The sequence below is a fragment of the Meles meles genome, chromosome 2 (genome assembly GCF_922984935.1).
Source record: "Meles meles chromosome 2, mMelMel3.1 paternal haplotype, whole genome shotgun sequence".
NCBI lineage: Eukaryota > Metazoa > Chordata > Mammalia > Carnivora > Mustelidae > Meles > Meles meles.
In genome coordinates, this window is record NC_060067.1 from 85836194 (window position 1) to 85908282 (window position 72089).

Consider the following 72089-nt stretch of genomic DNA (forward strand, 5'->3'; position numbering starts at 1 on the left):
AAGTTTTATGCAAAGGTGCTCATCACTACATGTTTATGATACCCAGATGTCAGTTAAATTCATTCTATATTTTGAGATTCAAAAGAGATTAACTCAATCTCCTTCTTTTGGGGGTCCCTATATTTCAATATAATTGGTTTGCCTCAGCCAATTTTTTGTTTTCATTTTTTTTTTTAAACTTATTTTCCATGTGGAACTGAGTTTCATTCTCTAATGGAGTTTTAATTTCAAGTATATATAATGTCCCAAGTCTTTCCCTTCTGAATAAAACATCTCATTTTATTTCATTTCTGTGTCTTAAAATACAGTTGGCCTTTCAACAATGTGGGGATTATGGACACAAAATCATAGTTGAAAATCCACATATGATTTTTTACTTCCCTGAAACTTACCTACTAATAGCCTACTGTTGACTGGAATCATTACCAATAACATAAACAGTCAATTAACACATACTTTGTATGTGATATGTATTATGTACTGTATTCTTACAATAAAATAAGCTAGAAAAAAGGAAATTTTATCAAGAAAATCAAAAGCAAGAGAAAATACATTTACAGTACCATAATGTATTTATTAATACTGTAAATTTATTTTGAAAAACAAATTCATATTTATTTACAGGTATAAAAATTCATGTATTGATAGTGGAAAAGCAGCAACATGATTGCTTTATAGTAGCCTAGTGTAATTGATAGGATTGCTTCATGGAAACCTAGACTATACACTAATGAATAAGTCATTATAAATTTTTTTTGACATAGGGTATTAAAATAATATTATTAATACATGATTAGAAACACTTGCATATTTTAAAAAGCCACTCACCTGTGATGATAGGCTGATATACAATTTTTCCATTTATGAGAGAGAGGAGCATAATGTATGGTGATGTAATTCCTTGAAAGCAAAGTTATAAGATAATAAGAAAATTAATACATTATTAATTTCATATTAAATATCACTGACCTTATGCCTATGTAAGGGTAGACTATCTCCTTCCACACAAAACTTGCATATGAAGCTTTACATGATGAATACTTAGTTGATGATGATGATAATGCCTTAATTCTTATTGTACAGTTATTAAATTTTCACATGAAAACACACACATGCATGAGATTAGTTTTTTAACTGTATGTCTTAATGATTATTTTCTATTCATTATGTGAAAGTGGATCATCATATAGGTTTTAATTCTCATCATCTTCACATTGAATGGGCTGAGGAGGATGGGGGGGGCTGGTCTTGCTGTTTGAAGAGTAGCAGTGGTGGAAGATAAAGAGATGGTTGAAGGTGAGGCAGGAGAGGTGGGCACACTCTGTGTAACTATGGAAATACATCAATTTTTTCCTGAGTTTTCTGCTTTGTCATTGTTCCAAAACTGTGCCTATACAGAACCAATCCTTCTTCCACCATTTGCTTTAGTATTAGTGCCAAATTATAGAAGATCCCATGCCATAAAGAAGTCAGAAGCAGTCTTGAATAATCAGAACACTTCTGTCAGATTGTCTCATCTCAATTTGTTTTCTGGCAAGACTTCTATACCTTTTTCCTCATTGTCTGGCACTGGTTGAGAAGCACTCATCCCCATCAAATTGTCTTCTGTTAATTCCTCTGGTGTGGTGTTTATTAACTCTTGAATTTCTTCTGATTCATATAGTGAAATTCTTCACCCTCCAACCTTTCTTTTCTTTTTTTTTTTTTGGCGATATCCACACACTCTTTCATGCCTTTGTTTGGCTCTGTCATAAGTCCTGTGAAGTCATGCACAACATCTGGACATTTTTCTTCAGCAAGAATTTATTGTTTTGGGCTTGATGGCTTTCACAGTGCACGCGCGTGTGTGTGTGTGTGTGTTTAACAACAGTGGCATCTTCAATGCCAGGCTTTCATGATGTTCTATCAGGGTTCTCTTCCATACAATCCTTTCTGTAGAGTATCATATGTAATAAATCTTAAAGGTCATTATGAATCCTGATGTAGAGGATGAATTAGAAATACGGGGTTTCAGGGGAAGTAGAGCACTTTGACACTTTCAGTGTTGAACTCCTAGTGTGGCCAGAAGCATTGTCCAATATCAACACATCTTTAAAAGTAAGTGCCTTGCTAGAAGGGTACTGTCTGACGTCAGCTACAATGCATCAATAGAACCAATCCAGAGAAAACGTCATTGCCGAGACCTTTGTTGTATAACCAGAAGACCAGCATCTGTTGTTTATCTTTTCCCTTCAAAGTTCAGCATTTAGCAGCTTATAGATAAGGGCAGTCATGATCCTAAACTAGACTGCATTTGCACAAAACAGTAGAGTTAGCCTATCCCTTCCTGCCTTAATTCCTGTTTCTTCTCTTCCTAATAATTGTCCTGTGTGACCTTTTTCTCCAGAAAAGAATACTTTCATCTTCATTAAAAACCTCTTCAGGCAGATATTCTTTCTCCCCTCTGATATCTGTACTGGCATTTGGGAAGTTGTATGCTGCTTCTTGATGGGAAGAAACTGCTTTTTCTGTTATCTTGACACTTTACAAGCTAAACCTCTTTCTAAAATTATCAAACTATCCTTTGCTCTAGTTTTGGGTTCTTCATCTTCTTTTTGCATTATCATATAATCATTCCAGTTTTTTCCCTCAAATCATATTAAAATATATAAGTATCCCTTTCTTATAGCAATCCTGCACCCACATAAAAACTACATTTTCAAGATAAAAGGGTATTTTGCAAAAATATAAGGTTTTCTTACCTGCTAGAGTAGCTATGGGGTTGACTTCATGAATTTCCTTTTTTTTTTTTTTTTTACAATTATGCCTACACTGGTTTCATTTATCTTAAAATGGCAAGAAACCACTGCTGCAGACCTTAATCTATGGTACATACCACGCAGTTCTTTTTCTTGTAATGTTACATTTTTCTGCTTGTTGGGAGTACTTTCAACATCCTTACATGGGCCCATGGTGTTATTCAACATGCATGGAATTGTATTAAGCATAATGAAAAATATGCAAGAGTCACAAGATATCACTTTTTACTGTAATACATAATTTACTGGAGAGATGAATTGTTCACATGGAGCTGATTATTGTCACATGGTGTTTTAAGCTGACACTTGCAACATTTGAGTTTCCTGCAATAGCAACTGATGGTAGCTATGAAATTATTCTAATAAAGTGTGTACTACAGTTAATTTTATGTAATTATGATTTAATACTGAATCTTTACATTTACATTTCTCTCAACTGTAAATGGCACCATGTACAGTCTGTGTCTGCATGTGTAAGTTTTAATAAATTTAACTTTTATAATAGATTTGTGTATATTTTATTGTAGTAAATTATAAAATAGACTAGAATCTACATATATTTTGTACATTCATGACATACCTTTTTCTTAGTTTTTTGACATTTCTAGACTATATGATCCATGTGCAAGCTTTTTCAAATTGTTACAAATCTCCAAACAATGTATCAATATATATATTGAAAAAAAATGTGCGTAAGTGGACCTATGCTGTTCAAATCCATGTTGTTTAAGGGTGAACTATACATTTATGTACCTTCCACCAATCTGCAATTTGTTCTCTATAGTTGAGAGTCTCTTATGGTTTGCTTCTGTCTCATTTTAAATTTCCTTTCCCTATGTTCATCTGTTTTTTTTTTTTTTTTAAAGATTTTATTTATTTATTTGACAGAGAGAGAGATCACAAGTAGGCAGAGAGGCAGGCAGAGAGAGAGGAGGAAGCAGTCTCCCTGCAGAGCAGAGAGCCCGATGCAGGGCTCGATCCCAGGACCCTGAGATCATGACCTGAGCCGAAGGCAGCGGCTTAATCCATTGAGCCACCCAGGCGCCCCTGTTCATCTGTTTTGTTTCTTTAATTCCACATATGAGTGACATCATACAGTACTTGTCTTTCTCTGACTGACTTGGTCACTTAACATAATACGTTCAAGCTCTGCCCATGATACTGCAAATGGTAAAATTTCATTCTTTTTGATGATTGAGTGATATTCTATTGTATATGTATATACCACATCTTTATCCATTCATCTGTAGATTGAGATCCTGGTTCTTTCCATAGTTTGCTATTGTGGACATTGTTCCTATAAACATTGGGGTGCATGTGCTCCATTGAATCAGTATTTTTGTATCCTTTGTGTAAATCCTAGTAGTGCAATTGCTGCATCATAGGGTAACTATTTTTAACTTTATGAGGAAAATCCATACTGTTTCTCAGAGTGGCTGTACCAGCTTGCATCCACACAACAGTGTAAGAGGATTCCCCTTTCTCCACATCCTTGCCAACGTCTGTTGTTTCCTGAGTTGTTAATTTTCGCCATTCTGACTGGTGTGAAGTGGTAGCTCATTGTAGTTTTGATTTGTGTTTCCATGACTTTAAGTGATGTTGAGTATCTTTTCATGTGTCAGTTAGCCATCTATATATCTTCATGTTCATGTTCATGAAATGTCTGTTCATGTCTTTTCCCCTTTTCTTGACAGGATTTTTGTTTTTGTTTTTGTTTTACGAGTGTTAAATTGGATAAGTTCTTTATAGATTTTGAATATTAGCCCTTTTTCTGATGTGTCTTTTATGACTATCTTCTCCCATTCTGTAGGTTGCCTTTTAGTTTTGTTAATCATTTCCTTTTCTGTGCAAAAGCTTTTTATTCTGATGAAGCCCCAGTTGTTCATTTTTACTTTTGCTTCCCTTGCCTTTGGAGATGTGTCTAGCAAGAAGTTGTAGTGGCCAAATTTAAAAAGGTTGCTGCCTCTGTTCTCCTCTAGAATTTTGGTTGATTCCTATCTCGCCTTTAGATCTTTCATGCATTTTGAGTTTATTTTTGCATATGGTGTAAGAAAGTGGTCAAATTTCATTTTTCTGCATGTTGCTGTCCACTTTTCCAAACACCATTTGTTGAAGAGAGTGTCTTTGATTCCATTAGATATTCTTTCTTGCTTTGTTGAAGATTAGTTGACCATAGAGTTGAAGTTCTGTTTCTGGGTTTTCAGAAATTCTGTTCCATTGATCTATGTTCCAGTACCAAAGTGTCTTGATGATTATTGGTTTGTAATACAGCCTCAAGTCCAGAATTGTGATGGCTCCAATTTTGGTTTTCTTTTTCAAGATTGCCTTGGCTATTAGGGTCTTTTTTTTGTTCCGTACAAATTTTGGGAATGTTTCTTCCAGCTCTGTGAAAAATTCTAATGGTATTTTGATAGGGATTGCTTTGAATGTGTAGATTGCTTTGGGTAACATAGACAGTTTAACAATATTTTTTCTTCTGATCCATGAGCATGGAATGTTTTTAAATTTCTTTGTGTCTTTCCCAATTTCTTTCATGAGTCTTCTATAGTTTTCTGAGTACAGATCTTTTACCTCTTTGGTTAGGTTTATTCCTAGGTATCTTATGGTTTTTGGTGCAATTGTAAATGGGGTCAATTACTTGATTTTTTTTTCCTGCTGCTTCATTGTTAGTTTATAGAAATGCAACAGACTTCTGTGCCCTGATTTTATATCCTGTGACTTTGCTGAATTCTTATATCAGTTCTAGCAATATTTTGGTGTAGTCTTTTGGGTTTTCTACATAAAGTATCATGTTGTCTGCAAAGAGTGAAAGCTTGATTTCTTTGCCACTTTGGATGTCATTTATTTCTTTTTTGTTGTCTGATTGCTGAGGTTAGGACTTCTATTACTACATCAAAAATAGTGGTGAGAGTGGGCACCACTGTCCTATTTCTGACTTTAGGGGAAGTACTATCAAAATTTCCCCTGTTGAGTATGATATTCACTGTGGGTCTTTTGTATATGTCTTCTATGATGTTAAAGTATGTTCCCTCTATCCCTACAAGGTGGAGGATTTTCATCAAGAAAGGATAAGGTATTTTGTCGAATGCTTTTTCTGCATCTATAGAGGGGATCATATGGCTCTTATCCTTTCTTTTATTAATGTGGTGTATCACATTGATTGATTTGCAGATGTTGAACCACCCCTGCAGACCAGGAATAAATCTCACTTAGTTGTGATGAGTAATCATTTTAATGTACTATTTGATCCTATTAGCTGGTATCTTAGTGAGAATTTTTGGATCCATGTTCATTGGGGATACTGGTCAACAGAATAATTATTCTCTTTAGTGGGGTCAGGGTAATACTGACCTCATAGAATGATTTTCGAAGTTTTCTTTCCATTTCTATTTTTTGGAGCAGTTTCAGAAGAATAGGTATTAATTCTTCCTTAAATGCTTGGTAGAATTCCCATAGGAAGCCATCCAGCCCTGGAATCCTCTTTGTTTAGAGATTTTTGATTACTGATTCAATTTTTTTGCTGGTTGTGGGTCTGTTCAGGTTTTCTATTTCTTCCTGTTTCATTTGGTAGTTTGCATTTTCTAGGAGTTTATCCATTTCTTACATAGTACCTGATTTGTTGGCATATAAGAGCTTATAATATTCTCTTATAATTTTTATGTTTCTTTTGTGTTGGTTGTTATCTCTTCTCTTTGATTCATGATTTTATTTGTTTGGGTCATTTTTCTTTTTGATAAGTCTGACTAGGAGTTTAGCAATCTTATTAATTCTTACAAAGAACCAGCTCCTAGTTTTGTTGATCTGTTCCACTTTTGTTTGTTTATTTATTTATTATTTCTATATCATTGATTTCTTCTCTAACCTTTATTATTTCTCTCCTTCTGCTGGATTTAGGCTTTATTTGCCATTCTTTTTCCAGCTCCTTTAGGTGAAAAGTAGGTTGTATATTTGAGAAGTTTCTTACTTCTTGAGGAAGGCCTGTATTGCTAGATATATTTCATTTTCATTGTTTCCATGTATTTTTAAAAATTCTTCTGTAATTTCTTGGTTTACCCATTTATTCTTTAGTAGAGTGTTCTTTAACCACCATGTATTTGTGTGCCTTTCAAATTTCTTCTCTTATTTGATTTCAAGTTTCACAACATTGCAGGCTGAAAATATGTATGGTATGATCTCAATTTTTTTGTACCAGTTGATACCTGATTTGTGACCCAGTATGATTTATTCTGGAGAATGTTCTATGTGGACTCAAAAAGAAAGTGTATTCTTCTGCCATAGAATGAAATGCTTTGAATGTATCAGTTAAGTCTATCTACTCCAGTATGCCATTCAAAGTTCTTATTTCCTTGTTGAACTTATGTTTAGATGATCTGTCTAGTCCTGTGAGTGGGGTGTTAAAGTCACCTGCTATTATTATATTATAATCATTGAGCTTCTATAGTTTTGTTGTTAATTGGTTTATATATTTAGCTGCTCCCAATTTAGAGGCATAACTATTTACAATTGTTAGATGTTTTTGTTAGATAGACCCTTTTATTATGATATAGTGTCCTTTTTCATCTCTTATTAGAGTCTGGTTTAAAATCTAGTTTGGCTCATGTAAGGATGGCTACTCCAGTTTCCTTTTGAGATCCCTTAGCATGATAAATGGTTTTTAATCACTTTAAATCTCGAGGTCTCTTTGGGTCTAAAACGAGTCTCTTGCAGAAAGCATATCAATGGGTCTTTTTTTTTTTTTTTTTGGTCTTGTTTTTTAATCCATTCTGACATCATATTTCTTTTGATTGGAGCATTTAACCCATTTACATTCAGAGTGATTACTGAAAGATGTGAATTTGGTGCCATTGTATTATTTGTAAAGTTGGCTTTTCTGTAGATTGTCTCTGTTACTTTCTGGTTTTTGTTACTTTTGGGCTCTCTCTCCATTCAAAGGATACCCCTTGCAGGGCTGATTCAATGTTCACAAATTCCTTTAGTTTTTGTTTGTCCTTGAAACTCTTTATCTCTCCTTCTATTTTGAATGATATCCTTGTTGGATAAAGTATTCTTGGCTGCATATTTTCCCCATTTAGCAAATTGGATATATCATGCCAATCCTTTCTTGCCTGCCAGGTCTCTCTGGACAGATCTGCTGCCAGCCTTACATGCCTACCCTTGTAGGTTAAGGACCTTTTGTCCTGAGCTGCTTTCAGAATTTTCTCTTCATTTTTGTAATTTATAAACTTCACCATGATATGTTGATGTGTTGATCTATTTTGTTGATTTTGAGGGGAGTTCTGTGAACCTCTTGGACTTGAATATCTAGTTCCTTCCCCAGATTAGGGAAGTTCTCAGCTATAATTTGTTTAAATAAAACTTCTACCCCTTTAACTGTTCCTCATCTGCTGGGACTCCTATAAAATGGGTGTTATTTTGCTGTACAGAATCAGTGATTTCCCTAAGTCTACCTTCATGATCTAATAGTTTTCTTTCCTTCTTATTTTCAGCTTCCTTATTTTCTACCATTTTAACTTCTATATCACTGATTTGCTCTCCTACTTCGTTCTTCTTCATTTTTACGGCCTCCACTTGGGACTGCATCCCAGGAATAGCATTTTAGGTCTTTTGTCTCTACAGTAAGGGATTCTTTACTGTCTTCTCTGCTTTTTTTAAGCCCAGCTAGTATGTTTATAGTCATTGTTGTAAATTCTAATTCAGATATCTTACTTATATCTGTATTGATTAAGTCCCTGGCAGTGAATACTACCTTCTGTTCTTCCTTTTGGTTGCATTTCTCCATCTCATCATTTTGTTTCAAAGGGAAAAGAATAGACAAAGAGAAAAAAAAATCAATAACAACAACAGAAAAAACAAACAGCTAGATCCTGGGTTTGTTTTGGTCTGCTTATTAAAACAAACTAGACCCTAAAGTAAGAAAAAAAATTTAAAAAAATACATAATACAATGAAAGGAGACTATATATATAGAGAGAGAGAAAGAGAGAGAGAGAGAATTGAAAAAAATAATAATACTAAAAACTAAAGAATAAAAATATACAAAGAATGCTGTATACTGTTTTCCCTAAGAGCTTTGAAGCCCTCTGTGATCAGTAAACTTGGTGAGAGTGAGCTGTTTGTGCTGGTCTTCTGGAGGAAGGGCCTGTTGCATTGATTCTCCATTGCGCTTACCCCAGTGAAAAGGCACCTCCAGTGCACAGAGGCAGGGCTTGGTGTAAGCAGCTCTGAGCACCACTAGGTGGTGCTGTTTTGCTCCTGGTAGTCTTTCAGCACCAATAGGTGGAATGAATATGGCTGTGCCCCACTTTCTAGCCCTGGAGGTGAAAATTCACTCACCCACTTTTCAATAAACCATCGTAGAAAAGCAATCAATCACTCTTGTCTCCCAGTTTCCATCAGAACTCTATGTTCACTCAGCCTGTGACCAAGCTTTTTTAACTCAGGCACACTACTAAGTTTCAAAACTCCAAATTTTACAGACTCCCACAGCTGGACCTATGCTATTCCTCCTGGGGTGGGGGGTCTCTCCAGGCTTCTGCCTTTTGCTGGACCTCTCCCAGGAAAGCAGTTGCACAACCTGCAGTAGTTTGCAGTTTATGGCAATAAAGAGCAGAGATCAGGTACTAGACTCACTGTTCTCAGCCAGCTTACCTGCTCCCATGCCTAAAAACTCTGCACACTCAGCTACCCCCCATTCTTCTTGCCACCCTGGGGATCCTGAGAACTTTCCATCACACCTGGGAATCTGTTTCACTTCACCACCTGATCATCTGTAAGCCAGGCATGTCCCCCACTCTAGCAGACTTCTTAAGGTTCCAGTTTTACATTCTGCTGTTTCTAATACTCTGCGGTTAAGTGGCATCCTCTCCTCTGCCATATTCTCAGCTATATCATACTGGATTTAAGTCTCCTTCTACTTTCCAAATGGTGGTCACTTTTCTATCATAGACTTGCAGCATTTGAGACTCGGCTCTCAGACTGATCTCTTGGGTGTTCAGAATGATTTGGTACCTATCTAGTTGTGTTCAAGGGACAAGACAAACTTAGGGTCCCCCTACTCACCTTAACTCCTCCCTCAAAATGGTGGTTTTAATTGGACTCATCACCATATCTATTTATTTAAAGCATAAAGTATAAAGTCCATCTATTTCAACATGACTGTTTTTTCTTATACTCCTACCTATTTTATTGTATTAATGTAAATGCAGTATTATGAGATCTATGTGTGATAACTATGAGATTCTTTCGTTGAGGTATTGGGCAGATAATATACCTATAGGTAGAAATTGGGCTTTCCCAAACAGAAAGTGGACTTTCATAAAGCCACTCATTATGGGAAGAAATTGATCATAGTAAAGAAAATATGAATTGTAGAGATAAGATAACATCTTTTTTTAAAAGATTTTACCCATTTATTTGACAGACAGAGATCACAAGTAGGCAGAAAGGCAGGCAGAGAGAGAGGAGTAAGCAGGCTCCCTGCTGAGCAGAGAGCCTGATGTGGGGCTCAGTCCCAGGACCCTTCGATCATGACCTAAGCCGAAGGCAGAGGCGAACTCACTGAGCCACTCATGTGCCCCCTAAGGTAACATCTTTTTCTCAATACTTCTATGAATTATTGAATCCAGATTCTGAGAAATATGATTATTGGGAAAATCCTGGTAATAAGAAGTAATATGACCTTACTTTGTGGAGAAAAACCTCTTTGTGGCCTAGGCTGAGATGCAGCAGCCCAAGGATTCTTAAGTTCGATCTCAGCCAGCAGGTTATTGGAGGAGTGCTAACCACCAGTCTCCATAAATTGTACGTTATTTGTATATCTCTGTAGTAATCCTCATTTCCCGAATGACCAGAGGTTACCAGAAACCATTATGTCTTATCTCTCTTAAATTTAGATAATCAAAAGAAGATTTTTAAAAATTCATATTTTTATGATATAGCATGTAATCCAAATATAATCAAAATGTAATTTAAAGAAAATAATCTAGAATTTTCAGATATTAACTATTAAAATTTAATATAAATTTTGAAATATTGTTAAATATAAATAAATATATAACTCATTCTAGTGGGAGCAAAGCTTTTCTTCCAAGAGAAACTAGACAAATTATTTTCTCCTATCCCCCAAGATGTATTCAAATTTATGACATCACTTCAAACTTACTTGTTTACCTAGTGTTGACCTTGAGGAATTATTTAGCATCTCTAATCTCCAGTTTATCCATATGTAACATTTGGATAATGTGATGGTTAATTTCTTATATCAACATGACTGGCCTAAGAGATACCAATAAAGGTGGTAAAATAGTATGTTAGGATGTGTCTGTGAGCATGTCTCCAGAAGATATTAGCCTTTGAATCAGTAGATTGAGTAAAGATACCCTTTATGAATGCAAGATGCATGTGAGCATCATCCAATGGGCTGAGAGCCTGAATAGAACAAATAAGCATAGGAATGGTTAATTTGTGCTCTCTGCTTGAGGTGCATCATCCAATGGGCTGAGAGCCTGAATAGAACAAATAAGCATAGGAATGGTTAATTTGTGCTCTCTGCTTGAGGTGAGACATTCATTGTCTACTGTTGTCTACTACCCTTGAACTTCATTGCTCCTAGTTCTTGGGCATTCAGACTCAGACCAGGACTTAAAACATCTACCCTCTTTTTTCCCATTCTCAAGCCTTTGAACCTGGACTGAATTAGACAACAGGCTGTCCTGGTTCTCCAGCTTGTGGAAGGCAGATCACAGGACTTCTCATTGTCCATAACCACATGAGTCCATTTTTGTAAGAAGTCTCCTATTATATGCATATATATTCTATAAATATTCTATTGATTCTGTTTCTTGGAGGACCCTAAGTAATAAGGAAAATAATAAGACTTAACTTAGAGAGCTCTGGTGACGATAGATAGATATCGGTAAAGAATACAAAACTACCTGGCATATATATGATAAATACTCAACATTTTAGTTGCTCTTATAATTGTTGTTGCTGTTGTCATTGTTGTTACTCAGCCTTTTGAAAGCCTGTGGTACATACATAAGAGTTCACATTTTGGCTTTCCTCTCTTGGCACATTTGTTGATCTTACAAGGCACAAAGAACATGTGATTCCTGGCACCATATTTAAATGTAATTATGCATTCCACACTAGATTTAGCTATATAATGAACTAAATTTCAACAAAAATTCCCTGTGTTTCTTGTTAAACACTGCTGAATTCCTGATATATAACACAATGCATAGGAGAGAAGTAGTTATGAACCATTTCAGCTTACTCTCAGTTTATTGCCTGCAGAGGTCTTTAATATATGCTTAAATTTTAATTTTCCCTAATGGTATCCTGAATACTTAAACTGAAACTGAGCTGTCTCATTTTGTATTAAAGCTGGCTGTTGATGTGAATTGAAAGTGTGTAAGACTTTCACTGATAATTCAAACTTTGTGAAGAGCTGTTTAGGTCCTTTACCAGCTAAGGTTGCCCCAGTGTGGTTCTGTTTAGGGACTTAGGACTTTGAAAGCAAAAGCAAGCTTAATGTGCCAGGACTTTTAAAACATTTCTTTGTGACCCACAAGATAACTGGAATATGGTGTGTCTTCTTCAATGTAAGATCAAATTCTCTAATACCCTTAGCTTTGTTTGTTATTATTAACAATTCCATTTATTGAATGTCTAATAAATGCCAGGTATACAGTGAGGTACTTTACATAAATTATATTTAAATATTTAAAAAATTCAAAAACAAAAGGGCCTTAAAATTTATACATGTTCACTATATCATACAGCTAGAACGTGTCAGAGTTGGATTCAGAATGAGTTTTTTCTGACTATGAAAGTATATATTCAACTCATTTGAATATTATATTCCTGTATATAAAAATGCCAAAAAGTAAATAAGGAGTAGTAGGCACTAAGCTATATAGTACAAATGCAGAAATGAGTTAGAAGCCATCTGACCCCATATAGAAACTGAAATCCATAGACATTTCCAAAAAGTCAGTGGATTAAAAAAAACTAAAACCTCCCAAGCCATTATACCAGAAAAAAATGTGACATCTTGGTCTCTTCAAAGAAGGGATTTATGTAATATCAGAGAGAGTAATTAAATGATAGCAAATGTTAACAAATTTGTTGAATAGACATTGTTCTATATGAGCCCTTTACATACATGTTAAAGAGCTATGTAGGGACTTACTTGCTTTTTAGTATTGCCACTGCTTATTTCATAATGCAATTTCTGGTTGACATAACATATATATATATTTTTAATGTAAGTACCCTTCCCTTAAATGTCTGTCTTTTATTCATTCTCCATTTTTTTTTTTCTATTTCCTCTGAAGGATTGGAACTCAGTTCTTTGCATCTACTGCCATGTCCTAAAATTATAATTCTTGGTTCTTTCAACCCGCCACTTCCAATAACCACAGGGGGAAAAAAGTGCTATGCAAGCCAGTTGGCTCTATTTAGTATCATAAGGAAAAACTACATCTGCTTTTTGGATTAAACTATGCTTATAAAACCATGCCTATTTAGTTGACAGGGAGAAAAAAAGTATAAATTACATGTTTTAGTTATTCTTGTTTTAGTACACTTCAGAGCTTTAATTTACCCTAGGTTTGCCCTTGAAAAAAAAATACTGAGAATTTCAATTTGTTGGTTCTTGGCCAGCTGTTTTCTTTTAGACTGGCAGCATGATATTTGCCAGAGTTACAATCACTTATGCCAATGCCTATTAGAGACTAAATACTGTTTGCCCCACGCACTTATTCTTCTGACGTAAAATTAGTTGCAATAAACACTCAGCAAAACTATAAGTTAATTCACAAAGTATTCTTTAATTACTTGTTCTGTGCATTGTTAAGTGCTGGTTCTGTGACAAAGTATGATGAAATTTACCACACGGCCTATGGCCTTTAGGAGCTTCCAATTTCATAGTAGAAGGAAAATAGGGTGACAAAGCACATAAAATTTTTGCACAATAGTTCTGGAAAAAGTTCAGGGGAATCTGTAAATCAAAAGACATGAAGATTTTATTGTGAAATGAGTTAAGGTTGAGGAGGAAAATTGTGTGTGGTTTGTGTTCATGATCAAATAAGGTTTCATGGAGAAGGTACAAAATGAGTAGAAAATATGTAGATGCAAAGGAGACCTCTTTTCTTATAAAAATGATAATAAAATTGTTTATTTAAAGTAGAAAATAGTTCTCTGCTATGAAGACATAAAGTATATAATATGAGAAAAATATTTCATTACTTTTAATTCCTGGAATAGTAAATTCCTTAATTATTTAGCAAGTATTCAACATTTACCTTAAAAAAATGCTTCTTTAGATAGAAAAATTGAATGAATTGCTTCCTCATAGAGAATCCCAGTAAAAAACTTGTGTTTACATGATTGATATTTAAAGTCATATCTCAAAAAAGTTTACATAGATTTCATTCTGAGTGCTACATGTCTCAAAGTTCAGAAGGTGTAAGTAAATTCTAATATTTTTTTATCTTCATTTTATTTTCATTGTGACTTTGAGAATAATTTGGACGAATAAAGAATAGTATATACTGAAAGAGATTCATGTCTAAGCCAATATTGCTCTTACATAGGTTATAGAAGATTTTTCAATGGTCCAACAAATTTTCAGTGCTAAAATGCACTTGGGACAACAATTTAGTACATGCCTTCCAGTGACTTTTTGTATGTCACTGTCATTTGATGTTTCATTATATCAAGAAAGATAGTAAATCTAGGAGGATAAAAATGAAGGAAAACACTGTAATTTTGTTTTTTAAATGTGGGACACCACTTTTTTAGTTTTGAGCTAGCAGTCATCAATAGTCATTAAAGGATTTGTTACCTTAAAAAACTAAATTATCTGGTAGGCTCAATATACTTAAACCTTGGAGAAACTAATGTTGGATATAGAGGAATTTTCAAACTTTGATTGAAGAACACTTAGTTTTGGGTTTTTGTTGTTTGCTTTGGGGTAAAGTTAAATATTGAATTATTTAGATAGTTACTTTAGTATTGCTCATAGCCTTGGCATGGAAAAAATTTTAAAAATTATAATATCTCTACTAAAAGTTAAAAATTTAAGGTGAAACTTTGTCACTAGAACATTTTTCAGCTCAAGATAACTGATGATAACATTCTCATGTTTATTCTATTAACACTTGATAGCTGTATCTTAAATGAGTTGAATCTAATGAAACAACTTTGCTAAAAATAGATACAAAATTATCCTGAAACAAGTGCCAACAAATAGCAGTTAAAGTTTTTATCAACAGATGGCTCTTGAAAATCCAAATTTTTTACCATCTGTAAATGCTATGATGAATTTTTAAAAAATGTCAGTTTTCTAGGTTATTAAGAAAATCATTATTTCTTTGTGGACATTTCCAGAAGAGAAGTTCTCTATATTAGTAATTTGTGATTTTGGCCTGAAATTAAAAAAAATATATTTGTTAAAAAACTAATTTATTAGACTTAATAATTTGAGCTGAGGGAAAGGTTTCTAGATAAAATCTTATTTTTGTGGTATTATATAGATATAAAGTTTTCTGTGTTTTAGAGTATGTTTTGACTATTATTTGTGTCTGTACTCATAGGATTATAGCATTATTTAAATGTCCCTTTAAAAGAATTTTGTGGTTCACGTTAAAGAAAAAAAATGCTCATATTTTACAAGGTGAATATGTATATTACAGAGGAAAGTTGTAGATGGTCTTTATCTCTTGGGCCATCATTTTAAATAAATAATTGGAAAAGGTTTTGTGACTGGAAATTTTGCTACGAAGTATATTAATTTACAAGTGAAACACCAGATCTTGGACTTTTAAATTAGAATCCCCAAGCCAGTCATTTGCTGTTTTGTTTATTTAAAAAAACACTGGAGACATAAAAATGAATCTGGTTTTCTCTATACACAAGACCCCCAGGTCCCATAAGAGAGACAGCCAAATAAACAGATAATGTAAAATATTTTAGGATTAAGACAGATGTGTACTTTTCAAAAAATAATTTAGAGGTGAAAATATGACAGTTAGATGCTTAATTTTATTAAAGGGGCCAGGAAAAGAAAGTCATCAAAATACTAGGAAGTTTAATGGAAACAGGGCATAAAAATTCTAATTAAAGTTAACAATAGGTTTCCCAATTAAAATGTAAAGAAGAAACATATTTCCTGACTGTACAAATTCTTTTTTTTTTTTTAAATATTTTATTTATTTGACAGAGAGAAATCACAACTAGGCAGAGAGGCAGGCAGAGAGAGAGGAGGAAGCAGGCTTCCTGTGGAGCAGAGAGCCCTATGCGGGGCTCGATCCCAGGACGCTGGGATCATGACCTGAGCCGAAGGCAGAGGCTTTAACCCACTGAGCCACTCAGGCGCCCCTATAAATTCTGATTGTATAACACTACTTTGGATTCAGAACACCACATTTGCAAATAACACTGATAAGCCAAATCATATAAGACAATAGTGATAATAGAAACCACTTTACATGAGAAATGTTTGAGAAAATGAGATAAACAAACTTAATTTATGACACTTTTTTAAAGGTATCTGAAATAGGATTATTGCAAGGGGAGTGTGTTTCCATAAAGAGGGAAAAAATTTAAAAAACAAATAAAAATTAATGGGGGACAGATTTTAGTTTAATACTGTGAAGAAAAATATTACAAAACCCCTGAGCCATTTAACATCACGTATTTTGGTGTAGATAAATTAAACCCATGATTTTTGATGTTCAATAGGTGTCCAGTGCAAGTAGCAGTGCCAGTGGTGTTAAAATTAGTAATACTAATAATAGAATAGTAATACTATATTAGTAGACTATATAAGTGTATTAATAATACTATATTTAGTAGAATAGTAATACTATTAGATATTAAGCAATATAAATGAAAGCAATTCTTTGTCTGAAAGATTGCTATATACCTCACTATTTTCACACATTTTTCTGGTTAAACATTAATTATTTATCTCTAAGAGTGAAGCAAAAAAAAGCAAAAATATTAAGCAATGACTAAAGCTCCATATCTGGTAAGTGCTATGTGGGTTCAAAATGTGAGTTCAGGGGTGCCTGAATGGCTCAGTCAGTTAAGTGTCTGACTGGATTTTGGCACACACATCATTGTATATGTAAAGGGATTGGGAGTACTCCAGGTAAATATGCTGTTAAGATATACTGAGTTTGAGTTTGTTTCATGTTGTTTTATTTTATTTTCAATGTAAATTACAACTCAAGATAATATGCAATATGTAACATGAAAAATTTTGTTGAATATCAGGCTCTTGAGCTTTGATCATGCTACTGTTTTGTATTCTGATGGTAACGTTGACATGTCTGATTGAGAAGTTATAAAATGTTTTAGAGACCTCACTGGCAAGGATAAAAATTAAAAGGGCTATCTGTGCTCATTCTTCAGCGCTTCAGCTGGTTTCCAGATGGTTTTGAGAAAAATTTATTCCATACTGTAGTAGTGTAGTATTTGTCGTGTAGTATTAGGGACATTAGCAAGGTTTTATGCCTTTTTCTTAGATGCTTTGCAATGACAATTTTAAAATAAATACTCATATAACCCTCAATGTTTTGTGCTTTGCCAATTCTAAGAGACAATTTTCAGTTTTTATAACAATAGAATTTAATTATAATTAACATTTCCGTAACTTTTCTAAAGCATATGAAATTTTTGCTATTGTGTGAAGTATTGAACAATATTTCCTTTTCCAATACCATTTTAACAGGTAATTATCATGATTATTTATAAAATTTCATGCAATAATAATTGTTTACCCTTTTAATTTTAAGCATTGATGTATTCTAAGTACAAAAGTGCAAAAATTTAAAGTTGTAGCTTTTGCAGTATTGCTTAGACTTCAATGACCACATTTTATTCAGAATTAGTACACCAGGAAGCCAAAGTCTTTTAAGTTAAAACCGAGTACAAAGATGAGTCTCTCTTCCCACACTTTGGCATGCATCATAATCACCTGAAACTTTTTTTTTTTCACCTGAAAAAAATGGGACACCTGGGTCTTTCCCAGATCCTTGGAGTCTTTAATATTTACTATAAAATTAAACTTTTAATCCTCCGCATTGTTATAAGTAACTGTGACTTGAATTTGCACAATACTCCAACAATATAAATACTGTTACTATTAAATTTTGTATTATAGAACACTAAGTTTTTTGAGTTAAAAGTTTATCACAGCTTAGATTGTATTTATCTTTAGATAAATTTAAAGAAAATTAACATTTTAATGGTACTAATTGCATAATAGATGAATATTGTATATTTTGCAACATAGTTAAGTCTTCTAGTTTCTCTCAGAAGTTTTGTAGTTTAGCAGTGTAGATTATTTCCACGTCTTATAATTCTTAAGCATTGTATATTTTAAGTAATTTTACTTTTTATTTTTAAGATTTGTTTACTTCAGAAAAGTGCTCAAGAGAGAAAGAACACCAGTGGGGGCGGGGAAAAGCAGTGGAGACAGAGAAGGAGAATCCCCACTGAGCAGGGAACCTGATTCAGGGCTCTATCCAAGGACCCTAGGATCATGATCTGAGCCAAAGACAGAGGCTTAACTGACTAAGCCACCCAGGTGCCCCTTAAGTTATTTTAAATGTGTTATTTTTATTTTTAAAATCATTCTTGTCTCTCAGTTAAGTGTCTGCCTTTGGCTCAGGTCATGATCTCAGGGTCCTGGGATGGAGCCCCACGTCAGGGTTCCTGCTCAGTGGTTAGCCTGCTACTCCATCTCCTCACCAGTCATGCTCTCTCTTGCTATCTCTGTCTCTCTCTCAAATAAATAAATAAAATCTTTAAAAATATTTTAAAAAATAAGATCATTATTGATAGTAAATAGAAATACAATTGGTTTAGCTTACTTCAGAGTAAATCTTTGATATGTATACCAGCCAGTATTTATGAGAATTTTTTTAATGGTATTCTTCACAATATCTTCAAATATGTGAAATACCAATGTGCATTAAAGTGACTAAGTAAAACATGAATTCACTTATTGAAAATAAACCAAAATTAAAAAAAAAATCCCACAACTACATTTAATATCTTAAATTAAAAAAAAACTGAGAATAAAAAAAGTTCTTGAGAACTACATAAGGTATGATGAAAAAAGGTATGAGAAAGAACTGGGTTGGTACTATTTTAGTTCTTAAAATGCAGATTTTTTGTAGGAGTTGATTTTATTATGATGACTTATGATTATATATTACTTATATTGCACTAAAATTATGGAATATCACATATGTTAAATAATTAAAGAAATAAATGTGTTTCAAAACTATTCATATCATTTATTCAAAATTAATTCAATAAAATTTGTTGATATTTATTATTAGTATTAATGTGTCAGGAACTATTCTAGATTATTTTTCATACAGCAGAAGGGACAAAACTGAAAAAAACTCCCTTTTATGGAGGTTGTTTTCATAGGAGAAAGTAGACTTTACATTACTGAATAAATTGGTGAGAGGGATTATAAAGAGACATAGTATAAATGACAAGAGATACAGTAACAGAGATCGAAGTGCAGAGAAGATAAAGCCAGATCTAAATTCATAGATACATTATTGTCAGGAAAATTTGAATGAATGTGATGCATAAGAGATTACAAGATAGTAGTGTACTAGAAAATGTTTATTGAATATGTGGTGTAAATATTTAAACTCTCAGTTGTGCATTACTGTATGTGAGGGGAGAAGAGCACACAAATGGCTCTTGGGAGGCTATAGGAACAAGCTCCAGCACATCATGATTGAAGATGTAGGCAGGAAAGAACTTTTTTTTATTATTACTTTTAAAAATATTTTATTAGTCATTTATTTTAGAGAAAGAGTGTGAGTAGGGGCAGGGAGAAGGACAGACTCCATTCTGAGCACAGAGCCCCACATGGGGCTCAATCTCATGACCCTGAAATCATGAGCCAAAATCAAGAGACCACTGCTTAACTGGCTGAGCCATCCAGGGGCCCCAGGGAAGTACTTCTAAAAGCCACATAAGAAAAGAGTGAGCTGAAATTTGAGGATAAAAAATGAAAATATTTAATAAATTTCAGGTCTCATTATATATATTTAAAAAGTTATGAGAATTGGGATATTACAGATATATGGTTGTGGTGCAGAGTGAAGTGTTTAAATAGAGATAACGGTGGGGATGCACTACCTAGAAATATGTTTTTCATATTTCATCATAAAACTGAACAGCTGAGATGAAATATCAAAAAAGAAGTCAAAGTAAAAGAAGACTAGGATACTACAAGGATCTGGTATGTCGATATTGAAATCGTAACAAATTATTTCAGAAAATGTTGTGGGAGCACCTGGGTGGCTCAGAGGTTTAAACCTCTGCCTTTGGCTCAAGTCATGATCTCAGGGTCTTGGGATTGAGCCCCGTGTTGGGCTCTCTGCTTAGCAGGGACCCTGCTTCCCCTCTCTCTCTGCTTGTCTCCCTGCCTACTTGTGATCTCTCTCTCCCTCTCTCTCTGTCAAATCAATAAATAAAATCTTAAAAAAAAAGAAAAGGTGGTGAATTTAGATGATAAAATGTTCAATTAGTATAAGGAAGTGACCTATAATTCCAGAAAGTTGGAGACTTTAAAGGGTATGGAGAACAAAATGTATGCAAGTGGCAATGAGGAGCCTGAAGAGTATATTCTCTAACCTCTAGATTTAGGTGATAGATTTGGGGAAAAACACCCATCCCATATACACAAGCTCCCACACATATACACTTGAAAGAGTTGCAATTTATGGATCCTAATCTTTGTACAGTGGGATCATGTTCATCTGTCAGCCTACTTTGGGTGAGGAGGTGGAAAGAACACTCAGAGTGGAGATTATTAAATAGGGGATTTTTCTGATTATCAGTGGTGAGTCCTCAAGAGCACAATAAAAGTGTTCCTGAGGTTGGAGAGGGATGTGATGTTGTGAAAGAATTAGGGATGAGAGATAGCCTGTGAGTCTTGACTTATTATGGCTGAGGTAAATAGAAATGCAGGTCTTAATTAGATGATTTCTGCTTTAATCTTGTGAAGAGATGATTTAAAGTTTCTAATTATAAACATTCTTTCAAGGATTAGTCTCCTAGACAGAATATGATGAAGCAGGGAATGGGGGGGGGGGAATAAGGAGAACTTACTAGGACCATATGGAACTATGGTAGATGAAGTCATAGAGGTCAAGGAAATAAAGTTTTACAAAAAACATGGCCATACAAAATTGTTCTAGTCACCCATCAAAATGACATATATAGTAATTCTTTTTAGATTTATACTTATTTTAATGAAATAGAAGAGGAGCGCCTCATTGGCTAAGTTGAATAAATAAGTGTCTAACTCTTGATTTCTGTTCAGGTTATGATCTTTGAGTTGTGAGGTCAAGCCCAGAGTGGGGCTCCCCACTCAGTATAGAGACTGCTTATAATTCTCTTGCTCTCCCTTTGCCCCTTCCCCTCCCTTACACATTCCCTCTTTCTAAAAAAAAAAAAAAAAAGAAAAAAAGAAAGAAAGAAAAAGAAGATAAAATTTATCAATGTATTTAGCCATTTAGCTTAGCAAAGACATTTGAATTCTTACACTGAGACAAGGATTCTTCCAGGGATTGGATTTATTTTTAACATTTAATTTTTAAATTACTACAGATTCATATACAACTGAGAGAATAATGCAGGGATATCCTGTGTACCTTTCACCTAATTAATCCCAATAGTAACATTTTAAATAACTCTACTATAATATCCCTACCGTGAAATTGAATTGATAAAATCCATAGACATTATGTAGATTCCTCCAATTTTACTACAGTCTTTTTTTGTGTGTATTGGGGGGAGACACATGTATGTATATGTAGTTAGTCCTATGCGATATTATCACATCTCTAAATTTGTATGACTACCACCACAGTCACGATACAACAAGATACACTGCCACCACAGTGATCCATTGTGCCCTCCTTTATACTCACAACAACTTTCCTCTATGTCCCCTACAAAACCTGGAAACCACTAACCTGTTCTCCTTTTGTATAATTTTGTCATTTCAAGGATTTTACATACAAGAAATAAAACAGTTTGTGACCTTCGGCCTTGGTTTTTCCCTTGGTACAATTCTACTGAGGTTCATCCAACTTGTTGCATCCATCAGTATGCACTTGTTTCTTTCTATTATTGAGTAGCATTCTCTTGCTGAGTATTGCAACTGTGGATATGCCACTGTTTGTCCAACCATTAGTTAATTGGAAGCCATTTGAATTGTTTCAAGTTTGGGATTATTATGAAAGCAGTTTCTATGAACATTTGTGTACAGCTCTTTTATGAATATAAATTTTCATGTTTCTGGGATAATGTCCCACAGTGCAGTTGTTTGTCCATATGTAAGTACAACTTTAGTTTTGTGAGAAACTGAGAGCAGATGTATTGTGTTACATTCCCACCAGCAATGTATGATATATCCATCCATTTTCTGCATCTTCACTAGTATTTGGGTTTTCACTAGTCTTTATTTTAGACATTCTGATAGCTGTATGGTGATAATTCCTTGTGGTTTTAATTTGTTTTCTCTATGGTTAAATATAGTGAACATCTTTTCATGTCATTATATACCATCTGTATATATTTTTCAGTGAAATATCTGCTCATGATTTTTATCCATTTCAAAATTGGATTTTTTTAAGTTGAGCTTGATGAGTTATTTATATATTCCAGATACAAGTTCTTAGTTGGCTATGGGGTTTACAGTTTCTCCCAGACTATAGCTTATCTTTTATCTTCTTCAGTGGGTTTTTGTAGAGTAAAAGTTTTTAAATTTCTTGAGGAGCAATTTATCAGTATTTATATTTATGGGACATGCTTTTGGTATCACATCTAAGAACATTGTCTAGCTCTAGATCTCAATTTTCTCCAATGTCTTTTTTCTACAAGTTTTTATACTTTGACATTTTTATATTGTCTATGATTCAAGTTGAGTTAATGTTTTTATAGGGTGTGAAACTTAGGTTGATAGTTGATGTTCTTGTTTTTGTTGCTGCTGCTGTTTTGCCTATGAATTTCTAGCAGTTCTAGTTCTAGCACCATTTGTTAAAGTACTTGCCTTCATTAAGTTAATTTTGCACCTTTGTAAAAAATTAATTAGGAATATTAGTATGGTCTATTTGGGGATTCTCTAGTCTGTTCCACTGATCCATGTGTCTATTGTTATACCAAAACCACTGATTACTATAGCTACATTGTAGGACTTCATATCAGGCAGAGTAATTCCTCCAGCCTTCTTTTCCAAGATTGTTTTAGTTGTTCTATGACTGATTTTTTATGTAAATTTTAGAAAAATCTTATATGTGTCTACAAAAATCTTTCCTTTTTTTTTAGTAGAAATTACATTAATTCTGTGTATTAATTTGAGAAAAATTGGCATTTTCACTATGTTGAGTCTTCTAATATTTGAACATGACATGATTTTCAATTTACTGGGTCTTTTAAAATTTATTTTATTGGGGCCTGAGTGGCTCAGTGGGTTAAAGTCTCCGCCTTCATCTCAGGTCATGATCCCAGGGCCCAGGGATTGAGCCCTGTATTGGACTCTCTGCTCAGTGGGGGGCCTGCTTCCTCCTCTCTCTCTCTGCCTGCCTCTCTGCCTACTTTTGATCTCTGTCTGTCAAATAAATAAATACAATCTTTTAAAAAATTATTTTATGACCATTCATTATTGTTTTAGAATTTTTGAGTATGGTTGACATGCAATGTTACATTAGTTTCAGATGTACAACTTAGTGATTTGACAAGTTTATACATTTCTATGTCCACCACAAGCATACCTGCCATCTCTGCCATTACATCACTGTCACTACAGTATCATCAACTGTATTCCTTATGCTCTGCTTTTTATTCTTATGACTTTCTCATTCCATACTTGAGGTCTGTAACTTCCTCTTCTCCTCATTCCTTTTACCAAACTCTCCACTACTCTACTCTCTGGCAAGCATCAGTTCTCTGTATTTATAGCTTTGGTTGTTCTTCTTTTTGTTTGTTTATTCATTTTTTAGATTCCATTATGAATGGAATCATATGGTATTTATCTTTCAAAGTCTGATATATTTCACTTAGCATAATGTCTTCTAGGTCCCTCTGTGTTTTCTCAAATGGCACCATCTCATCATTTTTCATGACTATATAGTATCCCATGTGTGTACACATACATACTCTTACATACATACCACTTTTCTTTTTTTAAAGATTTTATTTATTTATTTGACAGAGAGAAATCACAAGTAGGCAGAGAGGCAGGCAGAGAGAGTGAGAGGGAAGCAGGGTCCCTGCCAAGCAGAGAGCCCGATGCAGGGCTCGATCCCAGGACCCCGAGATCATGACCTGAGCCGAAGGCAGCGGCTTAAACCACTGAGCCACCCAGGCGCCCCCATACCACTTTTCTTCATCCATTTGTCTATTGGTGGACACTTCAGTTTACTTCCATGTCTTGACTATTGTAAATAATGCTGCATTAAATATATGAGTGCATATATCATTTCGAGTTAGGTGTTTTCCCTGGATAAATATCTAAAAGTGTAATTATTGCATCATATGGAATTTTTATTTTAATTTTTTGAAGAACCTTATTTTTTTCTATGGTGACTGCACCAATTTACATTCCTGCCAGCAGTGTGCAAGGGTTCCTTTTTCTCTACACCCATGTCAAAACTTATTTTTTGTCTTTTTGATTTTAGCTATAACAGGTATGAAGTGGTGTTATCTCACCTTTTTTTTTTTAAGACTTGTTCATTTATTTGAAAGAGAGAGAGTGCAAGCAGGGGAGGGGCAGAAGGAGAGAGAATCCCAAGCAGACTCCCTACTGAGTACAGAGCCTGATATGGGGCTCGATCCCACAACTCCAAGACCGTGACCCCAGCTGAAACTAAGAGTAGGATGCACAATCAACTGGGCCATAAAGCACCCCTCACCATGGTTTTGATTTGCATTTCCCTGACAATTAGTGATGTTGGACATCTTTTCATATATCTGTTGACCACTTCTATGTCTTTGGAAAAATGTTTATTCAGGTCCTCTGTCCACTTTTTAAATTGTATTGTTTTGGTACTGCATTGTATGAGTTCTTTATTTATTTTGGATATTAAGCCCTTATCAGATATATCATTTTAAATGTCTTCTCCTGTTCAGCAGGTTGTCTTTTTGTTTTGTTGATGGTTTCTCTTGCTGTTCAAAAGCTTTCTTCACAACAAAGGAAATAATCAACAAAACTAAAAAATAGTCTACAGGATGGGAGAAGATATAGCAAATGACATATTTGATAAAGGGTTAGCATCCAAAATATATAAAGAACTTATAAAATTCAACACACACACACGTATGCAAACACACACACAAATGGATAATCTAATTTTTAAATGGGCAGAAGACAGGAAAAGACAGTTTTCCAAAGAATACATACAGATGCCCAACATACATATGAAAAGAAGCTCAACATCTCTCATCCTCAAGGAAATGCAAATCAAAACTACACTAAAATAACACCTCACAGTTATCAAAATAGCTAAAATCAACATCACAATAAATAAAAGTGTTGGCAAGGATGTGAGGGAAAAGGAACCCTCATACTGTTGATGGGAATGCAAACTGGTGCAACCACCATGGTAAATAGAATGGGGGTTCCTCAGAAAATTAAAAATAGAACTACTCTACCAACCAGCAATTGTAGTACTTGGTATTTCCCCAAAGAACATAAAAATATGAATTCAAAGGGATACATGCATCATGAAACACAATGAAAACACAACAGTCCAAAATCTCTAGGATACACCAGAAGCAGTTGTAAGAGGAAAGTATATAACAATAATGGCTTACATCAAGAAATAAGAAAAGCTCATATAAACAATCTAATCTTATAGCTAAAGGAATTAGGAAAAGAACCAAAAAAGTCAAGGTGAGTAGAAGGGAAATAATAAAGATAAAAGCAGAAATAAATAATGTAGAGACTAAAAAAGAATAGAAAAAAATGAAACCAAGAACATGTTCTTTGAAAATATAAACAAAATTGAAACCTTTAGCTAGATTCATCAAGAAAAAAAAAAAAGAGAGAGAGAGAGAATGTACTCAAGTAAAATACTAAATGAGAGGGATAGAAACCTACACCACAAAAGTACAAAGGATTAAAAGAAAATGCTGTGAAAAATTATATGCCAACAAAGTGCACAACTTAGAAGAAATGGATGAATTCCTAGAAATATAGAATCTTCCAAAATTGAACTAAGAAGAAATAGAAAATCTGAGCAGATCAATTGCAAGTAACAAAATTAAATCAGTAACCCCAAAACTACCAATATAAAAATCTGGGACCAGATAGATTCACAAGTGAATTCTACCAGATATTTAAAGAAGAGCTAATACCTCTTCTCCTCAAACTATTAAAAAAAAAAAGAAAAGAAAAGGAAGAAAAACTTCCAAATACATTCTATAAGACCAACATTACACTGATATCAAAACCCAGACAAAGGCACAACAAATAAAGAAAACTACAGGCCCATATTCCTGATGAACATACATATAAAAATCCTCAACAAAATATTAGTAAACCACATACAACAATATATTAAAAAGATCATTCACTAAAATCAGGAGAGATTTATACCTAGGATACAAAGATAGTTCAATATTTACAAATCAGTTAGCATCATACACATCAATAATAGGTGAAGAGAAAGCATTTGACAATATACAATATCCATTCATGACAAAAAGTCTCAACAAATGAGGTTAGAGGGAACACACCTCAAGTTAATAAAACATATGTGAAAAACCCACAGCTAACATTTTCCTCTACGAGGAAAAAGTAAGAGCTTTCTTTTTAAGGTCCGGAGCAAGACAAGGATGTCAACTCTCACCACTTGTATTCAACATAATACTAGAACTCCTAGTCACATCAATCAGACAAGAAAAAAAGAATGAGGCTTCTGTATTGGTAAAGAAGAAGTTAAATTGTCACTATTTGCAGACAACATGATACTATACATAGAAAATCTTAAAGATTCCACCAAAAAAACCCTAGCAATAAAAAACAGTTTAGAAAGGTACAGGATACAAAATTACTACCCAGAAATAAGTAGCCTTTCTCTGCACTAACAACAGTTACAGAAGGAGAAATTAAAACACACATACACACACACACAGACACACACACACACACACACACACCATTTACAATTGCACCAAAAATAAAGTAAAATAAAATGCCTAGAAATAAACTTAACGAAAGAGATGAAGGGATGTACTCTGAATGTTGTTGTGTTCTTAATTTTAGTTTTCAAATGTTTGCTGTTATTATATAAACATATCATTTTGGGGGGTGAACTTTTATGCTCCTGTCTTGCCAAACTCATTTATTCTCAGAGTTTTTTTTATTGTAGCTTCCTTGAGATTTTTTATGTAGATAATCATGCCATCTGCAAAAATAAAGTTTTATTTCTTCCTTTCCAATTTGTCTGGCTTTTATTTCTTTTCCTTGCCATATTGCAATGGCAAGAAATGTACTATATTGACTAGTTTTGTGAGAGCAGAAATTTTTGCCTTGTTCCTGATCTTAAGGAAAAAGTCCCTCACTATTAAAAAAGATATTTGCTGAAACTTTTTTGTTTGTTATAAGTTTTATTTATCGTTTTCTAATATTTCTAGTTTACTGAAAACATTTATCAATCAGATATTGGATTTTTTTTTAAAATATTTTATTTATTTATTTGTTAGAGAGAGAGAGAGATCACAAGTATTCAGAGAGGCAGGCAGAGGCAGAGGGAGAAGCAAGCTCCCTGCTGAGCAAGGAACCCAATATGGTACTCGATCCAAGGACGCTGGGATCATGACCTGAGCCGAAGGCAGCCGCCCAACCAACTGAGCCACCCAGGCGTCCCAGATATTGGATTTTTTAAAATGTTTTTACTGTGTCAGTTAATATGATCATAAAGTTTTTATTTGTAGCTAATTAATATAGTAGATTCATTGATTCATCTTTGAATGTTGAACCAAACTTGCATATCTGGAGAAAGTCTCACTGGGACATGGGACTTATAATTCTTTTTTCTGTATAACTGCATTTAATTTCCAGATATTATCTTGAGGACTTTTACATGTAAGGTGATGGAAGATTTTGATCTATAATAATTTTTTTTTTCCAGTTCTTTGGTTTGGTATAGGTAAGACTGGCCTTATAAAATGAATTGGAAAGTATTCCTTCCTCTATTTTAAGTAATATATTTTGTAAAAGTGATATTAATTTTCTTTAATATTTGGTGATATTCTTCCAAAAAAAGCATAAGAGTGTGGAGATTTATTTTTGGGCTTTTGTTAATGTGTTTAATTTCTTTAACTTTATGGGAATATTCAGATTGTACATTCCAAATTGGTTGAATTTAGTAGTCTTCTATCTTCTAAACATTATTAATCTTACTAGAGGCTTATCATTTTGATTTATTTTTTAAAGAATCAGCTCTTTGTTTCAGTGGTTGTTTTTCATACTGTTTTCCTGTTTCAAGTTAATTGATTTCTGTTCTCATCTTTATTATTTTCTCTTTCTGCTTGCTTTTGATTTATTTTTTTTGTGTGTGCGTTGTTTCTTGGGGGAGGGACTTGGATTTTCTTTTGCTTTTTTTTTCTTTTTTCTTTTTTTTTTAGCAAAGGAAAAAGAGAGGGGTTGGGGAGGGGTAGAGGGAAAGGGAATGAATCTTAAGCAGGCTCCGATAGGGCTTAATTTCACAATCCTGAGAACATGAACTGAGCTGAAATCAAGAGTCAGGAGTATAATTGACTGAGTCACACAAGTGCCCCAAGACTTAGATTTTCAATTTGAGATCTTTCTTCTTTTCTAAAGTAAACAATTGTTTGCTACATATTCCCTTCTTAGGACTATCTTAGCTATGTTCTGTGCACTTTGATATTTTCTTTTAATTTTTACTTAGTTCTATGCTTTTATATATTTTTAACTTTTTTTAGATTTCATCTTTTTCCTATGGATTTTCTGGGAGTATATTGCTTAATTGTCACATATACAGAGGTTTTCTTGTCATCTTTCTAATACTGATTTTAATTTGATTGTGGTATATTAGATAACACCCCCTGTGGGGGTTCCCTTATTTTAAACTTATTGATGTTTGGGTTTTGGCCTGGGATATGGCTTATCATAAATATTCCATGGGTGCTAAAAAAGAACTACAATCTACTGTTGTTGGATATTTATCTATATTAATTAGTTTGTGTGAGTTGACTGTGTTATTGAGTTTTCCTATATCTTTGCTGATTTTCTGTCTAATAGTTTTATCAGTTGCTGAGTGGGCATTAAAATCACCAACTATTATCACACATTTATTTATTTCTCCTTTCCATGGTACCAATTTTTGCTTTATATATTCTAAAGCTCTTTAAATATTCTAAACCTCTAGCTAACTGAACATAATAATAATAAAAATAAATAATAAATAGTAGGACTCTATTGTTTGGAGCATAAACATTTAGATTCATTATGTCTTTTCTGTAGATTAATACTAATATTATTAGGTAATATTTCTCTTCATCTTTAAGAATTATCTTTGTTCTGAAGTTTATTTCATCTAACATAATGAGTCATTCCTTTTTTTTAAATGTTTGCATGATATTTCTTTTCCCATATTTTTACTTACATTTTACCTTTGTTATTGACTTTTCAATGAATTTCTGGTAAACAGTATACATTTAGCTCTATTTTTAAAAGTCCATTCTGCCAATCTCTTTCAACTGGTGTATTTACATATTTACATTTAAAGTAATTATTGGTATGTTGTGGCTCTAATATTTCCTTTTATTATTTGTTTTCTGTTTGTTTTCTTAGTGTATTGTCCCCTTGTATATTTTTTGTTTGTTTGTTTTGCTTTCCTTGGAGTACTTTAACATTCTTTAAAAATTATGTATTGATTATTTATAGAGTCCTACTGGGACAAACTGACACTGGAGGCAGTGAAGGGTATCAGAGAGTCAATTCACCTTGCTTCCTACCACGTACCTTATTCAGTCTCATTGCTAATGGGTATGTGTCAAAATTCAGGTTCCTAGGTTTCCAGTTCTGTCCTGTTGTCAACAGGATAAGGAGAAAGTAGAGTATTAACTAGTTTCAATTCACAATACCTCATGTAGTCTCATTAATCCAGAGTAGGTTAGAAGTTTCACTCCTCCTTAGGCTCCACTGACACGGGGTAGTGGTGCAGAGATGAAGCATAATGATAACTAGACCCACCTCAAACTTCATTGTCATGGTCTTACTGCAAGGTGTAGGTCAAGACTTCCTTTGCCATTGGACACTTATGACATTGGCCTAGTAGAATAACTAGATCAGTAACTGCTTCCACTAAGAGGGAGAAGAAGATCAGTTTTCCCTGCTCCCTGACCATTGAAATCTTAGATGTGATACAAGGTGGTGTGAAGGGTTCCCACTGATTTTGGCTGGGATAGAGTATTGCCAGACTACCCTTTTCCTAGACCTTTGCCCAGATAACCCAGATTTCCTTACAGCTTTTATCTGTGCCTGTTGGGAATTCCAGGTTAGACATTTCTGGAGCACCTTTTCAGGCTATATTGGAAGCAATAAGGAAACCCAACGAACTCACTGTTCTGTTGTTCCTCAAATCCTGAAGCCTCTAGACAGCTTGATTTCATCTTTCCACCTTTCAGAGTCATCTTATGTTTGTTTCAGTCCAGGGTTTGTGTCAAATTTCCTATGATTGTGTCATAACCAGGATATTTTGGTTGTAATAATGAAGTATTGAATGAAATTCCATCTTGGCCAGAAGTAAAAATTAAAATTGGATTTTTATCCATTTTTAAATTTGGTACATTATTCATAATTAAATAATTAAAAATATAAAATGCAAGAAAGAAACAATTTTGAGGTCATTTGCAGATTTTTTTCAATATATCAAATAATTTGTTGTGTAGATTGAGTTCACTTTTTTATTATGTTAGTCACCATAATGTATACAATTAGTTTTTTTTCTCTGTCTACTTTTTGAGGTAAGCCATTAGTTTTTGATGTAGTGTTCCATGATTCCTTGTATGCATGTAATACCCAGTGCTCCATGCAATATGTGTCCTTCTTAATTACCCACCACCAGGCTCACCTATCCCCCCATCCCCCTCCTTTTAAAAATCCTCAGCTTGTTTCTCAGAGTTCATAGACTCTCGTGATTTGTATCCCCTTCCCATCCCCCCTTCATTTTTTCCTTCCTTCTCCTAATGTCCTCCATGTTATTCCTTATGTTCCACAAATAAGTGAAACCATATGATAATTGACTTTTCTACTTGACTTATTTCACTCAGCATAATTTCCTCCAGTCCCATCCATATTGATACAAAAGTTGGGTATTCATCCTTTCTGATGCTGAGTAATATTTCATTGTGTGTATGTACCACATCTTCTTTATCCATCCATCTGTTGAAGGGCATCTCAGCTCTTTCCACAATTTAGTATTGTAGACATTGCAGCTATGAACATTGGGGTACATCTGTATCTATGGGGTAAATTGCTTGTCATAGGGTAGCTCTATTTTTAATTTTTTGAGGAATCGCCACACTGTTTTTGAAAGTGGTTGCAACAACTTGCATTCCCACCAACAGTGTATGAGAATTTCCCTTTCTCCACAACTTCAGCATTTGTTGTTTCTTGCCTTGTTCATTTTTACCATTCTAACCAGTATAAGGTGGTATCTCAATGTGGTTTTGATTTGAATTTCCCTGACGCCTAATGATGATGAACACTTCTTCATGTGTCTGTTAGCCATTTGTATGTCTTCTTTGGAGAAGTGTCTGCTCATGTCTTCTGCCCATTCCTTGACTCGATTATTTGTTGTTTGGGTGTTGAGTTTGAGAAGTTCTTTATAGATCTTGGATATCAGTCTCTTGTCCGTAGTGTCATTTGGGAATATCTTCTCCCATTCTGTGGGTTGCCTCTTTGTCTTTCGACTGTTTCCTTTGCTGTGCAAAAACTTTTGATCTTGATGAAGTCCCAAAAGTTCATTTTTGCTTTTGTTTCCCTTGCCTGTGGAGATGTGTCTTGAAAGAAGCTGCTGTGGCTGATGTCAAAGGCATTACTGTGTTCTTCTCCAGGATTTTGATGAATTCCTGTCTCATATTGAGGACTTTCTTCCACTTTGAGTTTATCTTTGTGTAATGGTGTAAGAAAATGGTCAAGTTTCATTCTTCTGTATATAGCTGCCCAATTTTCCCAGCACTATTTATATTAAAGCGACTTTTTTCCATTGGATATTTTTTCCTGCTTTGTTGAAGATTAGTTGACCATAGAGTTGAGAGTCCATGTCTGGGCTATCTATTCTGTTCCATTGGACTATGTATCTGTTTTTGCACCAGCACCATACTGTCTTGGGGATCACAGCTTTGTAATATAGGTTGAAATCTGGCAACATGATGCCCGCGCTTTGTTTTTCTTTTTCAACATTTCCCTGGAGATTTGGGGTCTTTTCTGGTTCCATACAAATTTTAGGATTGTTTGTTCCAGAAATTTGAAAATGCCATTGGTATTTTGAATGGGAAGGTGTTGAAAGTATAAATTGCTCTGGGTATCATAGACATTTTAGCAATGTTTATTCTTCTTACCATGATCATGGAATGTTCTTCCATCTTTTTGTAACTTCTTCAATTTCTTTTTGTGAGTGTTCTGTAGTGTCTAGAGTATAGATCCTTTACTTCTATGGTTAGGTTTATTCTAAGGTTGTAGATTGATTTCAATTATGCTCATATACCCTGGTTTTGGGAAAAAAATTCAATAATATACTAAAACTAGATGTCTTAATATAATAACATAATTTCTTGTATTTAATAATCCTACAGAAAATATGCCATGCATATACCTCTTTGTCTCCATGTGTATTATTTTTAATTATTTTATATAAATAAGTATAGAGGTCTAACTGTGGAAAATTTTGCTTAAGCAATTTTTCAGAATAGTACCCCAAAAATATTAAGAAGGCAAAGATATTTTCCTAAAATGAGGATAGATACTACTTTAGTTCAACAGTTAGCCATATACTTGAATTCTTGAATCACATAATTTTTTGAAAACCATAAGATGAAATTATTTAATAATCACATGCATGAGAGATAGAAACACAAAGGGATTAGCATAAATCTATTAAAATATTTGCCAATTGATATATAAAACAAATCAGTAGCATTTGTTAACCAATGTATAATTTATTTGATGAAACTAATATAATAATATAAAGTGGTAGAAATGATAAAATGAACAAAACAAGTTATCTCTAATAAATGAATATATGTATTGCAAGTCTAACAGTTATTTTTTAGTTCATTTGAAGACATTAACAAGGGATAATGCTATGAAAAAGAAAGTTGAGGATTAGAATAATGAATATGAACCAGCGTATGATAAAGCTATAATAAATTTTAAATAGTGCTATTTAAAGATAGTGAAAATCAATTCAATACACAGTATTTTTTTCTCAAGAGTAATATATGATAAACAGATTTTTACAAATAAACAAGAAATAGAAGGATCACATTAAAGGCAGTAATATAATTTTTCACTTTAAACAAAAAGAATCCTAAAAATATTCCCAAAAAGAAGGTAAGAAAATATGAAACAAGTAAAATACAAATAAGACATGGTCTTTTTTTTTTTTAAAGATTTTATTTATTTATTTGACAGACAGAGATCACAAGTAGGCAGAGAGGCAGGCAGAGAGAGAAAGGGGAAGCAGGCTCCTCACTGAGCAGAGAGCCCAGCATGGCTCTTGATCCCAGGACCCTGAGATCATGACCTGAGCTGAAGGCAGAGGCCTAACCCACTGAGCCACCCAGGTGCCCCAAAATATGGTCTTTTTTGTTAATCTTGTATTTCCTGCTTGTGATGGAGTTTTAATTACAAGAATAATTTGATATTTTTTATTTAATCTGAGCAAAACACCAGAAGAATTGTGCAAATAAGTAACAACTGACAGACACATGGCATTCATTTAATAAATATTATGTAGACTCTTGTACACCAGTCTGTACTAAGTCCTGAGAAAGAGCTAAGGAATTAGCCAACATCCCTATACTTGAATAGGGAGTAAGTCAAGTGGGTGGATGGTCAAAGAAGGCTTTTGGACAATTGCTTGTGAAATCTCGCCTTCATGACTCAGAGGAGAAGTTCAAATCCCAATTAAAAGTAAAACAGTCACCCTAAGGCGCCTGGGTGGCTCAGTGGGTTAAAGCCTCTGCCTTCGGCTCAGGTCATGATCCCAGTGTCCTGGGATCGAGCCCCATATCAGGCTCTCTGCTCAGCAAGGAGCCTGCTTACCCCCTCTCTCTCTGCCTGCCTCTCTGCCTGCTTGTCATCTCTGTCTATCAAATAAATAAATAAAATCTTTAAAAAAAAAAAAAACAGTCACCCTAAAATATAGTTGCTACACAGATTTAATGGATTGTCACTGTGTTAATGAAGTAGCATGCTACCTGATTCTCTCAATTTTAGTTTAAATTAGAAAATGATTTTTTATGGGAAAGCCAGAGATTTTTAAATGTTGTGTTAAATTTGGAATCAACATTGCCAACCTACTCAATTCAATAAAAACACATTCTTCCAGTCCTGTCCATGTTGCAATAAACATGTCAAGCAGAGAGAGTCAAGTATCATATGGTCTCACTTATTTGTGGAGCATAACAAATAACATGGAGGACATGGGGAGATGGAGAGGAGAGGGAGTTGAGGGAAACTGGAAGGGGAGATGAACCATGAGAGACTATGGACTCTGAAAAACAACCAGAGGGTTATGAAGGGGCGGCGGGAGGGGGTGGGGTGGGGTGGGAGGTTGAGGAACCAGGTGGTGGGTAATAGGGAGGGCACGTACTGCATGGAGCACTGGGTGTGATGCCAAAACAATGAACACTGTTATGCTGTAAATAAGCAAATAAAAATAAATAAATTAATTAAAAAAAAAAACACATTCTTAAGTTAAATCCCAGAGGTCACTGGTGTGCAATCTCTTTGATAGATCATCCTTATATATTTTTCAACTGTATAAAAAATTTATTTGCTTCATTAAAGAAATGAGAATTTTTTAAGCCTCATAAGTCCAGTAAATATTTACCCTCTTAATCCACCAGTTTGTCATCTGTATTCTAGATAATTAAAATTTTCTTCTACAATTATTACAGAGTACATATTGCTTCATTGAAGAAATGGGAATTCTAAAAATCCAGAGGTCCAGTGACTATTTACTGCCTGGTGATTTATAACACTTTGCTCTATAGATTTTATAGCTTCACTTGTTATGTACATGATAAATATGCTTTGTCTGAGCTGCAGTTCTGGGATAAGCATCAGGTTGGGAGCCCCCAAAACAATTAAATCACCTCTCATATTTTTTAATGACTACAGGGAGCTCATTATGTCTGATTTTACTCAGGCAGTGCAAACAGATATGAGCTTCAGATATAATTTTCATCTTTCCTAATTATATTTTGGAGTTTTAAAGATGGAAACCCTTAATCATAATTTTAGACATTATTTTATAACATTGCTATGCTCCAGAGTCTGAATTAATTTTTTAATCCATTTCATTGATTTAGCAGTGGCAATAAAGGCAAAAGACTGAATAGCAGTGAGAACAAACACTAAAGCTTTTCTCAGTTAAGGCTTACAAGCATACATAACATAGTTTTAGTACTCTAAACATTTAAAAGCTAACAGAAATTATGTGTTTTAATTAAATAAGGTCTAATAATGATTAATGCCAAAGGAAGAAAATTTCAAGGTATTGTACAGACCTTAATCTATGTTTATGATTCACACTTGCATATGGTATTATTAGTGGTCATAGTGGTATATTATGAGAAATTTTGTCCAGAGAACAAGTTTATTATTTACTCACTAAATTTATTTTGTCACACTGACCATATGTTTTCTGAGAGAGAAGACATCTACCATTGTGATTCCACATGGTGTAGACTTTCTACAGCTAAGGGGTTCTTTTTGTAGTAACAGATGTAGTTAGGGAAACTTAGGAACTTGATAAAGGGCATATGTGTCCTTACAGATTAATAATTCTATTAGTAATTTTCTGGAAATATTGTTTACATTTTTCTTCTCTTTATGACTTAACAATGTCCCTCAATATAACAATCCACAAAAAAATAAGAGAACAAATAAATCATATAGCATTGGGGGAAACCTCTGCAATTTTGAGTCATTTTTTTTTTCTGAGTCAAATCCATGCTCAATGTAAATTTCTAGAAGCAACTGTTTTCCTTACATAAAGCTGAAAGACACTAGAAAACTAATCTTTAAGAATGTTAACTTTATTTAAAAAACTCATTGAAATTTTGAGTGCTGTTATAAACTTGATAACATTAGTATTCATAATAATGTTTAATATCTGTGGATATTTTAGAAAATTCTATTATCACTATTTTTGCATCTTATAGAAAACAAATAGCTACTATTCTACTGAATTTAATAATGTTATTAACTAATTTAGTGAAATAATATTTGCTTTGGTTGTCTTTGAATTATTTCTTTGGATATTAATGACATTCTAATAAGAAGAGTGTGAATATAATACAGATTAAATATAATCTTATAATCTGAGAATGTGTACCTTGGGAGTGTATTACCAAAAACTTCTGTTAATTAAAGAAATGAAATTGTCAAGATTCAAGTTTGCTGATTTTTATTTTGACAATAAATTTTTAAATTACTCATAAAAAAAGGTTTTGATTTTCTTTGTAGTAATATGGAGACATGTATGTAAAAAACAAATAAAGATTGTGGGAGCATTAATTTGATTCCTGCTTTGATAAAGTGGACAGAGCATAATTTTTGATTGAGATTTTGTAAAAAATTCATCCATATTGTAATTCATTTGAACTTTTATAATTAAAGATCCATGTACAGATTTGTTATAAAAAGTTAAAAGGCAAAACTTTTGAAGTAGCCGCAAGACTAACGAATCATGGGGAGAAAGCCATGAGTTCCGTGCTTTGCTTTCTCCTCCTCTGGAATTGCTCTGCTGTCTTAGGAATTGAATCTGCTTTCTCCTTGATAGATGAAATTCGTTCTGGCTGGATATTTTGTTGAAGCAACATGGGGGGGTAGGAGATAGGAGAAGAATAAATGAAACAAGATGGGATTGGGAGGGAGACAAACCATAAATGACTCTTAATCTCACAAAACAAACTGGGGGTTGCTGCGGGGAGGTGGGATTGGGGGAGGGGGAGCGGGCTATGGACATTGGGGAGGGGAAGCGACCCATAAGAGACTATGGACTCTGAAAAACAACCTGAGGGTTTTGAAGGGTCAGGGGTGGGAGGTTGGGGCAACCTGAGGGTTTTGAAGGGTCAGGGGTGGGAGGTTGGGGGAACAGGTGGTGGGTAATGGAGAGGGCACGTTTTGCATGGAGCACTGGGTGTTGTGCAAAAAGAATGAATACTGTTACGCTGAAAAAATAAATAAAATGAGAAAAAAAAAAAAAAAAGGCAAAACTTTATTTATAATATAAAAACAAACACCTGGGGTTTATGTAATATATTCACATGACTTTATTAAATGGTGGTCATAAATTCATGATGAAAATATCACATACGTGAATATAGCTTATAGCAGATTTCATTCTAATATACAAAACCGGGGCGCCTGGGTGGCTCAGTGGGTTAAAGCCTCTGCCTTTCGCTCAGGTCATGATCCCAGGGTCCTGGGATCGAGCCCCGCATCGGGCTCTCTGCTTGGCAGGGAGCCTGCTTTCTCCTCTCTCTCTCTCTGCCTGCCTCTCTCCCTACTTGTGATCTCTATCTGTCAAATAAATAAATAAAATCTTTAATATACAAAACCTTTGGAGGTAAATAACTCAAATTTGACATTTTATACAATGTAACAGATATTTTTTCTTAATTTCAGGTTTTTATTTTAAAGAAATTATATTAGAGAAATTAATGGCCCTATTTCTAATTCAGTCTTATTTTTTTAGTCTTTCCATCATTCTGTGTTATTTTCTTCTGGGCAACTGTGTTGGAAATAACTATATTCCATTATTCTTATAAAGGGACAACTCTCTTCTAGAATACCTATATTGGAAATGAAGTACTAATAAATAAGACTCTACTTAAACTAGTAAAAGTAGTTTATGGGGATTCTTTCTCAAATTCCTCCTGAACAAGGTGTATACACAAAATGTGCACATGCCAATAAACACAGTAAACATGCAAAAGAATTCCCAATAAATGGAATAGTTTTTACATTAGGGAGAACCTGAGAAGAATGCATTACTTTCCCAAAAGCAGTTAGCCACAAAATTAGAGAGGGCAATAGATGATTGACTAATAGAAGACTCACAAATTAAAATTAGATTCATGAAATATTTTCAAAGCTCACCCCTCTCAGAATACCATGATCATGAAAATGTATGAGGAAAACAATTAAAAAGTCATGTTTTTCATACAACAGTTTCAGGGCACTGTTTACTGAAAACATACTGGGAAGTTTGATAGTGTTTGTGTATATGGGTATGAGTTTATTTTATGTGTATGTTTGTGTCTTTGGATATTTTTATTCTTAGAAGATGAAAACTTCTGTCAAAACACTTATTAATTTTATTATCAATTAAAGAGCCCATTTGAAGTATAATTAATAATTTGAGTCAATAACTTCTATTGACAAAGCAACTCTACAATAGCTGGTTATTTCCCTCTCATAAAAACTCAGAAAGAGCCATTGTTCAATGGGCTTATGGCCTTTGAGCATAGATAATTGATCATAAATCTTTAGGCAGCCCAGCTGGTTTTCCATATGACTGCAGAGAAGCACCATATGGTCTCTAGCACTCTCAGGGATCCCCTGCACTCACAGATTAGAGATTAAAAATCTGTCACATTATTAAGAAGCAAGCTGCTCTCAAACTAGTGTAAAACAAGTGATATTCTCAGATAAAGTGAAGAGGAAGACTTTCCCCCAAAAGCTGATGGCTATTTCTGCAGTTTTCATCATCTTTTTGATAATATCCATGTAATTTAGGTTTTGAAACTCAGAGGGAATGAGTTATAAGGTCCCTATGCCCTAGAAAAAAGCATTGTGTTGAAGCATGGCTCAGTCTTAACAGGACCAAGGATATTGTTTGGGACTTACTAGCTCCCTTCTCTGCTTTCTTCTACATACTGTCATCATTTTCTTAGATTTTGGTCCAGATGGTTGAAAATAATAGCTTCCCAGATAGCTCCCTCCTATCTCATACTTCAAAGTTTCTTTACTACAAGGAGACCTATTCTCTTTACTTAGATTTAGCACAAATTATCCTATGGCAGGACAGAGTAAATGTCCATCCTTACACCTGTAGCAAAAAACAAAAACAAAACTCCTGCTATAGAGTGATGGCTAAAATGGAGGGTAGCCAATTTTCTACAATACATGAGTTTGTGTTCCTGAGGACAAATTAGTTACTAGAAAGATGATGATGATGATGATGATGATGATCCATTTATCTAATCGTTTATTTACATTAGCTGGGATTTAGGGCTGTGTTAGCAAATAGAAAAAGAAAATATGATTATATTTAATAGGTAATATGATTATATTAAATATTTAATATTTAATAATCTATATACCAGGGCAACAGGGGACATGACCTGAAAGGAGTCTATTTTTTCTTCAAGTTTTTATTTAAATTCCAGTTAGTTAACATACATTGTAATATTAGTTTCAGGAGTACAGTTTAGTAACTAATCACTTACAAATCACACCCAGTGCTCATCACAACAAATGCCTTCCATAATACCCATCACTGGAAGGAGGCTTTAGAGCCAATGAGTCATGACTAATCAGACCCCAGATTCCTTTTCTGGACCATGTTCTAGGTTTTCAGGGCCTTAGAAGACCTTGCCCAAATGACCCTGAGCCATATTTCCAGTTTCTACATGGGTCTTGGGTCTGTCCTGCTTTAAGGATGTTACTGTTGTGCACATGGTACTATGTCTAGGGAATAGCCAGAGGGAAGCTTTTTAGAGAGGCTATTTGGATGGAGCCTAAAAGTAAGAGCTGAAATGTTCACACTTGTGGGCATGAGCTTCCTCCAGGAATAAGAAAAGGCTGGTGATTAGGTAACAGTGGGAGAAGGTTGTGGATGAAGACATGGGGCTGGGGTCTGGTGCATCTCTGGCCAACACATTCAAACACAGACATCTGAGGAGTAGAGGAACTTTAAATTCATCCTGGTCTTTCAGGTTCTTGTGAAAGCATATTTTTCATGATGAAATATTTAACTATCTTTGATAATTTGTTAATTGGTTTAAAATCTTTAATAATTCATTTATGAACATCCATTTTTACTCAAAGTTTAGGGTCTGAATGGAACCTATCCTTAATATGGATAAATTGCTAATATATATTATTGTCATCTACATTTTATCTAATGATTACTTACTTGATAAACTGATTAATATGTTTAAATGATCTATATTTTAGGTGACTATAGTTATAACTTTTCAGAACACAAGAGTTTCAAGTGAAAAATTTATAATTTGTATCATAAGTTTATAATATTCAATAAATTGTTAGCCTTTGAGAGAATTTTTTTGGAGGGCCTTTATAAAACTTTTATTAGACAGAGGATCAGAAGATAATCTTTATTAACAGTTTAATTAACAGAGGTAATTTATGTTCCTCATTTGTAAAATGAAGTGAGATCTATCTATGATGTATCTATCAGTCTATCTTAAGTTTGTTGTGGGAATTTTAAAACATCTGGCCCATTGCAAACAATTTGGGAATATTAGTTCCTTTTAATGAGCACCTAATTTTTCCATATGTCAAGATTATATCAGTTAATTGAATAAATTTTTTAAAGATTATTTATTTATTTATTTGACAGAGAGAGAGACAGTGAGAGAGGGAACACAAACAGGGAGAGGGAGAAGCAGACTTCCCCATGAGCAGAGACTCTGATGCGGGGTTTGATCCTTGTCCCCTGGGCTCATGATCTGAGCTGAAGGTGGATGCTTAATGACTGAGGAACCTAGGTGCCCCACATTTAGTTGAATAAATATTGAGTACATCCTAGATGCTACTAAGATGATAACCAGTTGTTAATGTCAAATTATAAATTAGTGATCAAGAGTATAATATATGAAGGTATGTATTACATTATTATGTAGGTTAAAATTTAAGAATGTAAAAAAAAAATTAAGAATGTTATGTAAAGCAAAAAAAAGAGGATTACAATAAAAGGATTTGGTAATGGGGTGCCTGGGTGGCTCAGTGGGTTAAAGCCTCTGCCTTCGGCTCAGGTCATGATCCCAGGATCCTGGGATCGAGCCTCGCATCGGGCTCTCTGCTCAGCAGGGAGCCTGCTTCCCTTCCTCTTTCTCTACCTGTCTCTCTGCCCACTTGTGATCTCTGTCTGTCAAATAAATAAATAAAATCTTAAAAAAAAGGATTTGAAATTATTAAAGTTATTTTTTCAATAAATTCAATAAATTGAAGTTATTAAAGGTAACACTGTCTAATACTTCTGAAGTGGACCTCTACATAAACCAGTTTGACCTAATTCATTATAAAGCAAGTATTAAATGAAGAAGTTACTTTTCTGATTTACATATACCACTCAATCTAACTTATCTTTTGATTATCATGTTATTTTAAGATTTGGTGCATGTAATTGTAGAGTTTTAAAGTTTAGAAAGAAAACAGACACACCTAGCAAAGAAAATCTTGCTTTCTATTGACTATGACTTCTGATTCACAAAAAATATAATAATAAAGTGATGGTAAAATTAATTGTTAGGTTTCTTAGGCCAGAATGTGTTTGGATTTGTTTTTTATGCTAAATACAAAGAAAGAAGAACAATGAAAAAAATAGCTCAGTTGGACAATATTTTTAAAATTTCTAAGCTTTATTTTTTCTAAGATTATAGAAGTATTGAGTTACTTGCAAAATCAATTTTTTTAATTCAAATTAAATTAGTCAACAGTACATCATTTTTTTAAATGTAATATTCAATGATTCATCAGCTGTGTATAATACCCAGTGCTCATCACATCATGTGTTCTTCTTAATGCCCATCACCAAGTTACCCCATTCTCCCACCCACCTCCCCTTCTGTAACCCTCACTTTGTTTCCCAGAGTCAAGGGTCTCTCATGGTTTGTCTTTCTCTCTGATTTCTTTCCATTCAGTTTTCCTTCAGCAATTTCTTGCAGGAAATGTCTCTAAAGACAAGGGAAACAAAAGCAAAAATGAACTATTGGGACCTCATCAAGATAAAAAAACTTCTGCATAGCAAAGGAAACAGTCAACAAAACTAAAATGCAGAACTGATTTTAAGTAAACTTTAATATTCTATGAATTTAAATGGTAAAAAATTTTCATGTAACATTAATATCGAAAATTAAAGAAGAACAAACATATTGATAGAAAAGCTACTGAGTGCTATGCAATTATATATCACAGGAAATATCAGTTTCCCCAAAATACAATTTTTAATTGAAAAAAAATACTCTCCAATTAAGTTTTACTATTAAGTCATCTTCAGAACTCAAAATAAAAAAAAATAAGTAAAACCTCCAAGATAATATACTACAATAGAAACTAGAATATATAATAAACATATAAAAATTATTTATGAAGGCTTTCCAAATATGTGTTCCTGGAACAACTGAGAGACTCATGGTCATTTTACAAACACTCTTCAAAAATTCAATATAGAAAATGTATATTTCTATATTTATTTTCTCACTGAATTTTAAATAGGTTCACATAAACCATTCATTGTACTCAAAAATTATAGAATTTTAGATGCATGCCTTTGCTCAAAGACACAGGTCTATAAATTAGAAATAATGTATATCTTAAATGATATGAGAATATTGAATAAGATGTATGAATCAAATACATGTATTTCATCGTATTTATTCATGTTGAATAAATAGTATAACATAATAAGTACATCATTACAGAAGTTCTTGTATAACTTGTGATACATTGAAAGGTAAAGAAATTATACTACTATAAATATGAATTTGATAAGTGAATAAAGATGATGTGGAGCACTGGATGTGGTGCATATACAATGAATTCTGGAACACTGAAAAGAAATTTAAAAAATAAATGAAAATTTAAAAAATGATAATGTGGTATGTGTATCTAGGTAATATTAATATATTCATATATGCATTCATATGTATACATATATACATATATGTGTATATTGTATATGTGTGTGTATATTCATAATATTTATTAATATATAATATATTCATATATAATATACATGTGTGTGTGTATATATATATATACACAAAAATATAACCCAGCCATAAAAAAGAATGAAATTTTGCCATTTGCAACAACCTGGATGGAATTAGAGATTATAATTCTAAGTGAAATAAGTTAGTCAGAGAAATGCAAATATCATTATTCAAATACCATAATTATGTACTTATACAAATACCATAATTTCAATCATATGTGAAATTTAAGAAAAAACAAGCAAAAGGAAAAGAGAGGGAGACAAACCAAGAAATAGACTCTTAAGTATAGAGAACAACCTGATGGTTACCAGAGGAAGGGGAGTGGGGGTGTTGATTAAATAAGTGATGGGAATTAAGGGAGTGTACTTCTTGTGATGAGCACTGGGTGATGCCTGGAAGTGCTGAGTCACTAAATTGTACACCTGAAACCAATGTAACACTATATTAACTAACTGGAATTGAAATAAAAACTTAAAAAATGAATTATATTGTAATAAGATACTGAATCAATGTTGGGAATAATTTTTAAGTGAATATTTAAAACCAATAAGAAAATAATACCTTGTTATAAGTCATCAAAGTATAAAATGTTGCTAGAAATCTACATAAATGGAAGGAGAGAGGACTTAGAAATCATCTAATGCAAGCCTGGCACTGAAGCCAGAGAGTTGAGATCTCAAGAATATAAGTTCAATAGACATTCTCCACGCTTTGGACTTGGACCCAAAACAGAGAAGGAGCAGAAGGTTATAGCTTCTAACTTTATGTAGAGGAAATGCTTCGCTAGACACAGAGAGGCCACCGTGTCTTCACCAAGGAACTGATAAAGTCCTAGGGTGAAGAGGGACATGAAAATGATAAAACTGGATGAAACGTTCAAATTACAAACTATCTAGTGAGGCAAATGAGTAATTACACCTCATCTCTGGGCAGCGCTAGACAATTCTGAATCATGCATTGAAAGTTCTCCCTCCTCTTCTGTTGATCCCATCACTTGCCACTCCCACCATCAACTTATACTTTACTACATTTGTGATCACTATATATGGTTGTGGCTTTCTTATGCACTGTGTATCTGTATGTTCATTAAACATATTTACTTGGGGTTGACTCAGTTACCACATATTAAAAATTGAGTATATCTGCTTTTTCTCACCAATGCACTTTACATTGTGACTATCACCATTATTGACTCAAGGAGTCAAATCCAAAACCTGGAAATCATTATTTTTTTCTCCCTATACCCTGCCTACATTCAATCAATTATGTTCTTACTATTCTACCTACAACGCACATTTGTGATCCAGTTCATTCCTCAATATCCTTATCATTAAATAAGCCATCATCATCCCTCACCTGAGTAACTATAATTTCTTCTTATCTTATCTTCACACTTACAACCACATTTTCTGTCTTACAGCTAGTAGGTTATTTATAAACTAGGATACAGTTTAAAATCTTAGTGAGGTTTCTGTGGTCCTACATGTTGTGTTTTCTGCTATCTATTACTTATCCTTTTCTACTTCATATCCATGCACGGTCATGCTGAATTTTTTTTTTTTTGAACACTATTAGTAGAGTGTTCAATAAAATAACCTCTCTTATTTTCATATCTTTGCACATTTTTTTCCTGCTTCTTCTCCCTCTACCTAGATAATTGTTTCTCTGACTTTGTTTTAGTTCAAATGTTATTATTTCAGAAAATTTTCCAAACCAACTCTAGATAAGCTTAGGTGCTCCTGTTGTGCATATCCACTATTTCTTATAGTTATTCAACATGCTTTAGTATAATTTGCTTAACATCTTTCTCCCTGAAAAATGGAAAGCTCTAAGAGGGCAGTGGCTATGTATTTCCTGATAATCACCATATTTCCTGAACATGGTACTATTTGTGATGCAGTAATTACACAAAAAATTATTGTCTGGGTGAATAATTAATGTGACTTACAGCAGCAGACTGCCACTAAAATTCAAAATTATTTGTAAGTCTGAGATAGAATGTGGTAGCAAGCACTTAACTGATGGATTTGACACAAGTTGAGGAATTATTTTTCACAGCCAACCCTGTTGATTTTAGTTTGTCAGTGATAATTTTATATACCACTAAATGAGAGTTGCCATCATTTTATCTCTAGCAGATTTATGTATGTGTTCAATTTAAAAGCACTATTTATTTTGCCCACTATTTTTTTCTTCCTGACGTCCAATTCCTACAAGTCTTTAAACCAGATATATCAAGGGCACTAAAAATTTACAGTGTCATCAATTGAACTGACGCATTTTGAGAAAGAAAAATAGAGAAACACAGATGCATATACTTAAAAGGAACATAATGATGATAGAGAATATTATTCCTTTAATATATGTGCCCCCCCTCACAAACATTCTGAATATATTGAAGGATAGGACTTTATAAAGGAGTACCTGAAGATTTAATATGCTTGTCCAACAATATTTTAATACTGTGATTCTTTATTTTGTTATTGATACATGAAGAAATCTGTATGTTGGATGGGGATCTGAATATATTTCATCTCATGATTCAATTTGTTAACATTTCTATAAAAATGAATCTATAAGCAGACAAATCTGACATTAATTATGTAAATGCTGCACCAAAAATAAATAAATTAATTAAAAAATATAAATGCTGCACCGGTGATTGAATTATCTTTTCTATACCTGTATAATACCTCCAATTCCAGTTCTATTTTTTAACTTTTTGAGAATCTCCTATAACATTAAAAGAAAACAAAATTTTCAACATAAAAAGTCAATATTTATCATACTTTTTTTCTCTTACAGGTTTAGTAATACAGTATTATTTCAACTAAGCCAATGCTTATTTATTTTCTTTATAAAATATTGGGAATATGGACTGTTGGATAAACATGAATCTATGAAACTATTAGATAAGAAATGCATATTTCTTATGCATTTCAAGGCAGAAACAAACAAAAAACCTGCTAAGTGCCTTTGAATATCCAGACAAGTACTGAATTGTGCCAAGAACAAGATTACAAATGATTTATCACCTTATATGTGATACTTAAAAAAATTATTCTTCTGTGGATTTTTAAAATAAAGATCTTAAAATAAATTGTAAGGAAGAATCAAAATTGTCTCTTTTTGTAGACAATACTATTTGATACGTGGAAAATCCTAAGGAATCCACCAAAGAACTCTTAGAACTAATGAATGAATTTAATAACGTTTCAGGATACAAAATCAATACTCAGAAATCAGTTACATTTTAGTAAATTAATACTGAAATATATTAAAAAGAAATAAAGAAAACAATACCATTCACAATAACATCAAGAGCAATGAAATGCTTACAAATACTTTTAATCAAGGAGGGGAAAGATCATGACTTTTTTCCTAAAAGAAATTAATGAAGACAGAAATCAATGGAAAGATATTCCATGTCCATGGATTGAAAAAATTAATATTACTAATATCTCCATAATGCCCAAAGCCATCTACAGATTCAATGCAATCCTTATCAAAACTTCAATGGGATTTTTCAGAGAAATAGAAAAAAAATCCTGAAGTTTTTATTGAACTACCATAGACCCTGAATAACCAAAGCAATATGGAGAAAGAACAAACCTAGGGAATCACACTTACCTTACTAATTTCAAACTATATTAAAATGTTATAGTAATAAAAAATAGTATTATAATAACATTAAAATAAACTCATAGACCAATGTAACAGAATTAAGAGACTAGAAATAAGCTTTTACATATATGGTTAACTAATATTTCACAAAGGAACAAAGAGCACTCAATGGGGAAAGGATAGTTTCTTCTGAACCCAGTGTGGAATTCAGAACCCAATTCTGAATCCAATGTGGAATTCTCCATAGCCAACATGTATAATTTAAATAAAACCTCAAATGCATAAGCTTTTCTCTTCCCACAGAATAATTGGGAATAACACAGTGTTTAGGATATTTGGTTGTTTTTTCCCCCCACTAAAGACAAGAACTAAACCATTTCATCCATGGTTTCTAAAGGATATTTATTTATTAACTATTCTGAAAATCAAGTAACCCTCTGTAGTAAGAGAAACAGATAATTAACCAGGAAGCAGAGTAACACGGTGATTTACTAGGTTTTAGAGTAACTTAATGTACAGTTATCACTCATGATACTAACTGTATGATTTTGACAAGCCTATTTAAAATATATATTTTGAGAAACAGAAAACTAAGAAGTGCTATAGGAAGAGTTGGGTGGTTCAATTTTAGTCATAAATAAAACAAGGTAAAATATTTATTGTCTTCACTTAAAAAATATAGGAGATTTAAAAATTTCAAAATTCAAAACAGCATAATTCAACACCTTATGTGAGGTGAATACCAACCCATAATTTAGTAACTTCCTGCAGTTTCTTTGGTGACTTTGAGGAAGTGTGAATACCAGTGAAATCAATCATTGTATTGTCAATGGGCAGTAATAGAATTGAAAGGAAGGTTGTTTATACATATATCCACACATACCCACACACCCATACACATAACTTCTATAAGCCTATTTCTCCTAGTCAGTTCTCCCATTGACCATTTTCACTTAAAGTGGTCTTACAGATAGGGGGTCTCTCTAACTCCCTAAATCAAGTCACCCTGGACTGATAGAGTATTTAATTCAGCTCATTTCAGTGTTGAGCCATGATCCTACTTCTCAGGCTGGATTATTCTGCTCATGTATCTGTATTATTAGTAACTTTAATTTTAATAATGTTGCACAGAAATGCACCCTTATTTGAAATATATATGAAAAATGGCAGGACTAATCTTGACACCAAGTTCAGGAATAGCTCCAAAAATCTCTAATGAAAGCCTCAGTTTGCTCACCTAATTATATCTAGTTCTTTTTTTTTAATGAGGTAAAAGGAATAATAATAAAAACAAAGTACAGTGCTTGATAGGAAAGACAATGAGTGTCCACATTCACTTTTAAGACCTGCAAAATGAAAGATTCTTTTAGCACTACTGAATAGATTAAAATAGATTACATTTTCAGGAGTTGTAATTTTGTATTATAATTGTGCAGTTTTAGATGCTTAAAATATATATCTATGACAATTATATGAAACTGAATTTCCTTAATATTTTAAGCCATTTGGAAACCATGGGAGGTTTTGTGTGTGTGTTGGTTGGGGGAGCAGAGAGTAAGGGCAAATGGTAGAAAGAATAAATGAACATTTTGTAAAATGAAACCTGTGAAATTACTTCTTACATTATATACAATTAGAGTTAAATAAAATATGAGGTAATAATTCAAGTAAGCCTGTCTTCTTCCCTTTTACTTATTTAGTTCTGTGTTTGAAAGACATTACATGTAGAATTACATAGTTTGAGTTTTTAAAAATACAGGTCCACTTTTTTGAGGATATTCTGAACAGTGCAAATTGATATTCTTAAAGAGCTATATGTATGTTAGCTCAAAAATATAATTTCTAAGTATTTATTTTAGCTGTACACACATTTGCACACATGGACCATTACTATTGCATTGTTCAAAAAGAAAAAAATAGAAATAAATATTTTTAGAAAGAGTTTAGGTATAAAGATTATAACAATTTTCATTTGTCATTAGAGGATATTTATGACTAAAGGAAAATGCTCACAATGTAATGTTAAAAAAAGTAGTTTACTCTAAGTGTGTGTGTATTTGCGTGTGTGTGGAGAGATAGAAAGAGACAGTGGGAGAGGGAGAGATAAAGGAAGGACTTTTTTCTGTGACTAAAGTGATTTTTATTCTCTTATTGCTTCTTGTATTTTTTGAATGTTTAGGATTATTTATTACACTTCCCTTAACTATTTTAATATATGTTGTTCTGATTACATATTCAGTTGTAAATTTAACATAAATTTAACATAAATTTAACATAAAATATAGTAATGTTGTCATTAAAATTAATACATAAAAAAACTTAGATGAGATGCTTATGCAACATAATGCATTATGAACATAATGCATTCCGTATACAGTATGTATGCTGAGTGACTAAATTTACAATTACATACTCCAATGGTGAATAAACAGCTGTCATGTAAATTGACTTTATGCCTTTGTTGCCACATAAAGGTGAAAATAAAGGCATTATATAGAAAATGCATGTTTAGAATTTACATAAGCATCTTGGGATTTTGGTTGCCCTCTTAATCTTATTTCTGATCTTGTAGCCATCAGGTGGTTCTCAAAAAATATCTTCCAAACTTTACATCTCATAGTTTATATTTTATACCAATTAGGAATTAGTAATTTCTTAGTAACAACTACTAATTTTCCAAAATATTGAAGAGATATGATAATTATTAACTGTCCAGAATCAGTAGTCAACTACTACCTGTAGTAATTAGAAAGGTTCTGCTTTAACACCCTTAGCAGTTAAAAAAATATAGCCTGAATTTGACCTCAGTAGTGATAAATTGTTGCTCAATTTTAAGTAGTGATTTAATCTGCTCAGATTTGCATTTTTGGTTAATTTTTCTGGACTATAGGTTGAAAGAGAGCAACACTGGAAGCAGGGAGAATAGCACTACAAGGCAATTATAACAATGCACATAATAAATGAGGAAGGTCTAAAATATGACAATCACATTAGAAATAGAGAGAATGAATTGAAAGATGTCTCCAGTTCCTTTCCCTTCATGAGGTTTACAATTTTAGACATGGATCTACCAAAGAGGAAACACTAATATGTCTATTTTTTTTAACATCATATATAATATCGATCGTTATCTCTATATAGTAACATCCAATGGTAACATCCAATTGATAACATCCAATTATCCCTATATAGTAACAACCAACATCCCAGCTAGAAATAGAGGAAACTCATTCAAATTGTATAATTTAAAGGATGATTAATAAAGACATACTTAAACAGCTGGGAGGAAGGTGGAACATGGTTCTGAAGGAGGAATGCATGATGTACTGCCCAGCATATCATCTTTGATTATGTAAAAAAGATGCAGCTTTGAAGTAGCTGTGGATGAGTTAGGTACTACAGATATCCATAAAATATCAATCAATTTTAATAACTTAATTTTCACTTTTAAACTACCTTTGTGCAAAATGTTTCAGTGTAGGTTATAGTTTCATAAGTATTGTTCAAAGTGAATAGAAAAATTGTAGGCAAAAACAGTTGTTTGTATTAGTTGAAGTATTTTTATTTTTATTTATTTATTTGACACAGAGAGAGAGATCACAAGTAGGCAGAGAGGGAGGCACAGAGAGGGGAAGCAGGCTCCCCACTGAGCAGAGAGCCCGATGTGGAGCTCTCGATCCCAGTACCCTGACCATGACCTGAGCCGAAGGCAGAGGTTTAACCCGCTAAGTCACCCAGGTGCCCCCAGTTGAAGTATTTTAAAAATAAACTTACAAAAATCTTAATTCTTTTCATCTCCTCATGAAAAGCTGACATATCTTTGTTTATTTTACTTGCCATTGAATAAACTCCTTTTCTTCTCTGCTTCAACCTTTCCATCCTTCATTTATTGATTTAACAAATGTTTATTGAGGGCTTACTCTATATAGAATATGTGCTTGTTGCTGGGGATAAAAATGTGATAAAAAATAACTATTGTTATTGTTATTCTTATTGTTAAGATTTAATATTAGAGCAATTAAAAAGATACACAGATAACTGCAAAGGAATGCAATATACTATACTAAATACTGGCAATATTTTCAAGCTAACTGGTGGCAGAAATTGAAAGTACTCTCTCGTTCTTAAAGTGCTAGGTATGTCTTTGTGGAAAGCATGTGGATAGGTTTTGAAAGAATGACACATATCAATTGCAGAAGGATATCTAGATTGGTGTTTCTAAAAAGTGGCAGTATGGACATTTTAGAATGGATAATTCTTATTGTCCTGTGCATTGTAGGATATTAAGCAACATCTGTCTGTAATTCATTAGATATCATTAGTACCTCTGTCCCCAGTCATAACAACCAAAAATATCTCTGGCTACTTCCAAAATTTCCCCTGGGGAAAAATCATCCCTACCTGAATACCAAAATCTACACTATGAAAAATCAAGTTTGGGGGGCCTGTGTGGCCCAGTCAGTTAAGCATATACCTTCAGCTCAGGTCATTATTTCAGGGTCGTGGGATCAAGCCTGGACCTCCCTATTTGGAGGGGAGTCTGCTTATCCCTTTCCTTCTGCCCCTACCCACCCCTGCTCGTGTTCTCTCTTTCTCTCTCTCCCTCTCTTGCTTTCCCTCTTTCCCAAATAAATAAATGAATAAATAAACAAATAGGTCATATATATACATATATATGTATATATATTATATATATGTATATGTGTGTATATATATATATGTATATATATATGAGCATCCTCAGAAATTTACATTGTAAGATATATATTGGTCTTTGGATTAATATACATTACTTTTGAAAAAACAGAGATGTAATAACAAAAATATCTGTATTTCTTTTTATTTGCGTATAGTTGACACACAATGTTACATTAATTTCAGGTGTACAAGTTAGTGATTTGACAAGTTTATACATTGTGCTATGTTCACCACCAGTGTAGTTACCATCTTTCTTGTTACATAGCTATTACAGTATCATTGACTGTCTCATGATGCTAAGCCTGTCAAATAAATAAATAAAATCTTTAAAAATAAATAAATGACTGAATGAATGAATAAATAAATACATAAATAAGTTGTGGTATATATGTGTGTGTGTGTGTGCCTGCGTGTGTGTGCACACGTGTGTGCAATGGGATGTTATTCAGCCATAGAGACAAGGACATTCAGGGTGCCTGGATGGCTCACCTGATTAAAGCACTGCCTTAGCTCAGGTCATGATGCCGGAGTCTTGGGATCTAGTCCCTCATCGGGCTCCCAGTTCCACAAGGAGTCTGCTTCTCCCTCCGACATTATCCCCTGTCATGCTCTCTTTCACTCTGTTTCTCTCTCTCAAATAAACAAATAAAATCTTTAAAAAAAAAAAAAGAAAGAAAGAAGGATACTCTGCCATTTACAAAAACATTGTTTGACATTGAGGGTATATGCTAAGCAAAATAAGAGAAAAACAAATAAGATATGATCTCACTTATATGTGGAATCTAAAAACAAATGAATAATAACCAAACTCATGGGAAAGACACGAGATATGCGGTTACTAGAGGCAGGGGTTGGAGAGAGGGGGAATTAGAAGAAGGTGGTCAAAAAGTACAAAATTACATTCACAATATAAATAAGTACTAAGGATGTGATATATATATGAATGTTAAGAGAGTAAATCCTAAGAGTTCTTAACACAAGAGCATTTTTTTCCCTCTTTTTGCTTTCTCTTTTTATTGTACCTGTATGAGACAATGCATGCTAACTACATTTATTGTGGTAATAATTTCACATTAAATGTAAGTCAAACTAATATGCTGTAAACCTTAAACATATACAGTGATATATCGAAATTATAGTTCAATAAAACTGAAATAAATAAGAAAATCATGAAAATAAATAATGAGTACTGGATTGTGTTAGTACCCATAGGTATTTTTTCCCAGAAAATTCAGAAAATTGTCTAGGAATTAACATATGTAGACTAAATTACTTGTTAAATTATCTTATAGTGACAATTATTTTTACCTAGGCATATTGACCTGCAAAAACAGATGGGATTTCTTGGCCTGTGCCAAAAAAGAAAGTAGCTGCAGAGAGAATTTGCACATATGTGCACCAAGGTCACATGTAGTGGTATTGTTAGTAGAAATGACTTAGCACTCTGTCAGTCAGAAAGACAAGTGGCTCTACTGCCAGAGGTTACATTGGTGGCAGTGGCAAATGTAATACTGGCTGGAGTTGTGTGTATTCTAGTGATCTCTAAGAAGGCCCAAGCAAACCACATATCCCAATCAATCCCAAATATGTGCACTTGAACATATGAGACACAAAATTTGCAGTGTAAAATGAAAACCAGAGAAGTTGTGTAGAAAGATTTAGCTTTGCATTCTCCTATCCATAAATTAGCACAGATATGAAATTAGAAGATAAATTAATAGAAGATGAAAGATTTACTGGAATAAGAGGGGCAAAGGCAGTGAGATGAAATGTTTTAAACCACCGAAGAAAATAAACTCTCAATTAAGAATTCAATATCCAGGGATGCCTGGATGGCTCAGTCTGTTAAGCGTCTGCCTTCCACTCAGGTCATGATCCCAGGGTCCTGGGATTGAGTCCTACATTGGGCTCTTTGCTCAGTGGCAAACCTGCTTCTCCCTCTTCCTGCTGCTCCCCCTGCTTTTGCTTTCTCTATCTCTCTATGACAAATAAATAAATAAAATCTTTTTTAAAAATTCAATATCCAGCAAAACTATTCTTCAAAAGGTAAAGTGAAATAAAGATATTACAAGATAAACAAACACAAAGATTATTTATTGCTAGAAGACTTGACTTATAAGAAATACTAGAAGAATCTTTGAGTTGTTAGGAAATATCAACAAACAAATATCCAAAACACGAGTCCTTAAAAAATGGAGAATATTAAGAATGGTAAATATATGGGTAAATATAAAACTACTATAAATAGTTTTCTCAATTTTGCTCTTACTTCTTTAAAGGTCTAAGATTAAAAAAATAATTATTGTAACATCCTATACTTGAGTTTATAGCATGTATGGATACAATGTAAGTAATAAGAACACAAAAGAAGGAGGGAAGACATCTATGTTGGAGTAAAGTTTTTATATTTATCAGAGTTAAATTAGTATTAATCTGAAGAACACTGTGAAAAGTTAAATATTACAATTCCTAGAGCATTCTTACAAGAAAGTAACTCAAAATACACAATAACAACAATCAGGGATGCCTGGGTGGCTCAGTGGGTTAAGCCTCTGCCTATGGCTCAGGTCATGATACCAAGGTCTTGGGACTGAGCCCCACATCAGGCTCTCTGCTCAGTAGGGAACCCGATTCCCCTCTCTCTTTTTGTTTGCCTCTCTGCCTACTTGTGATCTCTGTCTGTCAAATAAATAAATAAAATCTTCAAAAAATCAGAAGTACAATAAAAATATTAATTTAATATAAAAGAGAGCAGTAAATGAGAAAAAGAAGACCAAGACAAGAGACATAGAAAGCAAACTGCAAAGTAGTAAATGTAAATCTAGCTAATAGTCAGTGAAAATTTTGGGTAATGGTGAATGGTCTAAACATCCCCAACAAAAGTCAGAGATTGTCAGACTGAATACAAAAGCAAGAACTTCTTATATGTTGTCTATAAGAGATACAACTTAGATTAAAAAAAAAAAACCCAACAAACACAAATCGGTTGAAAGTACAAGGATAGAAAAAAACCATAGGGTGCAAATGGTAGTAGTAAGAGAGCTGGAGTTACCCAGTTGATTGTACTCTAGATCTCTCTCATAACAGAAAACACAAACAAGAAAAGCATTAGTATTTGAATGTATAAAGGAGAGAAACAAAGTTCTACTTTCTAGTGGCTGTTTCTAAACAAACATTTTTATAAATTACTCTGAGTTGCTTAATCTTTTTTAAGTGTGACAAAAAATGCATAGACAAAATTTACTGTCTTAACATCTTTAACATTTCATTAGTGTTAGGTATATTTGTATTGTATTGCAAGCAATCACTAGAACTTCATCTTGCAAAACTAAAGCTCTACCTGTTCAACAACTCTCCATTTCCTCCTCCTCTAGGCCCTGGGAACCACCATTATACTTTCTATTTCTGTGAATTTAACTGTTATAGACAGTTTATGTAAGTATAATCATGTGATATTTGTCCTTTTGTGACTGACTTATTTAACTTAGCATAATGTCCTTGATATTCATCCATGCTTTAGCATGTGACAGGATTTTCTTCCTTTTTAAGGTTTCCATGACATGTATATATCACATTTTTTAAATTCATTCATCTGTCAGTGGACATTTAGGTTGTTTTCATATCTTGACTACTATAGTAGTGCTGCTATGAACATGAGCGCACAAATATTTCTTCAGGATCCTACTTTCAGTTCTTTTATATATATATATATATACCCAGAAGAGGAATTGCTATATTGTACAGTAATTATATTATTATTTTTTGAGGAACCTCCATATTGTTTTTCACAGGGACTGCATTAAGACCAATAGTGGACAATGGTTCTGATTTCTACACATTCTTATCCACACTTGTTATTTTCCTTTTATAAAAAATTATTTTAATTTATCATTATTATTATTTTTAATAATAGGGTGATCTCATTGTGATTTTGATCTGCACTTCTCTCATTATTAATGATGGAAAGCATCTTTATATATGCTTGTTGTTCATTTGTGTATCATCTTTGGAGAAACGTCTACTCTAGTTCTTTACCCATTTTTAAGTTGGGTCATTTTTGTTGTCATTGTTGTTTTTAAATAGCTATTTTGATTTCCTTCTAGATTTGTCTAAGCGGCAGAATACAGTAGATGTATTTTGAAGACTATCTATTAGTTATAAACACCTAAATCCCTTTCCATTTCTGAGACTTTCATTGTATTGACTTTTTTTTTTTCTTTTACTTCATCAGGTAACCATGAAAAACATTAAAAACAGTTATTTACCTCAGTGTGCCCCCAGAGAACAGCGCCCAATCACTCCTGTATCCCTGGCCTCTGGCCGCGCTCGGAGCTCACCCAGCCTGCGACTGGTTTAAGTCCCATTTGGAGTCTCCAAACCCAGCAGATTCCTGCCCCCAGAGGAGGAAGTTAATAAAACAAAGAGGCAATCCATGGAATGGGAGAAGATATTCGAAAATGACACTACAGACAAAGGGCTGATATCCAAGATCTATAAAGAACTCCTCAAACTCTACACTCAAAAAACAGATAATTATGTCAAAAAATGGGCAGAAGACAAGAACAGACACTTCTCCAAAGAAGACATACAAATGGCTAAGAGACACATGAAAAAATGTTCATCATTGTTAGCCATCAGGGAGATTCAAATCAAAACCACATTGAGATACCACCTTACACCAGTTAGAATGGCCGAAATTAACAAGACAGTAAACAACATGTGCTGGAGAGGATGAGGAGAAAGGGGAACCCTCTTACACTGTTGGTGGGAATGAGTTGGTACAGCCACTTTGGAAAATAGTGTGGAGATTCCTTAAGAAAAAATAGAGCTTCCTTATGACCCTGCAATTGCACTACTGGGTATTTACCCCAAAGATAAAGATGTAGTGAAAAGAAGGGCCTTCTGTACCCCAGTGTTCATAGCAGCAATGGCCACAGTCGCCAAACTGTGGAAAGAACCAAGATGCCCTTCAACTGATGAATGGTTAAAGAAGATATGGTCCATATACAAAATGGAATATTACTCAGTCATTAGAAAGGATGAATATTCAACTTTGTATCAACGTGGATGGGACTGGAGGAGATTATGCTGAGTGAAATAAGTCAAGCAGAGAGAGTCCATTATCAAAGGGTTTCACTTACTTGTGGAGCATAAGGAATAACACAGGGGACATTAGGAGAAGGAAAGGAAAAGTGAACTGGGGGAAATCGGAGGGGGAGATGAACCATGAAAGACTGTGGACAATGAGAAAAAAACTGAGGGTTTTGGAGGGGAGGGATTGGGGGTTAGGTGAGCCTGGTGGGGAGTATTAAGGAGGGCACATATTGCATGGAGCACTGGGTGTGGTACATAAACAATGAATCTTGGAACACTGAAAAAAAAAACTTGCATAAAAACAGACACACAGACCAGTGAAACAGAGTAGAGAGCCCAGATATGGACCCTCAACTCTATGGTCAAATAATCTTCGACAAAGCAGGAAAAAATATCCAGTGGAAAAAAGAAACAGTCTCTTCAATAAATGGTGCTGGGAAAATTGGACAACTATATGTAGAAGAATGAAACTCGACCATTCTCTTACACCATACACAAAGATAAACTTGAAATGGATAAAAGACTTCAATGTGAGACAGGAATCCATCAGAATCATAGAGGAGAACTTAGGCAGTATCCTCTTTGATATCAGCCACAGCAATTTCTTTCAAGATATGTCTCCAAAGGCAAAGGAAACAAAAGCAAAAATGAATTTTTGGGACTTCATCAAGATCAAAAGCTTCTGCACAGAAAAGGAAACACTCAACAAAACAAAGAGGCAACCCACGGAATGGCAGAAGATATTTGCAAATGACAGTACAGGCAAAAGGCTGATATCCAGGATCTATAAAGAACTTCTCAAACTCAACACACACAAAACAGATAATCATGTCAAAAAATAGGCAGAAGACATGAACAGACACTTCTCCAATGAAGACATACAAATGGCTATCAGACACATGAAAAAATGTTCATCATTGTTAGCCATCAGGGAGATTCAAATCAAAACCACATTGAGATACCACCTTACACCAGTTAGAATAGCCAAAATTAACAAGATAGTAAACAACGTGTGTTGGAGAGGATGTGGAGAAAGGGGAACCCTCTTACATGGTTGGTGGGAATGCAAGTTGGTGCAGCCACTTTGGAGAACAGTGTGGAGATTCCTTAAGAAATTAAAAAATAGAGCTTCCCTATGACCCTGCAATTGCACTACTGGGTATTTACCCCAAAGATACAGATGTAGTGAAAAGAAGGGTCATCTGTACTCCAATGTTCATAGCAGCAATGGCCATGGTCATCAAACTTTGGAAAGAACCACGATGCCCTTCAATGGACAAATGGGTAAGGAAGATGTGGTCCATGTACACTATGGAGTATTATGCCTCCATCAGAAAGGATGAATACTCAACTTTTGTATCAACATGGATGGGACTAGAAGAGATTATGCTGAGTGAAATAAGTCAAGCAGAGAGAGTCCATTATCAAAGGGTTTCACTTACTTGTGGAGCATAAGAAATAACATGGAGGACATGGGGAGATGGGGAGGAGAACGAAATTGAGGGAAATTGGAGGGGGAGATGAACCATGAGAGACTATGGACTCTGAAAAACAATCTGAGGGTTTTGAAGGGGTGGAGATGGGAAGTTGGGTGAGCCTGGTGGTGGGTATTATGGAGGGCACATATTGCATGGAGCACTGGGTGTGGTGCATAAACAATAAATTCTGGTACGCTGAATAGAAATTTAAAAAATAAAAAATTAAACAAACAAATGAAAGCAAAAAAAAAGTTATTTAGTTTTGTTTTTATTTCTTGGAGTATTAATACCTTACATTATCAAACAAACAAACTTTAGTTGTAATACTTTTTCAAATAAAAAAATTGTGAAATAACTTGGTAGTAATTCTCTTAAAATTAACCTATATTTAAGGTAATTTTTCTCTGATATCTCTAGTTGTAGATCCTTAGGAATCTATCTTAAAAAAAACACACATATACACACAAGAATTAAGGCAGAGTAATTTATATATGTAAATAATACCTCAAAATACAATAACTAATCAGAAGTTCATTATCTATGTTATTTAAGCAACATGTTGGTTTTGATTTATATGTGTGTGTGTGTGTATGCATGTTTGTGCATGCACACACACAACATGGAAGGCCATATATATCCCTCTAACTCAGCAAGCTAAGCTTGTGAAATCTATACCATGGAATAGAAGAAAACACTGCAAACATCTCCACTTGAATCTAGCTATGAGTTTTTGGTCACACTTTATTGCCATAGAGTCACTCCAGGCTTGAGTAATGACCTGTGTAAAATCCTGTCAACATGTCCAGTCAACTCTGGGAATGTCTTTCTTTCTTTTTCTTTTCTTTATTATATAGAACTATTACACTGACACTAACTCTTTCTTTTTTTTTTTTTTTAATTTATTTATTAATTTTGACAGACAGAGAGAGATCACAAGTAGGCAGAGAGGCAGGCAGAGAGAGTGAGAGGGAAGCAGGCTCCCTTCAGTGCAGAGAGCCCGACGTGGGACTCGATCCCAGGACCCTGAGATCATGACCTGAGCCGAAGGCAGCGGCTTAAACCACTGAGCCACCCAGGCGCCCGACACTAACTCTTTCTTTAGACTAATCTGAAAACATAAATTTTGCTTTCAAAATGAATACATTTTCATCTCATCAATTTATGTTCAGAAGGAGATATGTTTTATCAGGTAGATTCTTTCTTATTTCTTCCCAAAGATGAATTTCTATTCACAAATATTTCAAAATAATTAAACCCATACATTATATGGTACAGTATACTGACTTATAAAAATGACTGAAACAAACATGAATTCAAAACCTGTCTATCTTTGTAACACTGAAGATATAATACACTGATTCCTCATGATAAATATTTCACAACTGGATGGAAATTTGTACCACATTAAGATTATTTTAAATCTATTTTCCTATAATAATTCAGGATTTATCATAGCCTATATTTATATAATGCTTCTATAGTTCAAGCCATTTTTAAAAATGCCTTACATATTAAATTATTCAACACAGTTTGAAGAAATATCAATATTCTGTCAGGGTTGACAAACATTATTACTGAAAACAGCCATTAATATGAACATAAAGATCATGAGACTACTTAATATTCTAAATAATATTGATGGGGTTGAAATTTTTTGAGTTTGTATGATACATTGTTTTCATATCACAAAATATACTCATTTAGAATTTTAATAGTTGTTTGTTCACAATTTCCAAGCACTAACATGTGTATTTAGTCAATGCCAGAGGAAGATAGGCAGTTATGCACAAAACAATAACGGTAGCACTTTCCTCAAACAGAAATTAGCATGGTCTCTATTTGTGTCATTTCCATCTTGATGTAGACCCTGATACAGAAATATTGACTTCACAAATTTGATTTAGTTGAAACTTAATTTATTTCTCATTGGTAACCAAGGAAATACAAAATACATGAATACCATAGCTATACAATGTGAGATATAATTTTTAATGACTGGATGAAAGTAGAAATCTGGCATCTTAATGACATCATATTTCATAATCTTTAGCTGGAGCACAGAAGATTGAAAGGGAATGCAGTGTACCATGATTTGCAAAAAGGTATTCTTACAACCTCCAACTTTAGTATCAGTGAAAACAATATGCTGGTAATCTGTGAATGTTGGAAAGGGACATATTTTGAATAATGTTCTAGGTGTCTTTCAGCAGCCCTTGGAGAATATGGTTGAGTCCTATGAAAGTTATATCCCTATTTAAAGAAAACTAGAAGACTTCTGTGCAGCCAGTGAATTAACAAAAATAATCAACTTGAGAAGACTTTCCTTTCCAAGGAATCAACTCAGAGTAAAATTAGGCACAAGAGGAGAGGTGTATGTTGTATTTTAGTATTTGTGGTTGATTTTGCCACAATAGAGCAACAGACTTAAAAAGAGTTATCCTACTAAATAACACTTTTCCAGAAAGAAACATAAACTCTCCTCTTGTGGAGCTGCCACTGTTTGGTTTGAGTAGAGAATAACTTTACCAGACTTCCATTGTGAAATATCCAGATTTTCCATGGAGTGTGCCAGACTCTGAAAAGGGAAAAGGAGTTGGACACATGATTCTTAGCCATACCAGAGAGAAGGTTTTAGAAAATTAGTTTAAAGTGACTCAAGTAAGCAATGATTATTTGTCATACAGGATGTATTGGTCTGGAAGGTATGTAATTTGGGAAACCTCAATGTCATTCTAACAGACTCAGCCTGATCCCTGTATCTGCCTGAGGAAAGAGTGAGTACCACAATATTGGAACACTGGTGAAGATGATGAAAACTTCCATTTATCTGCCAGACATACTTGGAGTTACCAAATTCTATATTGTGCCTCTTATCCAAGAAATCAAGAGGTCTTTAGGATGGGAATATGTATATTTCTGTAATTTACCTGAAAACAGTGGGATACCAAAGAATCACCTTAAAATATTTGAAGTCTGTCATGTGGATGAGTGACGGCATTAATTGCCTTTATTGTCTGAAACCAGTTAGAAGAAGAGAATAAGGATAGGCAGGTGAAACATTTCGAGAAATGGTCTTGATTACAGTAAAGTCTTCTATAGTGTCCCCAACTTAATAATGTTTCATCTCTGAACTCATTTCTTAAAGAATCTAATTTTTTGTTTTGTCTTATTTTGTTTTGTTTTGTTTTTTAAGGGGAGCCAATTGGGCTGCTAAATTTTGGAAAGAGTTTATTTTTTTTTAATATTTTATTTATTTGACAGAGAGAAATCACAACTAGGCAGAGAGGCAGGCAGAGAGAGAGGAAGAAGCAGGCTCCCTGCAGAGCAGAGAGCCTGATGCGGGGCTCCATCCCAGGACCCTGGGATCATGACCTGAGCCGAAGGCAGAGGCTTTAACCCACTGAGCCACCCAGGCGCCCCTATTTATTTTTTTAAAGATTTTATTTTATTTCTTTGACAGAGAGAGAGATCACAAGTAGGCAGAGAGGCAGGCAGAGAGAGAGGAGGAAGCAGGCTCCCCGCAGAGCAGAGAGCCGGATGCGGGGCTCAATCCCAGGACCCTGAGATCATGACCCTAGCCGGAAGCAGCGGCTCAATCCACTGAGTCACCCAGGTGCCCCTGGAAAGAGTTTCTTTACTTCTGGTCCACTAGACCTCTAAATGTTTTTGATATTAATTCTAAAGCCTTTACAGTTACATTGTTGGAGAAAGGGAAGAGCCACTGGATGGCAATGCAGCTCTTAGGATAAAGGCTTCTTCATTATGCTTCTTTAGCTTTCATGTTTTGAGAGTTACTTTTTTTTAACAGACAACCAAAGTACTGCTATCCCTGACCTGGACCTTACCCTCTTTACTTTAATAATTTCTGATTTATATTAAGCCAGGGTTAATATGCATCTGTATTTCCTAAAAGGTTTTTTTAACTTATTTATGGGGGTTTGGAGGAGCAGAGAGAGAGAGGGACAAGCAGGCTCTGCACTGAGCATGGAACCCAAGTCAGGGCTCAATTCCAGGAATCTGAGATCATGACTTGAGCTGAAACCAAGAGTTGAATGCTTAACTGACTAAGCCACTCAGGTGCCCCAACATACACCAAATTGAATGCCTCTCTGAACTGAGTCTAGGATGACCTGTGGTGTACTAGCCAAGGTATTCCTCTAATACTGGATGCTTCATCATGCCATTGACAATATTTCGTGCTGTATGTACAAGTGGGAGAGCACAAAGATGCCAAGAAATACATAGAAATACATTCTAAAATTTATAAATGAGGATTAACATCAAGAAAAACATATCTAAGCCCCCAAACAATGGTAGGTCATTTTTGACTGTGTAGAACTAGTTCAAATTTCATAGGAAAATACTATGCTGTACAGCAGATATCTAGGACTTACTCATCTTGTACCACTTCCCCTTTATACTTTTTTTTTTCCATTTTATTTTTTTTTTCAGCGTAACAATATTCATTCTTTTTGCACAACACCCAGTGCTCCATGCAAAACGTGCCCTCCCCATTACCCACCACCTGTTCCCCCAACCTCCCACCCCTGACCCTTCAAAACCCTCAGGTTGTTTTTCAGAGTCCATAGTCTCTTATGGTTCGCCTCCCCTCCCCAATGTCCATAGCCCGCTCCCCCTCTCCCAATCCCACCTCCCCCCAGCAACCCCCAGTTTGTTTTGTGAGATTAAGAGTCATTTATGGTTTGTCTCCCTCCCAATCCCATCTTGTTTCATTTATTCTTCTCCTATCCCCCTACCCCCCCATGTTGCTTCTCCATGTCCTCATATCAGGGAGATCATATGATAGTTGTCTTTCTCCGATTGACTTATTTCACTAAGCATGATACGCTCTAGTTCCATCCACGTCGTCGCAAATGGCAAGATCAAAAGCTTTTGCACAGCAAAGGAAACAGTTAACAAAACCAAAAGACAGCTGACAGAATGGGAGAAGATATTTGCAAATGACATATCAGATAAAGGGCTAGTATCCAAAATCTATAAGGAACTTAGCAAACTCAACACCCAAAGAACAAACAATCCAATCAAGAAATGGGCAGAGGACATGAACAGACATTTCTGCAAAGAAGACATCCAGATGGCCAACAGACACATGAAAAAGTGCTCCACGTCACTCGGCATCAGGGAAATACAAATCAAAATCCCCTTTATACTCTTTAATAACTTCCTGATTTGCTAATGGGCTAAAATCTTATGTTAATGTTCTTATCATACACACATATACACACAAATAGGTAATAATAATAATAATAATAAAGAAGGCAGGAGAAAACTTTTAGAGGGGATTGGTATGTTTATGGCCTAGGTTGTGGTGATGGTTTCTCAGGTGTATGCTTATTTTCAAACTAATTAAGTTATATATATTAAATATGTACAGCATTTTGTATGTAAACTATACCCCAGTCAAGTGGTTAATAAAGAAAATGAGAATGAGAATGAGAAAGAAACCAAAAGACAGTAAAAATAAAAAGCAGTCAAGGAAGAATCATTTGGTAGAGAGGCTGAAGAGAAATGCACTTTGTAATAAAGACCATTAGGAAGGGAGAGGAGGAACACAATAATTACTTGTGTAAATTTTCCCAGTATTTCTAACCTGTACTTTCTATTTGTTTTCTAAATGTTGCTATTTGGGGTTTTGAATCTTTAGGTTTTTTCCCTTACAGGAGACCAGAGACTTTACTACCATAAAGCTAATACATATTAATCTTTATATAGTACAAATATGAATTTTATATGCCTAAGTGTGAAGGAACAGGTGAACATAACTGATTACCTAGTTATGTTAATATATAAATAAGGTACATATATAGTAAAAAATTATATAAAATTATGTACTTTACCTGTTTTTAAATACTCAGATTTACTTCGATGACTAAAATATTGGTAGAAGTTAAAAATATGAAACAGGGGGAGAGGGAAAGATGGAAGAGGAGTAGGGGACCCTATTTCAACTCATCCCCTGAATTGAGCTGGATATCTAGCAGATCATTCTGAACACCCACGAAATCTGTCTATGTTATAAGAAGATATATCTGGTTCTCTACAAACAGAATAGCTCAGGTGGATGGTCTCCAGGTATGAAATGGGGGGCCGTGATTCTACAGGCAGATATCAGAAGATAAATGGAAGAGAAAGAGAGCCTCTGGGATCCTGCACCACCAGAGTGCAAAAGCCTCCCGCACTGGGATCCTGGCACAGACTCGAAGAGTGGTAGCTTTGGGGAAAAGACTTTAGGGCAGTCCCGAGACTGAAACCTGGAGCTGTGGGGACACATGTGCAAACTGGTGGTGGCTGGTGGTTTTAGAAGCACAAAGGGCAGAGACACACCTGTACCTGGAAAGGAGGGCTGGGAGTGCTGCTGTAGTGAGTGCACAACCCAGGACACTGTGGTTTTTGGCAACGCAGACAGGAGCAGAGACTGGAGAGCTCACTGAAGGGTCAACAGCAATCTCTCTGTTCTGAGACAGAGGTTTGGATACGGTCATTTTTGCTTTCTTTGGTGGGGGTGGGGAGGACACAGAAAGCCACCAAAGAAAGCCACAATTGAACAAAATCCCCTCCAAACCGGTTTTCACTGAGCCCATTCCCCTTCCCCACAGGGGGGCAGGGCAACTCTGACCAAACAGGGTTGTCTGAGTAACAGCATAGCAAGTCCCTCACCCAGAAGATGGGCTGGAAGAACAAGAGGCTGAGAACCTAAAGTCCCTATAAAACAGATGCATCTTGCGTAGGTTGTGGTCAATAATTTAGACTCTGTACATTCTCTCAACCACACCTCATCAGAAAGTGAAAGTGAAAGGGTGCAGGACATCTTTCATGCCAACAGACCTCAAAAGAAAGCTGGGGTAGCAATTCTCATATCAAATAAATTATATTTTAAGCTAAAGACTGTAGTTAGAGATACAGAAGGATAGTATATAATTTTTATAGGGCCTATCCAACAAGAAGATATAAAAATTATAAATATCTATGCCCCCAACGTGGGAGCAGTCAATTGCGTAAGCCAATTGTTAATCAAAATAGTGAAATATAGAGATAATAAATTGTTAATAGTAGGAGACCTCAATACTCCACTCTTAGCAATAGATAGATCATGTAAGCAGAAAATCAACAAAGAAACAAGAGATTTGAATGACACACTGAAACAGATGACCTCATAGATATATACAGAACATTCCACCCCAAAATAACAGAATACTTGGGGCGCCTGGGTGGCTCAGTGGATTAAAGCCTCTGCTTTTAGTTCAGGTCATGATCTCAGGGTCTTGGGATCGAGCCCAGCAACAGGCTCTCTGCTCGGCAGGGAGCCTGCTTCCCCTTTCTCACTGCCTGCCTGTCTGCCTACTTGTAATCTCTGTCTATTAAGTAAATAAATAAAATCTTTAAAAAAATAACAGAATACTCATTCTTCTCGAGTACATATAGAACTTTCTCCAGAATAGACCACATACTTGGTCACAAATCAGGTCTCAACTGATACCAAAAACTGAGATTATTTTCTGCATATTTTCAGACCACAATGCTTTGGAAAGGGGCTCAATCACAAGAAAAAGTTTAGAAGAAAATCAAACACTTGGAAGCTAAAGACCATCCTGCTTAAGAATGTTTGGCTCAAGCAGGAAATCAAAGAAGAACTTAATTCATGGAAACCAATGAGAATGAAAACACATTGGTCCAAAACCTATCAGGTATGGCAAGAGCAATCCTGAGGGGGAAATACATAGCCATCCACACCTCATTAAAAAATAATAATAGTAATAAAGGAAGAAAAAAAGAAAAAAGGAAAGAAAGAAAGATCCTGAATAAACAAACTATCTTTAGACCTTAAAGAACTGTAGAATCAGTAACAAATTAAGCCTTATCTATGCATGAGAAGGGAAATAATTAACATTAGATCAGAGATCAATTAATTAGAAACAAGAAATACAGTAGAACACATCAACAAAACTAGAAGCCTGTTTTTGAATTAGTAAGATCGATAAACCACTGGCCAGACTTATCCAAAAGAAAAGAGAAAGGACCCAAATTAATAAAATTATTAATGAAGAAGAGAGATCATGACTAATACCAAGGGAATAAAAACAATCATTAGAAATTATTATCAATAGCTATATGCCAATAAATTAAGCAACCTGGACGAAACGGATGCATTCCTGGAAAACTATAAACTACCAGGACAGAAACAGGAAGAAATTGACAACCTGAATAGGCTAATAATCAGTAGTAAGATTGAAGCAGTGATCAGAATCCTCCTAAAAAACTAGAATCCAGGACCAGATGGATTCCCTGGGGAATTCTATCAAACCTTTAAAAGAAAAAATAATACCTGTTCTTCTGAGGCTGTTTCAAAAAACAGAAACAGAAGGAAAACTTCCAGGCTCATTCTATGAGGCCAGCATTACATTGATCCCCAAATCAGGCAAAAACCCCATCAAAATGGAGAATTTCAGATGAATATCCCTGATGAATATAGGTGCCAAAATTCTCAACAAGATCCCAGTTATAGGATCCAACAGTACATGATCAGGTGGGATTTAATCCTGGGATGCAAGCGTGGTTCAACATTCACAAGTTAATCAGTGTGAGAGAATACATAAATAACAGAAGAGACAAAAAAAAAAAAAAAGATGCTCCTCTCAATTGGTGCAGAAAAATCATTTAACAAAAGAAACCAAGAAACCATCCTTTCCTGATTAAAACTCTTCAGATTATAGGGATAGAGGGAACATTCCTCAATTTCATAAAATCCATCTATGAAAAAACCCACAGCAAATATCATTCTCAATGGGGAAAAGCTGAGAGCCTGTCCTCTAAGGTCAGTAACATGACAAGGATGCCCACTATCACCGCTATTGTTCAACGTAGTACTAGAAGTCTTAGCAACAGCAATCAGTAAACAAAAAGAAATAAAATGTATTCAAATTGTCAATGAAGAAGTCAAACTCTCTCCTGCAGATGACATGATACTTTATGTGGAAAATCCCAAAGTACCCACCCCCAAATTACTAGAACTCATTAGCAATTCAGGCATGTGGCAGGATGCAAAATCAATGCAGAGAAATCAGTTGCTTTCTTACATACTAACAATAACTGTAGAAAGAGAAATTAGTGAATTGATTCCATTTACAACAGCACTAAAAACCATAAGATACCTTGGAATAAACCTAACCAAAGAGGTAGAGGATCTACACTGTAGGAACTACAAAGCACTCATGAAGTAATTGAAGAAGACACAAAAAGATGGAAAAATAGTCCATGCTCATGGATTGGAAGAATAAACATTGTTAAAATGTCTATGGTGCCCAGAGCAATCTATACTTTCAACACCATCCCGATTAATACACTGACAGCATTTTTCAAAGTCCTGGAACAAACAATCCTAAAATTTGTATGGGACCAGAAAAGACTCCAAATTGTAAGGAAAATGTTGAAAAAGAAAAAGCAAAGCTGTGGGCCTCATGTTGCCTGATTTCAAGCTATATTACAAAGCTGTGATCACCAAGACAGCATGGTACTGGCACAAAAACAGACACATAGATCAATGAAACAGAGTAGAGAGTCCAGATATGTATCCTCAACTCTATGGTCAACTAATCTTTGACAAAGCAAGAAAAAAAAATCCAATGGGAAAAAGTCTCTTCAATAAATGGTGATCAGAAAATTGAACAGCAACACACAGAATAATGAAACTCGACCATTCTCTTACACTATACACAAAGATAAACTCAAAGTGGTTGAAAGATCTTAATGTGAGACAGGAATCTCTCAAAATCCTAGAGGAGAAGAACATAGACAGCAATGCCTTTGACATCAGCCACAGCAGCTTCTTTCAAGACACATCTCCAAAGGCAAGGGAAACAAAAGCAAAAATGAATTTTGGGGACTTCATCAAGATCAAAAGCCTCTGCATAGCAAAGGAAACAGTCAACAAAACAAAGGTAACCTATGGAATGGAGATGATATTTGCAAATGACACTACAGACAAAGGGCTGATATCCAGGATCTATAAAGAACTTCTCAAACTCAACACCTAAAAAACAAATAATCAAGTCAAAACATGGGCAGAAAACATGAGCAGACACTTCTCCTAAGAAGATACACAAATGGCTAACAGACACTGAAAAAGTGTTCATTTTCAATAGGCATCAGGGAAATTCAAATCAAATTGAAATTGAGATATCAATTCTCAATCAATATCTCAAATCATATTGAGATACCACCTTATGCCAGTTAGAATGGCAAAAATTGATAAGGCAAGAAACAACAAATTTTAGAGAGATTGTGGAGAAAGGGGAATCCTCTTACACTGTTGGTAGGAATGCAAGTTGGTGCAACCATTTTGGAAAATAGTGTGGAGGTTCCTCAAAAAATTAAAAGTAGAGCTACCCTATGACCAGCAATTATACTACTGGGTTTTTACTCCAAAGATACAGATGTAGTGAAAAGAAGGGCCATATGCTTGCCAATGTTCATAGCAGTAATGTCCATAATAGCCAAACTGTGGAAAGAGCCAAGATGCCCTTCAACAGACAAAGATAAAGAAGATGTGGTTCATATATACAGTGGAATATTACTCAGCCATCAGAAAGGATGAATACCCAACTTCTGCATCAACATGGATGGGACTGGAGGAGATTATGCTAAGTGAAATAAGTCAAGGAGAAAAAGTCAACTGTCGTATGGTTTCACTTATTTGTGGAACATAAGGAATGGCATGGAGGACATTAGGAGAAGGAAGAGGAAAATGAAGGGTGGGGAAATAGGAGGGGGAGATGAACCATGAAAGACTATGGACTCCAAGAAACAAGCTGAGGGTTTTCGAGAATGGGGAGCGGGGGGGGGAATGAATTAGCCTGGTGATGGGTATTAAGGAGGGTACATAATTGCATGGAGCACTGGGTGTTATATGCAAACAATGAATCATGAAATACTACATCAAAAACTAATGATGTACATGTACTGTATGGTGAATAACATAACATAATAAAAATAAATAAATAAGATGTTCCCACATAATAAAAAAAAATCAAACATTCACAGGTTTGTCTTTTCATCATACTTTATCAGATTTTATAAGGAAAGTTACTGATTAGAAAAATAGTAAGTTTGGAGATTATATAAATTATGAGAAAACATGAATATTGGGGGTTTAATACATTAATACAGTTCCTAAGAAAATATTATCCTTCACAACATGAATTCAGTTTTTACAGTCTCTTGAAAATATATAGGTCATTGGGTTTCCCTAGTTTCTCTCTGTAAACTTTAGGATAAAGCAACGTACAGCTGGAAGAAATTGCTCAGAATGCTCTAGTATATGTTAAGGCAAAAATATATTTCATAAGATATATTTTAAAATAATTTAAGGGTAATTATTTTTCAACAAAATGTTTAAGAAGTTTTAGCTGTCTATTGGACTTAGATCACAGTAGTCATGATTGGAAAAATACCTGTTAGATTATCATGTTCATCCTTCTCCTTGAGCAGGATATGCCTCAATCCCAGGAGACAGGAGTTAGCACTTCATATTTGCCAAGAAAGTATAATACCTTATAGGGTGCATAAGAGAAAACTTACCAGAGCCAAGTCAATATAGAGTTTGACTTCTATCCAATAAATCCCTCAAAAAAAAAAACCCAACAAAAAAAAGTGCTTCTGTCATTCCAACTACACAGATCCTGGCAACCACATTCTTTTCTAGTTGGAGTATTTGCAAAATCTTATCAAGAAAACTATCCAATAAGAATACATTGCTGTGGGGGCGCCTGGGTGGCTCAGTGGATTAAGCCGCTGCCTTCGGCTCAGGTCATGATCTCAGGGTCCTGGGATCGAGCCCCGCATCGGGCTCTCTGCTCCACAGGGAGCCTGCTTCCTCCTCTCTCTCTGCCTGCTTGTGATCTCTCTCTCCGTCAAATAAATAAATAAAATCTTTAAAAAAAAAAAAAAAAAAAAAAAAAAAAAAAAAAAAAAAAAAAGAATACATTGCTGTGCTCTTTATGGAAAGTAAAATATCCTGAACTCAAAAGAATTAGGATGGATACATTCCTGGGATAATATTTGGAAATACAAGAAATATCAAAACACAATGACAAATATTTCTGGAGAAGATGAACTATTTATTCCACTTACCATAGAATAACTAGCAATGCAACTCATACGCATGAGAACACAGTAAGTCCTACATGATAATGATGAACAGTAGGAAATGGAAGACTTTAAGACAAAGTTATGAATCATATCAAAACAAACTGTTAAATGTTTGAAGTACTTTCCAAGCACAAGGATCTAGTATTCCACAGCTTATCACCATTTGATTGTGGATAAGGAAATGTATTAACTCTTTAAGATCATTGCATTTTTACACCTCTGTTCATGCATTCTCAGTCTCCTCTGCTGGTTCTTTTTTTTTTTTTTTTTTTTCATCTTACTCCTTAAACGGGATGTGATGATCCTATGTAGAATCTGGTCTACACACCATTATATTTTGTTTGGTACTCACAATGTTTTTGCTTTTTAAAAAAAATGTATGTAGTTATCAGTATGTAGGAATCATATATATAGAGTTTGAGTTTTCTTTGGTAAATCTCATTTATTTTTATTCGTCTATTTGAAAGAAAGAGAAAGAGAGAGAGTGAGAGCACACAGGGAGGAGGGAAAATAGCAATGATGGTATAAACTGATGATAAGTAGCCACTTATCATCAGTTTATACCATCATTACTATTTTCTTACATCAATTATTCTATTAATAGAATAAATTCTATTCTGGCCCCAGAATAAAACTTGAGTTTGAAATTTTCATCTCCAAGGTCAAATTTCTTCATGATTTTATTAAAAAAGCTTTTGTCTTTTTATTTTGTGTCACCTCTCTGAATGAGATGAATGACTTCTAGGTCCCCAGTTACCAGGTATAAGCTGAAAGTCCACAGTATCTTCTGCCTAGTTCCAGATATTTAATCTATTTGCTATAGGATACTTTTATTTTATTACTTATCAACGCAATATGCATAAGCTTAATCTCATTATTTTTCTTCTCTTAATATTCTGGTTTTCTTTCATGATCAGATAACACATGTGGCACAGCCACACATGGGGCATTCCACACAGAATGTTTAGAAATGTCCATGGATTTTCTTACTTCTCCAATCTGTCAATATACAATCAACCACAATGGTCTTAAAATTATTTATCCAAAATCTCTTTCAAATCCATTTACCTGTTTCTGTTTTTACTTCCTTCCCTATGAGCAAAGCTGTTATTACATCATTTGTCTATGCTAATATTTGGGATTCTTTGTATTCAAAATAGGCTTCAAATTGGTATTCTCTTCTCGGTTTGTGTTTTCTTCAATCCAGGCTTAATGTTAGCTAGAATGTTCTTTCAAATAAACAAATCTATTCACATGTCCTATGTAAAAACATTATGTTTTCCCAACTTTCTTGAAATAAATTCAAAACTCCTAAACATGCCTTACCCAGGTCCAGATGACCCAGATATGGCTAATCTTCTCTTCCATTCCTCTTTCCTGAACACCCCTTATTCAAGGAATTATGTCCTCATTTAAGTTCCTACAATGTACTGAACTTTATCAACTCTAGGCATTAATTCCTAATATTCCCAGTTTGAAGTCCTGTCCTCTTATCATATAGGTAATTCCTACTTCTCATTAGGTCTTAAATATTATTTTTTGGTGAAGTCTTTATTGATTATTCTAGGCAATTTTATGAGCTCCTTTCACTTCCAGATACTTTATTGCTTGGGTGCATCACTTTTGATTTGTATTTGAATATCCATAATTCCTAGTAGACTACATATATTGGAAAAGCAAGTGTGTGTCTGTTTTATTGACCATTTTTATCTTTAACATCTTCAAAGATGATTGTTCTTTTGTTCCACAAAGTTGTGTAATGTCAAGAGATTCTGCTGTTACTGCAAAGAAACAATTTGTGCTAGATTAAAACACCCTTTCATCAATGGGGAAAAAAAAAGTTTATTTTTTCCTGACATATATTAGGCATTCAGTAAATATTTGTTCTATAATGAGGATATGAATAAGGAAATATTCATGTATTGCAGCAATAAGGTCTCTAGTTGAAA